Source organism: Chelonoidis abingdonii, chromosome 3 (assembly GCF_003597395.2).
Source record: "Chelonoidis abingdonii isolate Lonesome George chromosome 3, CheloAbing_2.0, whole genome shotgun sequence".
In the NCBI taxonomy this organism is placed as follows: domain Eukaryota; kingdom Metazoa; phylum Chordata; order Testudines; family Testudinidae; genus Chelonoidis; species Chelonoidis abingdonii.
The window spans coordinates 88,458,004-88,530,092 of record NC_133771.1 but is presented as its reverse complement, the minus strand read 5'-3'; the positions used below and the strand labels follow the sequence as shown (position 1 = coordinate 88,530,092).

The 72,089-nt window shown below is 42.5% G+C and overlaps 2 protein-coding genes across 6 annotated transcripts; both read right to left on the bottom strand.

The window, feature by feature from the left end:
- Positions 1-17,039: 17,039 nt before the first annotated feature.
- On the bottom strand, positions 17,040-42,496 carry RPF2 (ribosome production factor 2 homolog). Its single transcript, XM_032762500.2, has 10 exons — positions 42,367-42,496; positions 40,183-40,315; positions 33,829-33,866; positions 32,937-32,976; positions 28,264-28,345; positions 28,091-28,167; positions 26,680-26,779; positions 21,781-21,883; positions 21,086-21,230; positions 17,040-17,693 (listed from the first exon to the last, which is right to left on the bottom strand). The coding sequence occupies exons 1-10, from the start codon at positions 42,387-42,389 to the stop codon at positions 17,511-17,513; spliced, it is 924 nt and encodes a 307-aa protein (XP_032618391.1). The 5' UTR covers positions 42,390-42,496; the 3' UTR covers positions 17,040-17,510.
- An 8,894-nt stretch (positions 42,497-51,390) lies between these two features.
- On the bottom strand, positions 51,391-63,393 carry GTF3C6 (general transcription factor IIIC subunit 6). Of its 5 annotated transcripts, none has more exons than XM_032762513.2 (6): positions 63,055-63,393; positions 57,408-57,488; positions 55,080-55,143; positions 54,877-54,921; positions 54,642-54,755; positions 51,391-52,075 (listed from the first exon to the last, which is right to left on the bottom strand). In XM_032762513.2, exons 1-6 carry the CDS (start codon positions 63,091-63,093, stop codon positions 51,771-51,773), a joined length of 648 nt encoding a protein of 215 aa, XP_032618404.1. In that variant the 5' UTR covers positions 63,094-63,393; the 3' UTR covers positions 51,391-51,770. The 5 variants fall into 5 exon arrangements, with proteins under 5 accessions (XP_032618404.1, XP_032618420.1, XP_074919986.1 ...); XM_032762529.2 differs by having other exon boundaries at positions 63,133-63,393; XM_075063885.1 differs by having other exon boundaries at positions 57,408-57,482; positions 63,055-63,140.
- Between the last annotated feature and the right edge of the window lie 8,696 nt (positions 63,394-72,089).

The following is a 72,089-nucleotide window of genomic DNA, read 5'->3' as shown; positions in this document are numbered from 1 at the left end:
AGCACTTCACTCTGGAGACAGTCTATATTAAGTAAACAGAAGCAATGATTCCCACACTTACTTTCATTAAGAGCTTCACTGGGATTTGAATCTGCAAGACTAAAGAAAACAACAACAACAACAAAAATATTTTACTAAAACGAGCTGCATTCTAAAATTCTATGGGGACATTCATCTATAATATACTATGGTAAGCAAACAGGAACACTCAAAAGTTAAAAGAACAACAAAGCTTGCTGTGAAGCACTTCATCTGAGACATTATTTCACACATAAGGAATTTGCCGCAGAAATTTAAATAGGGGTAGTTATTTTATAGACATTCAAAATCTCATGAGGTCCCCAAGATCATAGGACTAACATGCCTTAAGACTGTGTTGCTACCATGTTTTTTGTAACATGGACCACTAAGGTGACCAATAAACGGAGGACAGGGCAGCTGTGCCCTTCTTTCTATATTGCATACAATATACAGAGAAGGCCTAAAAGGCCCATTCTCAGAGTGTTCTTGTTTGTTTGCTTGTTTTCTGAAGCTGTGCTCTATGCAGAACACGGATAACAACAGTGTTACTTTTAATTTCCTATATGTAGAACCTTTTTAAGACCCCAAAGTGCTGTGCAGAGATAATCATCATCCACATTTTAAAGCTGGAGAAAACGTATCAGAAAAGTGAGGTGTCTTGTTCAAGGTCACACTGGCAGAGTCAGGAATGGAACCTAGACTGCCTAAATTACAGACCCTTGCTCTAACAACTAAACATCACCCTCACCCTCCTCAAGTCACATATTAACAGTTTGTGTGTCCTTTCTTTGCACTCAGATTTGCTTTCTTGATTGAATTAAGACATATGGAAACTAGCATTTCTACCCACCAGGTTGAAAAGTTAATCCTGTTCCACTTTTTCATAGAACAACAATACCTTCAAGTTTAGCTCCTGGAATCCATTATAAGTCTGGTGCAGCTGGCTCTGACCAAATTCTGGCATAGTTGTACACAGTACAAAGTTTGACAAAAAGCTTTTCTTCTTATATACCAACATTTAACATACTTTTTTCCGAAGATTTACTGTTTGCTACTGTAACCCCCCGCCCACACACGAGTGTATATTCCTTCTACAGAGTTGTGTTTACCCTGTATAAAGTGTTTCATCTAATAAGGCCATCTTTAGGAACAAGATTCAGTATTTAAGATAGTTCTTTTATTCCTTTTGCAGCCCTCATGCTGGCGGACCATATCACTTTCACCCTTTCCTATCATTAAAAATTTTTCTTTTAGCCAGTGTGGTTTTCTTTATTTGAAACTACTACTCAATAGTTTTATCAATTAAGCTATATAACAGCTTTTTCATTCAGAAATGAAAAGCAAAATAAAGAGAAACCAGAACCACCATTATCCCCTTAAAATAATACATTTCTATTAAATGAAAAAATACAAAATATTATTCATAACTGGAAAAAGCACAAATCTGTCTTCAGCAGACTTTAGAAGCATCCTAAGCTATAATGTTAGCTTTCCAAACATAACATATCACACTCAGATTCTAAATACAATTAGTACTATCTGATTATACTCAGTCTATAGTAAGTACAGCTTAATATTTTATTCAAGTTCATTAAATAAGAACATTCAATTCAGCTTACAAAGCCTTATTTATAAGCTCTGTATGTGTCCCTTTTTTAAACCTACAGCAGCAGGAAAAAAAAGTCCATACAAAAAGCTTAATAAGAGAAAAGATAATTTCAACTACAGTATGAGCCACAAGAGGATTACTCAGAAGAGGATTGGCAAATGGAAACTGGAATAATTTCAAAAGTTATACCCCTATACAATAGACAGAGCTCTACTATGCTTAACATAAACTTCAAGGATTTATATCATACCTATTCTGAATTAACACATTCCAAAGACAGAAATGTACAAATATTGCTAGAGTTCTCTAACAAAGTAATTTTTAAAACAGTAAGATGTGTAATTGACAGGTGTGTACTTCCTGAAGCCATATAATGGGCGCAGGTGGGGGCGCAGGAAGCTTACCTTTGAGGTCTGTGAAGCCTCTAGCTATGGGTTTCCATGTACTTCTACATCCCAAACAATAAAAGTGACTCTCAGCTTCCATATTTTAGAAAGTTTCCAGGACTTTATTTTTAAAAGTTTGCCTTGAAAACAGGGCCAGCTCTAGCCATTTCGCCACCCCAAGCAGGGCGGCATGCTGCGAGGGGGCGCTCTGCCGCTCGCTGGTCCCGCGGCTCCGGTGGACCTCCCGCAGGTGTCCCTGTGGAGGGTTCGCTAGTCCCGCAGCTCCGGTGGACCTTCCGCAGGCGTGCCTGCGGAAGCTCCATCGGAGCCGCGGGACCAGCGAACCCTCCGCAGGCACGCCTGCGGAAGGTCCACCGGAGCCGCCTGCCGCCCTCCTGGCAACCGGCAGAGCGCCCCCCGTGGCATGCCGCCCCAAGCCGGCCCTGCTTGAAAATATAAATTGAGCACTTGGGCCTAAACATGAGTCTTCCTAAAGAGACAATCAGTTAATTATTGTCTCCCTAATTGCAATCAAGGCTGCATTTAGGGGTCTATGAAAATTAAGTCTATAGGTCCTAAGATTTTTGGGAGGATGAAAGATCACAGCAGTATAATAAACAGCTCTGCTGCTACAAACTCCCTCTTAGCTAGGTGCTGGCAGTTTAGCCAGTGCCTTTGTTATGAAACTAGTGTAGCTGAAGCTGCAAAGAAGTCAGCATAGTCTAGTGCAGAGGTTCTCACACTGAGGGTCAGGACCCCTAAGGGGTTCATGAGGTGATTACATGGGGGGGTCATGAGCTGTCAACCTCCACTCCAAACCCTGCTTTGCCTCCAGTATTTATAATGGTGTTAAATATATAAAAAAGTGTTTTTAATTTATAAGGCGGGTTGCACTCAGAGGCTTGCTATGTGAATGGGGGCACCAGTACAGAAGTTTGAGAGCCACTGGTCTAGTGGACTAAGCACAGGTTTGAGGACATGCAACTACTGCATTCTAGTTTTGACTCTGACACAAATTCCTTCTATGGCCTTGCTCAAATCGCTTAGCCTTTGCCTTAACTATCCCATCTGTAAAATGGGGATTATAATAATCTGCCTCACCAAAAGTTGTGCTGATTAGCTCTTTGAGGTTAAGGGCCATATCTCACTAAATTTCACCAGAATGGACTCAAGAATTGATAGTAACCCCCAGACTCATATTCCACCCCACTCTTATATAAAAATAAATGTTTTCCCTGCAAAGGTTAGGGGGAAGTGTCCTTTTATTTTCTTCCTGATGGACAGAGAAGGTTTGAAAGGTTTTATTTTATTCTGTGCTTACTGTTGCTGTAGCAATACAAAGAACATCACAGCTGGGATGTTCACTAGTTTTGCAGAGCGCTTCTTGGAGTCTCAGGTGTGGGGGTAGATTTTCAAAGGTACTGCTAGCAGTTAGGCACCTCCCTGTCATTAAAAGTCAAAGATGCCTAACTACCATGCGTTTATGAAAATCTCCCCTATGAGTTTTCTCATCCTTAACTGAAGAAGTTCCTGCTTTGAATATTTAACAGAAACAGTCCCCGCTCCCTCTCCACCTCCAACAGAAGTGTCTCTCTCACACCTAGTGTTTCTCAGGCCTGCTCCACACTACGCGTTTATACCAATTTTAGTAGCGTTAAACCAATTTAACGCTGCACCCGTCCACACAACGAGTCCCTTTATATTGATATAAAGGGCTCTTTAAACCACTTTCTGTACTCCTCCCCGACGAAAGGAGTAGCGCTGTATCATAAGCCTCTCTCCCAAATCTGGACCTTAGCGTCCAAAATCTGGGTGCTTAGCATGAACCTCCAAGCTTAATTACCCGCTTGGATCTCATCTCGCTGCCACCAGACAGGAATTACAGCGCCTGCCTCGCTCTGGTCCCCCAACTTTCCCCTGGAGGGACCCCAAGACCCAGAAGCTCTGAGTCTTACCAGCAAGGGAAATACTCCACTTCCCTTCCCCCTCCTTCTCCACCCGAGACTTGCCTCTCTGGAGATAACTGAAGAGTATTGATGCAATATCTTTTACATCACATACCAAGAAGACATATCTCCTCTATTCACAAAGAGACAACCCAAATACAAGAAGACAAATGATTGCTCTCTCTCTTTCCCACTCCACAATTCCTGGTGCTGAGAGCTTATCCTCCGTAGATTAACACAAGAGATTCCCTCCCTTGTTCCTTAGCCTATCAGAGAGAAACTTCAACAAGTTTAAAGAAAACTTTATATAGAAAAGAAAAAACATTCAAATGTCTCTGTATCAACGACGCGTATACAGATCAAGTTAAAGCAAATATGAATAAACAGTTGAATTCAAAATATCCATTTTAAACATTCAGCAAGCTACACAATGTAAATAACCCAACAACATAAAGCTCTTATGTTTTTCTTCTGTATCTACATTTGAAACAGAGGTAGAAGATAGGAAAGACCTTCTCTAGCTGAGAAAACGACAAAAGCAGCAGACCAAGACAAGAAGACAAATTCCTCTCAGTTTAAAATCCGGTTTCCTGATATGGTCTCTTGTCAGGGTGTTTGGTTACCTTTGTTAACCTTTAAGGTAAAGAAATTACCCTTAGCTATCTATTTATGACACACTGAAATTCGATTCCATATCGGATTTAGGGTTAGGTCGTGGCGCAAATCGACGGTTTGGCCTCCGGGCGGTATCTGCACAGTACACCACTCTGACCGCTTGGAAGCGCAATCTGAACTTGGATGCATGCCAGGTAGACAGGGAAGACCCGATTCTGAATTTCTTTACTGTCTTGCCCAGCGTGAGCTCTGATTCAGGCAGGTGGCGATGCATCCATCCAAAAAGGCTCCAGCATGGATCGTACAGGAGAATATGATGCTGATCGCTGTATGGGGAGACAAATTTGTTCACGAGCTTCGGTCTCAGAAGACGAAAATGGCCAAGCATTTGAAAAAATACTCCGGCTTGATACAGTGTGGGCCACAGCACAGGCTGGTGTGACAAGATGTACGGAAAGCAACAGCATCCAAATTGACGCTCATGGAGAGAGGAGGCCGTACTGAGACTCAGCTATCCACCAGTCCTGCAGTCCTCCGAAAAGCTTTGTCATTCTATGTAGATGCTCCAATGCTTGGAGGGTCAAAACCATTGTCAAGGGTGGTTCAGGTATATCTCGTCAATTTACTCCCCTCACCCCCCGTGAAAGAAAAGGCGGAAAAAAATGTATTCTTTGACTTTATTTCAATGTCACCGTTATGTTTCTGCATCGACCTGCCTGTTAGGACACGGTGCTGGGCGCAATGAAGAGCAAGCATCCTGGTCCCTCTTCCCAGTGGAGACGGTACGTGCGAGTGATGTTAGCCATTCTCGTATAGCCCTGAGTGTCCTAGTTGGCCTAGGTGAGGTCAGCAGGGCGGCGCTGAGGTAAAAATAGGAACTGATCGGTTATTACCTGGCAGATGGTCAGAACGCTGGTAACCGCCTCATCCAGAATGTCTAAAGACAGAAAGTTCCTGTTTATTGCCTGGGGAACTATTCACATAGCGCGGGATGCTGCGCTCACTCTCCCTCACCATTTGATATCCATGCCTGGACTATCTAGAGCTGGAGGCTGCTCTCCTCATATTTATCTCACTCAAAGTCGTGTTCTTTTCCTCCATTCTTTTTACTTCATACACAATGGGGGACCCTGCATGGTAGCCCAGAAGGGTTGGGGAGGAGGGAAGCAATGGGTGGGGTTGTGATGCAGCGAGCAATCCCTCTAGAATGGCATTGCGCCTCATCACTTCTGTGGGTCTGCCTGGAGCGGCTGTGCTCTCTGGTTCTCTGATACATGTTCTTAGTACATTTGCCATATTTAGAAGGCTGAATTTTTAGATAAATATAAAGGAGGGATGACCAGGGGGCTCCATATTTTTGTCTTTGGCGCCCCAGCCAACTCAGCGAAGGTCAGCCAGGAGCACCATGACGCAGCAGATAGTACGAAGACTGATAACATCATCTCAGTCACAATTTACAATGGCACGGCAGACAGTAAGAGACTGGTTACCGTCTCTGCTACCTTGCAAAGCAATGAATGCTCTTGTTACGCCTCTGTCAGCGGCATCCAGTACACATACAGTGACAGTGACAAAAGGCAAAACGGGCTCCATGGTTGCCATGCTATGGCATCTGCCAGGGCAATCTAGGGAAAAAGGGTGTGAAATGATTGTCTGCCATTGCTTTCCCGGAGAAAGGAATTAGTGACGACATTTACCCAGAATCACCCGTGACACTGTTTTTGCACCATCATGCATTGGGACCACAACCCAGAATTCCAATGGGCAGGGGCAACTGCAGGAACTATGGGATAACTACAGGATAGCTACCCACAGTGCAATGCTCCAGAAATTGATGCTAGCCTCAGTACATGAACGCACATCGCCAAATTATTGTGCTTTGTGTGGCCGCGTGCACTCGACTTTATACAATCTGTTTTACAAAACCGGTTTATGTAAAATCAGAGTAATCCTGTAGTGTAGACATACCCCATTTGAATTAAGCAGATTTGACAGAACACATTCCGCCACCCCACCTCTAAACAAAAAGAAGTTTTAAACAGCATGAACAAAACTTATTCCCATCTCACTTAATCCGGTTTCTCCACTGTTCTAAGCCTACTAGCTCTTCATTTATCCACTGTATTGTCACAGGACAGCAAGATAGACAGATCCTGAATTTTCAATGTGAGAAACAAGTAGGAATAAACCTTGCAGGTCTTCTTTAAAACAAAGAAACCAACCTCCCACACACACACACACACGCAAACTCGTTTTGTCCTCCTCTGCATGTCACCTTATAGGGTTAAAAGCCCTCCTAACATTTCACTTAAGTAGCCCTAATCACTGGAGAACTATTACTGTATGCAAAGTGAGCCAATGGGGCTGAGCTCAAGATGGTAGGAATTAAAAACTCATTACTGTTTATTGGCGTACTTACTGCCTGTGCTTTTATCAGAATGTTTCAGGGGTTCTTTATATTAACCCAATTTTTAAAAAACGAATGTTGGGAAGATGGGCTGTGAGGGGCACTGCATGGCAGAAAAAGAAAGATTCTTACTATGCTGGTGTTCATGTATAGGAACATCCAGGAGCAGATCTACTGATATACTAGCGTAACAGTTCCAGTCCAGGCCCTACAAAGTACTGAGCACTCTCAACTCCCCTAGACTCCACCATGTTGCAGGATCAAGCCTCAAGATGCTGGGGCTGTTTCCCTTACACCACCTTGTAATTCCTTGTTGCACTGGGAATTCTCTCTTGTATCAGAAAACATGATATAGACAGCACAACATACTTAACTAGCCTGCATTTTCCTCTAACTCACTGCAGCACTCTCTTCTCAATTGTTCCCCAGAGAAGAAAGGGCTTTATTCCCTTACTTAAGAAGGAAATTGAATAACACAGCTCAGTTAAAACAGAAAGCCGTGCTCATTCCATCCCCTTTTCTCCTTATGAAAGCAGAAATTCTTGCCTGATGGGACAAAAATAGGAACAGTCCCTATGACTTCAGTGTGAGGAAAGGAAGAGACTAAGTCTGTCATCAATTTCCCCCTGATAACTGCAGTCACTAGGTCTCAGCCTGCCCAGCTGTGGCTAATAAAAGGCATCACAGGTGCAGCAAAAAAGCACAGGATGTTATTCTGCTGTAAAACAAACAAAACAGGCTGCAGTAGCAGGCTGTGATTTACTTCAGGCAGTAGAGTCAAGGAGACAGGATGGTTGAAATAACACCCTAGTAAAAAAGTACAGTATCTGAAGTAATGTTATAATTTAATATTTAACTAGTCAGAATTATAGCCCCACTATATTAAGTGCTATGCATATGTAGAAGTCACGGTGCCTGCCCCAAAGAGTTTATAATCTAAGTCATAGAGCATATAAAGGGTGAGGAGAGGGAGATAATACATACATGCACTTTATATATGTAACCCTTCTGCCAGGCCAAATTGATAGCAGCAAGGGCCGGGTTCAATACATAGGGGTCCCTTCCCTACAACGTAATGCAAAACCAGCTCGAGCCCTGTCACGGATTGTGGGGAAGTCCGGCCTTGCACCCCTCTTCCTGGAACCCACAGTGACTTTTAGCCAGCCAGTAAAACAGGTTTATTGGACACAGGAACGCAGGTTACGGCAGAGTTTGCAGGCACAGTCAGGACCCCTCAATCGAGTCCTTCTGGGCTTTCAGGGTGCTTGGATCCCAGCTTAGGATACCCTGAATTCTGCCCCACAGCCCCAAACCCAAACTGAAAACTCCTTCCCTCCTGCCAGCCCCTTCCTTTCTCCTCCTTCCCGGGCAAAGGTGTTGACCCTCCCCCTCCTTTACCTAGCTCAGGTTACAGGCTCCGGTATTGTCCATCCGCTAAAGTCCTCCCCTCTTCTCCCATTCCCCTCACAGACAGCCCCTACTCCATCACAAGCCCCCACCCAGTGACCTGGGAAAATCTTACACACACCCATGGGCGCCTCGAAGAGGCAATACTTCCCCTCTCGTGAGCACAGAGTCTCAGTATAGCAGAAAAGGTTTAATTACATGAGATAAACAACAAGCATTAAATTGGGAAAACACCTCAGCTAGAGTTCATAGACCAAACCATGAGCAAAGACCCACCCCAGGAAATTGGGCCATGTCCTTTTCCGGGCTCTTGAGTCCGGCAACCCCCAAATCACCCCAAGACTCCAAAGTCCAATACCCCAAATGTCCCTAGAGTCCAGCAACCCAAAGATCACTCTCAGTCCCAAAAGTCCCCCAATCCAAAAGTCTCTATCCCGGGTCAATGCAGCCCCAGAGTTCAAGAGTCTATCTGCAGAGGTCCCCCCCTCCCAGCCTGGGTAGAAAGGGGCACCTTACGTGGTCCGGGGCCAACTGCCCTGCCTGTCCGTGAGGTTCTGCTTCCACCTTCTCCACGAACTGCTCCACTCTACCAGCCACTCCATTCTGCTCCTCCAGCCATCCTCACAAACTGCTCCACTCCACTCCACCAGCTGCTCTGCTCCACCAGCCGTCCCGTGATCCCTCCAGCCGTCCCCACAAACTGCTCAGCTCCATTCACTCTGTAGCTCCACAAACTGCTCCACTTCGCTCTGCCAGCTGCTCTGCTCCGCAGTATAGCTTCAGGCTCCCCCACTAGTTAGCACAGTACACAGTGCTCTCAACTCAGCAATTCCAGCTCTTTAGTGATTTCAGCTCACAGTAGGGGAGCCCCAGTGCTAGTGCAGCATTAGCCCATAGTGAGTTCAGCTCAGTAACCTGTATCTAGATTCTTAAGGGAACCAAAAATCAACTCTGATATTCCACAGTGGATAGAGGAGTAGGTGGAACTGGTGCTTCTGGCCTACACCAGCAGGTACAGATACTTGTCCCCACCCTCTCTCAATTCACTGGGTTTTGGAACCCATGTCCCTTGTCTAGCAAGTGCTATTTAGTTGATAGTGAAACCCTTTATCATAAAACAGTTTCATAGTTCCTCATTTACTTAATCAGGACACTTTATCCCTCCTGCCCCAACAACAAAGAAATTGGGGATCCCACAGCTGTGAAAGTAACCATTTTAGGTCGCCGTGGGCTATGTTAGGCGGAGTGGGTGTGCCTATGCAAACATGATCAGCCTCTGAAATTCTTTTCCACGCTCGCCATAATTCATCACCAGATGTCAGGGTACAGCTCATCCTGACTCTGCTTACATCTACACTATATAGACATTTAATATTGTTTGTTTTGTAATTACATAACTAAATAAAGACTGTCCACCAGCCTAGCTGCTGTAAACCCTCTGTTTCTCTGTAGGTATCATGGCAAAAATAGGAATTGAATAAAGATCTGGAAGGAGAAGGCTGTAGTATTTCCGATCCCTTGAAGAAAGGCATTCAGTAAACAAGGGAACATGTGGAAGAAAGCATAAAGACATTTCTGAAGAAATTCTCATTCCAGGCTGGCATCATGGGCAAAGCGGAAGAGTCGGAGCAATGAAATAAGTAAAGGTGAGGCAGAAATGTTAAGAGCATTGAAGGGCAGAGGTGATGTGTTGAGTGTGGTAGGCTAAATGTGATATTTCGCAGCTGCATTTGGTATAGATTGGAGATGAATGATGTGGAAGGTAGGGAGATCACAGAAGAAAAGATTGCAGTAATCAAGACAGGAGATGATGAGGACCTATCAAAAAGTTTTAGCATTGTGGACCGAAAAAAAGGCTGGACCTTAGAAATGTTATGGAGGAAGAAGTAACAAGATTTGGACATATCCTAGATGAGTGGTGTGAGAGACAGAGGGAGTCATCAAATGCAACTCCCAGGTTATGGGACTGATTGATCAGAAGAATGGTGGTAGCATAAGTAGTGACAGAGAGTGTTGGGAGTGGAGGATGTACTCTGAATTTGGGAAAATTATAATCAACCATAATTTTGTTGTTTTTCTATTAAGTTCTGGTTAGGATTTTACCTCCATTTTCTGAGTTATTTTGCAAATCTACCTCTTGGCTGTTGGAAAAGTAATGAAATCAATGCTCAAAGGCTGATAGAATATCACTGAAAGTTGAAGAAAATAGGAGTGAACAAAGAATGGTTGATGTACTAATTTCTGGATGAGCCTGGACCTGTTCTACAATGCTCACTGCTTGCTCTAATTACACAGTTCTCAATTTATTGAGTCCACAGATTCCTTAATAATCTTCTTCAAAATATACATCCAAGTCAAAAAAATTCACCCACCACCTTCAGTCTTGCTTAGGCTGTTGCAGGGGAACAGCTAAGCTATTTTCAGTGGTGGAGTAGCTGACACAAAGTGGGCAAGGACAAAATATCTCTAGGATTTCTTTCCCAAAGACCTGACTTTTGATACAAACCCCTTCTCTTCAGAAATATCTTTGGGATACAGGGATAAATTAGCATTGGTTGAGATATTTAGCAGTATTTGAACAAGGAGATAAGACCCGTTGGAGACAGGGAAATCATCCACCCATCCATTATATATTATGCACATGTACACAAGCACATACTAATACGTATTTTGTACTATATATCTAATGCTTTCCATTGATCTCTATTTAATCATGTTTGAAATGCGAATTTATTAGAGCTTTTATTTACCTTTCATACACTACTTTTTCATTTGCAGCACTTGGGAGTATTTGAATGAATGCACCAAGGCTGCATTGTCTTTAAAGCTATTTAATGCAGCCAAAGCCCTGACACAGAAGTGCCTGTCTTCCCTGGGGCTAGCTACAGCCAACACTACACCCAAGGTGCCTTTCACAGTCACTTTCCAATTCTCCAGCTCCTCTCTAGCTCCACCTATCTGCAACCCAGCTAGTAGGAGCGAGGAGTAAACCATTACATTCAAACATAGAAACACCTTGTGAAAATAAGCAAAGGTTGCTAAGGAACAATAAAAACAAACTAAAAGCCACAAAATCCAGGAAATATAGAACAAAGCCACCTATTTTTTTTTTGCCACATATACCATCCACACACCTTCCATTCCCCTAGCAAATCATCCTTAGTCAACCAGTCAACAGAGTGAACTTTCTGACCTTGATCTGGGACGCCATTGAAACTGGGAATGTACCAGTCTTCAGTAAACGTATCTAGGACAGGGCCCCAACACACGAATCCCAGAAAACTGGGTCATGTCGACACCCAACAATATCTGCCTCCTTTCTCTCATTTCCTTTTCCCAAATTTCCCCTTCCCACTATCTGTCATCTAGTCAGTTTCTTTCCCCCAGAATGCCTGGTCTCCTTTTCAGCAGTACTACCACCACAATGGTGGTTGTTCATCTTGTAGTTCTACATTTGATTTTTTTTCCTTCTTAAATGAAGTACTTTAGACTTTTTAATTGAATTTTATCTTCTTGATTTCAGACCTATTCTCCAATTTATCAAGTTCATTTTGAATTCTAAACCTGTGCTCCACAGTACTCACAACCGTTCCTATCTTGGTGTTCTCTACAAATTTTGTAAGCAATCTCCACCCTATTATTCAAGTCATTACTGAAAGTATTGAATAATACTGGACCCCAGGGAGACCACTGAAGGAACCCCTTAAATACACCATCCCTGAGTGAACCATTGATAACTAGTCTTTGAATTCCCTCTTTCAACTAACTGTGCTCCCACCTTATTGTAAATTTTATGTAGATCATATTTTCCCCAATTAATAAAGTAGTACAGGAAGGTAATATAATACCAATTGACTTGCCTTTACGGAAGATAGGTCTTATCAAACTCTTTTTCTGATGAGATTACAAGTTTGGTTGATAAAGGGAATAGTGTTGGTGTTATATACTTAGATTTTTATATAGCATTTGACTTGGTACCACACTATTATAATTAAGAAACTGGAATAGTTCCAAAAAAAAAAAATCACCAGGCGCCACATTACGTAGATTAAAAACTGGCTGACAGGTTCCACTGCTCTACAGCCAAAATGCTTCTGAAATAAATGTAGCTCAAACTTTACTAATTCTGGGTCACTGAGAACAAAATGATGCTTAAAGTTGTTGATTGGCTCAGTCTAGCTGTTGGGCTCCAGACTACAGCAGTGGAATCTCCTGGAGGTGAGTTAGGGTTTTCCTGTTCTGTGACCGTCAAAGAGGATTTTGTCCATTCTTCTTCATGGAAGTTAGATTCTGTAGCCTGCAACAACATCGATGTGTGATGGCAGCCCTCAACAATCATTCACGATCCAGATGAGTGGAGACTGTTCATTGATTCATCAAAGACGAGTCTTAAAGCTGTTTTGCTGCATAATGGCAATGTTTTGCCATCAATTCCAGTTGGTCATGCAGTCCATATGAAGGAAACCTATGACAACATGAAACAACTTTTTGAGGTGCATAAACTGTGACCAACATCAGTGGCAGCTTTGTGGCGATTTGAAGGTTGTTGCTCTCTTGTTGGTCTGCAGAATGGATACACAAGTACTGCCTGTTTCTCTGCGAATGGGATAGTCGTGCAAAGAGATTCCCACTACATCAAAAAGATTGGCCACCCAACAGTCATTGGAGCCTGGGAGGAAAGTGTTCAGCACTCCACCACTTGTTGAATCAAGGAAGTTTTGTTACCCACCCTTACACATCAAGCTGGGTCTTGATGATGATTTGTCAAGGCCATTGACAAAACACAAGCAGCTTTCAAGTACTCCGTGGAAATTCCAAGGTTAAGTGAAGCTAAGACAAAGGAAGATGTCTTTGTTGCTCCTCAGATTCGTGAACTTCTTCGAGATGATGCATTTGAACGTGCACTGCGTGGCAAGGAAAAGACGGCATGGAAAGCCTTCCGTTAGTGGCAATAAATTTTCTCTGCAACAACAAGGCAGACAACTACAGGTGTGTTGGTGGAAAACCTCCTCAAGGCATACAAAAGCCTTGGTTCCAACATGTTACTAAGATACATTTTGTGCATTCTCATCTAGATTTTTTTCCACCGAACTGCGGAGCAGTGAGCAACGAGCACAGCAGCGATTTCACCAGACATTGCAACAATGGAAAAATGCTATCAGGGCAAATGGAGCCCATCAATGCTTGCAGACTATTGCTGAACAGTGACAAGAGATGCTCTTTAATGATACAAGAGACAAGCCAAGAAGCACCGAGTAGACACTGAAGGACTAAACTATGTAGATAATAGTTTTTTGCCTTTGGTTTCATATATTTTATTTATATAACCCTTTTGCTGATTTTTGAAGTGTTACATAACAGGACAGGTGAATATATTATCATGTAAAGCAACCATAAACACATGAAAAGACCTAGGTTTACAATTTATGATTAAAACTCTACTATCTACACAATATACATAGACATAAAATGTAAAAACTTAAATATCTTAAAAACAGTAGCCAATCAATTGTTTTAATTGTCATATTTGAATTCAGCACATCAAAATACATAAAAAATACCACATTTTATCTCTGAAGCAGACGAGACCAGTGTTCTCAGTGTAATTATAATTGGGGAACCATCATCAACTGGGTATGTTTCTAGTAGGATCCTGCAGAGAATGGTTCTTGGCCCTATGCTATTTAACATTTTTTTCAATAACCAGGAAGAAAACAAAATTATTTAAAGTTCACAGATGACAAAGATTGCAGGAGTGGTAAATAATGAAGAGCACAGGTCATTGATAGAAAACATCTGGATAGTTTGGTAAGCTGGGTACAAGCAAACAATGTGTTTTAATAGGGCCAAATATAAGGTTGTACACTGAAGACAAAACATAGCCCTACTTACAGGAGAGGGGACTATTCTGGGAAACTATGCCTGAAAAAGACTCAGGAGTTTTCTCAGATTTGGAAGAGCTCTGCCTGTTTCTCATTCAGATTGCTGTCAGGGGATATCAATAAGCTAATGTGCCAATATTTAAAAATGGGGAACAGGACAACCTGAGTAATTGTAAGTCTGTCATAGACCCCAGGCAAAATAAGGGTATGGCTAATATGGGACTTAGAATCATAGAAATGTAGGATTGGAAGAGGCCTTGAAGTCATCTAGTCCATCCCCTCACACACAGACAGAACAAAGGATACCGAGACCAGCGTTCGCTTTTTGTTTGCTCCGGATGCAACTGATGCCTCTTTGTAGAGGGGTCCTGCCCACGCCCCACTCCAATCAGGTAGGTCCTGAAACTACTTCTGTCTTCCCCCAGAGCCTCCCCAGCAACTCTTGCACGTTCCCCAGCATCCCACCAAAGGTGGCAGCCTTTTTTCTTCAGAGGAATGCAGTAGTGAAAGCAAACAGAATCCTATGCCAAGTGGTCTAACACACGGGTTCTGAACCTTTTTCTTTCTGAGGCCTCACCAACATACTATAAAAATTCCACGGCCCAGTGGTGCCACAACTGTTTTTCTGCATATGCAGTAGATCAAAAGCCAGGTCTGGCATGAAGGGGTAGCAAGCAGGGCAACTGCCTAGGGTCCCATGCCAAAGGGGTCCTTGTGAAACGAAGTTGCTCAGGCTTTGGCTTCAGCCCTGGGTGGCGGGGCATGAGCTTCAGCCCTTGACGGCGGTACTCAGGCTTTGGCTTTCTGTCCTGGGCCCCCGTGCGTCTTAACTGAGGCCCTGCTCTCTGGTTTAGTTTGGCAGCCCCTTAAGAGACCCTAGGCCCCTGGTTGAGAACCACTGGTCTAAGACACTATTACTCTTTGTCCAATAGCCCAAGAAAGATCCTTTAGAAAACATTTATCTTGCAGGCAATAACCCCTTCTAGTTCAACATTAGCTTAGGAGTCTATCTGCATTCAGGTAGGCAGGGTTCACCCCAGGTTCATCAGGCTTCTGCAGCTGCTCCCCCAGCTTGAGCTGGTGAAAATGGCCTAAGACCCCAATCAGGTCAGCTCCTGCCTTTGTATAACTTTCCAGTATCTGTCTCCCTGATCAGTTTCCTCAGGTGGTCACAGACACTCCCCTCCAGGTGACTGTGTTGCTAGGCAACCCTTTGCCCAACCAGTTCCTCAAGGGTTGGAGTCATCCTTTTGTCTCAAGATGTTTCTTTTTTTTAAACAAATTTCCACCAAGATTTTATAATCCTTAATAACTCTTCCACTGGGCCACTCCTTGGAACTTCAGTCCAACATGGAAGTAAAAGGCCCCAGAGAAGGCAAAGGGCTGCACATTCCAAATTGAATATGCAGCTTGATAAAAATACAGAGATCATAATTTCACACCAAACTCATAAATTGTACAGATAGATCCCCCAAATCATCCCAGGGGTCATGGTGAATAATCAACTGGAACACGAGCTGCCAAAGTGATATGGTGGCCAAAAGGACTAATGCAATCCATAAAACAGGAATATTTAGTAGGAGTAAGAAGGTTATATTACCTCTGTATTTGGCACTGATTCTAATGCCACTGGAATAGTGTGCCCAGTTCTGGTGTCCACAACTCAAAAAAAGATTTTGACAAATTGAATAAGGTTCAGAGATGAGCCATGAGAATGATTCAAGGATTGGAAATCTTGCCCTATAGCAAGGGATTCCAAGAACTTGATTGGTTTAGCTTAAGCAAAAGGTTACGGAGTGATTTGATCAGTCTATAAGTGTCTAGATATGACAAACAAAACTTTGTGATAATTGGCTCTTCAATCTAGCAGACAAAGGTATGTATAGCAAGAGCAAATGGCTGGGACTAGAAGCTAGACAATGTCAGACTAGAAATGAGGTATAATTTTTTAAAGATAGGAATAATTTATGAAGGGCGTAGTGGGTTCTCCATCACTGGAAACTTCTAAATCAAGACAGAATATTCTTCTATAAGCTGTTTTAGTTCAGACAGGAATTAATTCAGAGAAGTCCTATGGACTGATACACAGTTGATCACACTAGATGATCTCAGTGGTCCCTTCCAGTCTTATAATCTATGAACGGCTTTCTAAACAAAGAGATAAATTGGGAGGAGGAAAAAATAGCTAATTTACAGATTTCCCACATGTTCCAAAATGTAATAAGACAAACTACTTCCTATGAAACAATGAATAAATCTTACTGTACTTTAAAATTGTCTTCCCTTTTAGATCCCAAAGTTTTCCATCGCATTCAGTTCTGAATAGAACTCACTAGCGTGACCCCAGTGCAAGACAACTTTTAAAACTTTGCTTTCTTAGAGTATTAAAAGAAACTTGTCCAAATCAGGAAAGAAAAGACAAATCAAGGTTTTGCTTCTTAAGCAGTGTCTCTATGGCACTCAAATATAGTGAAGAGCATGGTCTAAATACCTACATTAAAAAACACAGACTGAATAAGTTAGTCTTGTCCCTTGCACTCTATATGGAAATCAAGCATAAGGTTCTGTGCTTAAGAGACTCAAAGGTCTTATGCGTACCTATGGTGAGTATCAGATGCTCAGATACCTTAGTGATGTAGTATAAGCAGCTTGACAGATCATTCCTAATTCTACGGAATGTATGTAATGCTAAAAGCAATAGTTACAAAGAGGACAGTTCATTAGCACACACTAATATTGATAGTCTCTCTTTTGTGAAATGCATAGTTAATAAAATAGTCCAAAGTTTATTAAGTTAGAGATGAGTATTCACAAAGTTATGCAACAATCCAAATACCTTTAACATTTGCTGAAAACAAATCAAGGCCAGCATTTACACAGTAAAAGCTCAGTTCCTCGAAAGAGTTTAATGACGACAAGACTAGTCTAACAAGAGTCCCCAGGATAAAAACCCTAGGTGGCCATTTGGTAAACTATCAGATAATTGGCTTTCTTCAATGATTTGTTCTACTGATTTCTCCAAATAAGCATATTGAGCTTCAGACAACTGAGGAAATAATGTCAGTGTACAGCCCAACACCTCTGAAGTTCATTTTTGTAGGACTATGCATTAAAAAATAATTACAGGACTACAGCATTTTAAAAAAATGGCAGCTGACTGGTCCCCATCTGCCACATTTATTTTGTGACAAATACAACAAAAGCTGAAGATATCAAGAGTCCAAAACTTTGATCCTATCAGACTGATTTTAATTTCTTTGGACTAATCTCTTCATCTTCTTCAGTCATCTTTGCTGCAGGTCTCTTCTTTAACCCTTTCATCTTCCTTGTCTGTAATTTACTGAGATCCTGCTTCTGCATGTGAATCCTACCATATGATGTACCAAAGACGTCATGAGAGATATTCTTCTTCTTCTTCGGCTGCAAGATAAGAACAATGTTAATATTTCTGGGCACTGAATACCATTCAATCACTCAGTGACTGTAGGCAAGCGTATCTGCCATCACAAGTCACTATATTCACAAGTAAACTTCCATTACAGTTTAAGATAACTACACCTAAAAATGGTATTGTACAGATAAAATCCAGAGCATACAGATTTATTTTCCTGTCCTTATATGCCACCAGATCAGTTTCTTATCCTGCCCTACCCGTGCGTCCCTCTGTAGATCATGCCCAAGAAATTTGCGATAAGCAGGGTGAACACCTACATAAAAGTATGCATCTTTCATATTGAGAGCCACAAACCAAGCTCCATGGGGGAGGGAAGGGATAGTAAGGGGAAGAGTGACCATCCAGAAGCGAAAGGTGCAGATTAATTTGTTTAAGGTGAGGAGGTCCAGAATGGGACATATTCCCCCCGCTTTTCAGAATAAGGAAATAGGGAGAATAGAAGCCATGGTGCTGGTGTGGCACGGGTTCTATGGCACCCTTGTGGACAAGGGCAGTGGTTTTGTTGGGGGAGAAGATGGAGTTGGGAAGAGTTGGGGGGGGGTGCCTCCTGGATTGGTAGCATGTGGGGAAGGAAACGAATTTGATCAGGTATCCTTGACAGATGTCTAGCACCCAGCAGTCATAGGTATGGAATTCCAAGTGTGGATAGAGTGCCAGACAACCCCCGAATATGACGGGAGGTGTGTCCGGAAGGGTTATGGGAGGTTTACAGGTCTTGATATAAGAGTCAAAACGATTGTCTGGGTCAACGAAAAGTGGAAGCAGCAGAGGAAGTGTCAGGATTGTTGAGAGCAAGGTTGATGCTGAAGTGCTTCAAAGGGTCACTGGGGGTATGGGTGGTAAGTGGTGCGAGGACAAGGATGGAAAGGTGGACACTACTCTCAGTGGGTGGGGGCTGTGGCATAGATGCTCAGGGAGCGAAGGGTGGCCTGGGAGTCCTTAAGAGAGTGAGGGGACTCGTCCATCTTGTCGTTAAACAGTTTATTGTTGTCAAAGTGGTGGTCTTTCACCGTCATCTGGACATCCTTCAGAAGACCACTGGACTATAGCCACAATTCATGACAGAGAATGACTCCAGACATTAAGGAGCGAAAGGCAGTGTCTGCAGCATCTACTGTGGCCTAGAGTGTGACTTTGGCCACCATCTTCCCCTCATCTACCATGTGTTGGAAGTCCTGCTGTCGGTCAGGAAGAAGAGCCCTGGAAGTCTGCCAGTTGGGAATAGGACAGAAAATTGTATTTGGCCAGAATGGCCTGATAACTGGCAATACAGAATTGTAGCCCTACTAATGAATAAACTTTTCCACTCAGCAAGTTTAGTTTTTTGGCATTGCAATCTATTGCTGGCATTGCTGATTTAAAGTGCTGCTGATGGGCACGTGAGGTGGCACGTGAGGTGGCACTGATCACCAGGAAATTTGGTGGTGGGTGGGTAAACAGGAAATCTGTGTCCTTAGAGGGGACGGAATAGCGGCTTTCCACTCGCTTTGGTACGGGGCACAAAAGGCTGGTGTATGTCACACCGTCTGGGCTGGTTGTAAAGTAGCCGAATGAATGGGTATGGCTGTGCGGGAGAATCCCCGAGATTGAAGCATGCCCAGGAATTAGTCATGGGGGTCCTGAACATGCTCTAGGGGAAGGCTGAGGGCTGTGGCTATGTGAGGGAATAGCGACTGATATTGTGTGCGATTATCCGGTGGGGAGAAGACAGCTGGGATCAGGGCATCATCCAGCGATGATGAAGTGCCTGTAGGAATGGGCAATTCCAGAGCTGTGATCGGGGCCACTGGTACCAATGGACCCAGAGGGTCCAGGGGTTCCTCCTGGACAGCAACTATATGTGTGGGAAAGATGTGGAGTGGGTGGTGTGCATTGCGATGATGGTAAGAGTAGCGGTGATGTCGGAGGATGATTGACCAGAAGGGGCTCGGTCATTGTTGTCAGAGTGGGACAGAGGACAAGAGGTTTACTGGCCACAGTAGGGAGCCTGGGACCTGATGGTGGTGTGGAATGTGGTGGGGTACCAGCAAAGGGTAAAGTAAGCTCTGCCATTTCGTGAAAGAGAAGATAAGTGCATGGGACTGAGAGTACTGAGCTTGACGGACCTGGGGGGTCGACGGTGCCGGAAGTGACAGAGGGTCCTGGTGTTGGAATCGACAGTGCCGGTGGAGAGTGGCAGTGTTTAGAGCAGTGTTCTGCGTGTGCTTTATTGGAAGGCGGTGTTGAAGTCGAAGTTGGACCTTCACTTCTTGCACACAACTTCTCCCCCAACCGATCCGAGCTCGGGGAGGAAACACTGCGTTTCGAGATGGTCCCTATTGGGGAGCCACCCTTGTGCCCAAACTACTTGTCCACGTGGTGAGGTTTTGTCAGTGTTGGCGGTCCTGTACGAGAGGGTGCAGGTGAGGTGGTCACTGTCCGCGACTTGCATCGTTCCGTTGGTTCTGCCGGAGCCAGGTCTTGCTGCCCAGATGGGCACATGGCTTCTGCCATTAGAAAACTTTGGAACCGACGCTTGCGCACCATCTGGATCCACCATGAAAAGGAGCTCCAGATAGAGCAGCAAGAGACTATGTGGGCTTTGCCCAGACAGTTCAGGCAGCGGGTGTGCTCATTGCTTACCGAAAAGAGTGAGAGCATGAGGCACAGTTTTTAATTCCAGCTTGATGGGGGAGGGATAGCTCAGTGGTTTGAGCACTGGCCTGCTGAACCCAGGGTTCTGAGTTCAATCCTTGAGGGGGCCATTTAGGGATCCGGGGCAAAAATCTGTCTGGGGATGGATCCTGCTTTGAACAGAAGTTTAGACTAGATGACCTCCTGAGGTCCCTTCCAACCCTGATATTCTATGATCATCACAGCATTAAAGCAGTGGACACAACAATAATCCCAAGGCTAGGGAGAGAAGCCCCCGAATGGGAAAGATCCAACGAGTAGCCTAATTAGCTATGGATGAAAAACGGACAACTACCTAATTAAGTAAATAAAGAAGCCATATACAGCGAAAAAAAAGTGGAACGCAGTACTCTTAGGTGGCTAAGAGCATGGAGGGACTGGGTTCCAACTCTGGCCATGAGTAAAAGGGAACTGTCGCGTCAACCCATGCAGACTCTTAATGCCTTGGACGCACCACATGATCGACACAATACGCACGGGTCAACAGACACTACTATCTAGTTCCAGCTAAGGCACGTGGCGTACATGCACACCCCATGCTTGGAATCCACATAGGGACCAGCACTTGAAGAACACCATCTTCATCCCTTGGCCTTTGCATAGTTTACTTTAAAACTGGCTCTGTATTAAAGATTACGTATGATGAAGAGCAAAGATTTTTGTATAAAATACAAGAATTATGTACCTTGAGGGCTTTCGGTTGTTTAAGAGATAATTTATAGAGGTCTTCTGAAGCCAAATGTGTTCTCCTCATCACCAGATCTAATGAAGGTCCCATCTCTTCCAGTTCAATCCTCGGTATTTTACATCTCGACTTCTTCAACAACACTCTGCGGGAGAGAGAGGGGGGGAAAAAAAACAACAACGTTGTCCACCTTTGCTGCATTTCGTACTTGTGTTTCTACTTATTTTCTGGACCACAGGACAGAATGTGGCCTTTAGAAAACACGTGCCGCTGTTCAATTTTATTTTTGGTTCAGAAAACTTAGAACCAAGGTCCCAGTGTCTGATCTTCAATGTGTGTGCAACTCCCATTGATTTCAATACAGTTGTGCCTCTGTAACCCACACACCTCCTGGGTATGGTATTCTGTCCCCTCAAGTGGCATTGAGACCATTTAGAGATCAATGAGTTTGCACTACAGCCTTAGGTAGGGGTCATGTGGCTTTTAGATCATACAGTAGAAGCTCATGCATTAAGCTTCAGAGGTCTCAGGTTTGATCCCGTTCACTGATGACCAGAGTTTGTTGGTGTTACATGTGCACAGAACCATGGACTGAATCTGGCCCTGGAAGAGCATAAAATGGCTGCAGATAGAAATAAAATCTGAGCTCCTGATAGACCGGGGGGGGCGGGGAGAGACGGCTGAACGAGACTTACTTGTAGCTTCGCATGTAAATTTTGCCATCCATAGCTGTGAAATGCAGAACATACTCTAACCCTGCCAGGCGAATAGTGGGCACAGTAGGACCTCGAAAGAAATCTGAAAGAATATTTCAGGATGTAAAGAAACCTGGAACTTTTAGTTTTTTAAAATAAAGGAGTTTTCAAAAAGGAAGTTTAAGATAAGCAGGACTTTTGATTCCAGTCTATTTGATAACAGATCTGTGTTATAGTGGATGAATCTCAGATTAACTAGAAACAGATCTGGCCTTTCCAGAGGCAACCCCAGTAATGGTAAACAGTGTCCCTTTCTGACTCACATGCAGGATTGTTCACTACTTCAAGCCCCAATCCAAGATTGCACTTGCTTAATTTTGCATGTGAGTACGCTCAATGGGACTACTCATGTATGTACATGCTTAACTTTACATACATGAGTAGTCCCACTGAGCCTACTCACATGTGCAAAGTTAAGCAAATGCAGAAGTCTCTGTAGGAGAACATAACAGACATCTGCTTTCCAGAAATAAATTTGGTAGTTTCACAAGCTCCAGATCTTATTTTAAAGATCAACCCTACCCCACTCCAAAAAAGACTGACCAAACAAACATCATTGCTTCAATAGCAATAGTAACTTCAGTTTTGTGAAATACAAAAAGCAATAGTTATTTCAGTTTATCCACCCTTCTAAACTTTCAGCTATGAACTCAGATAAAGAAAATGCATCTCACAAATGTTTAGCTAAGTATACATTAGTACAGAAATAACATTTAGCTAGGTTAAGAGTTTGTTGGATAAATTGATGGATTAAAAGTCTCTGGTACCAAAGTTAGCAGTTAGAGTATGTATAAATAAGTGATCAAGATCAATACAAGATAAACATAATACAAAGAAAGAAGGAGACAGTGTTTAGTGTTATCTTGATTGTTTTTACTCCCCATTGTTTATGATACCATCTTGGAAACTTGAGACCATCATTGCTTTATAAAGTAGTTTTGTCTGTGGTCAAACAGAGCACCTTTGCTCTTTTTACATGAGCTAATACTTGCTATTGCATTGCAATGAATATGTTTACGATTGTAGATATACACATTCAGCAGACAAATGCAACATGGTCAGTTACATATAGAAAGAAGCTTACAGTTTGTGCTTACAGTTTTACAGGGAGCAAATTCAGATACCAGTTAACTATCACATAGTTTAACATAATTCTCATATCAGGGCCATTAAAATAGTGTATGAGCAAAGAGCACACAACCATGCAAATCACATCCTTCCTTCACCCTTTGCAGAGGGTGAAGGAAGGATGTGATCTTGTCCTAGGGAACAAGGTATGTTAATAAAAAACAAAAGACAAATACCCAGAAGCAGAACTGCTGAACCGGGGGAGGGAAGATGGCTCGCTTCCCTTTAAGTTTCATTTTCAGATTCTTAGTGTTTCCCTCAGTGACCTTTTTCTGGGAAAATCAGTGATGAAGCTATGTTGAAAACAAACTCTTACTGGTGGACACCACATGGAGTTTAGAGAGAAAAATATGCTGGGTCCTCCTTTGTTGGGTTACTGGATTTGTATCTAGAGGAAAAGTCATTGGTACAATATTTTCTTCTATTTTAGTGTCTATTTTCCCAGGCTGCAGCTAAGACTCTGTCTCTTCTGGCATGTGAAATTGTATCTACATTGCTTTTATTGGCAGACTATCCTTTAGTATGTTCTTGTGGTATAGTTTTCCACTCACAGGATGATCTTTGTATCCAAATATAGGTGGTCAGGAATTTAAGTTTCTATGACATCCACCAGCTGTAGACAGTGTATTTCCTCTCTGGAACTCTATGGATTTGAAAATGTTGGTTTATTCATAGTTTTTGAGACAGTCCACTGTGGTTGGATTAGAGACCGTTATCCTTATCTTTTTAATTCCTGCCATCAGTTTACCTCTTGTTTTTCTCCACGTGTTTAATGTGTGTGATTTAGTAATCACAGCAAAAGAGCTTTTGAGAACTTCCATTTTGTCTTTCAGGACTTGATATGTGTGTTCCAAAATAATTTATAATTTGGCCATTTATTAGGAAGATGCAACAGTTCTTGTCTGAACAGCACAAATACTGCTGGACTTTGCAGCAGAATGATGGGTGCAACAGGACGTGGAACTGTTTTATGCTGCTTTGTCCCCTTCGTACCACCTCTACCATCTCTTTTTCAAGAGAATCTAAATGACCCCTCCATATCAATGTATTGGACTCCAAATAATTTGTGCAAACAGGGAGATAGGATAAAGGAGAAACTTAAGTGCTATCTCAAAACAAACGGGTCTCCTCCTGTTCAGTCCAAGCCTGCATTTTAAGAGGAGTGATCCAACATCTTCCAATTTTTAATACACAAGTGGGTCCAATAAAGGAATGAATGGTGAAGTGTTTCACAAATATGTGCACAGGAGTCTATTAGAACCAGGGGTGCAGCAACTACATCTCACAGGGACCAACACTAGCACCAGAAACCAATGGCAGTAAAACCACTGCTACAATTTTAAGACAATTTTTGTAGGGAAAGGGATGGGGAAGAAAGTGACAAATCTTTGTCTGGCTGGTCTATGTATAGGAGTAAAGAGAAGCTGCTATTTACATATCCAGACCATTATGAGATGTCCTCAGTTTTTTAAAAATGGATTTAAAAGGTTAGCTTAATTTGGTTACTATACAAGATGCAAGTTCATCCCTCTACCCCCACTGATTTCTATAATGTGGGATTGCTGGCATAGGACTTCCCAAAAATGTACAAAATGTCTTTATGGACCACGTCTATGAAAACCTGGTTATTTACCACTATCATCAATAACGTCATACAGTCTAGTAACAAGGGATCATTAGATAACTGAGCCTCCCGGATCTTGGCAGTAGCGCTGTAGTAACAAGGTCTTTAGAATAGCAGTGACAGTTTCATAAGTTTCTTGGCAACAAAATGGTGGATTAAATACATTATCTCTCTCAGGACCGGAAAGAGTTGCTCCCTATTATATAACAGCAATTTCCTAGCAGGTCAAATTGTAAGCCTAAACTATTTGATGGTATCAACATCTCATTAAATCCTTAATCTGAGGAACCCCACTATTAATTTGAGGAACCCACCTATTGTTTTGTCTTTAGACATTTCACTGAAGTCAACAGAACATCAGGACATCTGGTGTGTACCTGGCATATGTTCTGCAGCAAACAAAATGGATGCGTATTTGACTGATGTATATTTAGGTGTAAACAAAAGCTTAAGGCAAACAAATTGGATGGAATACGTTACTCAGATGGGGAAAAAAAATTCAGAGGGCTAGACTTTCAGTTCATCCAGCAAGTATCTGTTAATGATTGGCAACACCATTCATTTCAGCAGTAAACCTGTATTTCGCATAAATCTCAATTGTGTGCACGCATTTCGATCCATCACCCCAACAATTTGAAAATATGCTTAAGGGGATGCACATTAAAACAACAATGTGTGAGGTTACTGGTGTGTAATGATTCTCTTCCAGAAATTTGGGCAAAGTGGCAGAGACCCAATCTTTTATGGTTTGCATCCTATATAATCTGGACAGTGATGTAATCATTTAATGATTCACGGGCCGCCAGCTCCTAAAACGGACTGAAAAATAACTTTGACATAAAATTCATCCTATTTGGGGCTATATCTCTGAAAAATACATAGATGAGCTCTTAAGAATAGCAGCAATGAATTTATTAATGCAGCAGTCACAGGAAGTCGTCTTTTTTAGCATCTTCAATAGCAGTTTAGAAAGACTGTGCAGCTACGAAGCCAAAGGCAGTGGCAATTTTTAAACTAACATAGGCAAAAATGTTTTTTTGGGATTTAACTATAAGTGAAGCTTAGAAGTTTGAGTCTCATCTGAATCTCCATGCCTTCATCCACCTTTTCATTCCCTGCTCGTGCCCCACTAACATTCCCACACACACCACTTCACAGTCCACATCTTCTCCCCAAAATCCCATTCCAGGTTAAGCACCACCCATTTCTTCTAATGAAGTATTGCTGCAGGGAGAGAAGTGTAGGAGAAGGGAGCAGACATCCAGTCATTCTACCTTCTAGTTTCACTCCTAAAACTTACTTCCCAAGAGTACTCAGATCGTGAATAATGCCACAATACCATTTTACTTTTAAGCTCCAAATAGAACAAATGAAATTATTTTAGACAAAAATAATTGGTCTAGAAAATACACCCATTTTTGTAGTTGCTCTCAGCATTCCTAATTAAAATCCATAACCTTATTTATAATCTGCATGTTCTCTGCCTATTCCAATGCCTCCCACCCTCAATGTGCAAAAAAGTTTGTACATTTCTGTTTAATGGAAATCTGTACCTAGCTTGAACTTAACATACACATTTAATTGCATGTTTCTGCCTTAACCACTTATTTTCTTTGCACATGCTGAACCCCAAAATTCACCCTAGTGAGGTCCTGATTAGAACTGGTTGAAAGTTCTCTGATTGAATAGTTTACTATTAGAAAACGCAGTGTTTTGACAAAGTTGTTTCAATATTTCCAAAAAATGTTTTGTGAGGAATTTTTGTTTCACAGGAGATTGACTTTTTGTTCAGATTCAGGACTACATTAACTCTTGAAATGTCAATTTCCCCACTTAAACCACCTCTAGTCTTCATGGTTTTCCCAGGCTGATCTACTTTCTCCCATCCTTGGAAACAAACTTGATAATTACAGCTTTATCTTCACTTTTATGGTATGCAGTAAATCCTAATGCCACTTCCTTAATGTTATCTTGCATTCTTGAACATGGACAAAGATTAACAGGCAAACCAACATTTCTCAACAATTAGCATTGCCACAGATTTATGAAGTCTAACTGCTCACAAAGTCTTATTTCAAAATACTCACCAATTAGAAGACTTTTCAATCTTCTGTATTCTTCATTTAAATCAAATGTGTCACCAGCAAATATCAACATGGGCTTTGTTCCTTCTGGACACTTGCTGTTCTATTGGACAAATATCAAACTAAGTTATAGAGCATATTATTTATGCAAGTGACCAGGCACATGCCATTCTGAGCTGTTCTGGTCTGAGATAAACACAAAAAGGAAAGCATTTTTTAAAAAGAAATTTATATATGTTACTTGTACTTAGAAGTGTTTGGGTTTTGAGTGATGTTCTCATTTAGGCTGAATAAGGAAAAGCTTCCTCATAAAAAATGTGTTAGACCGTGAAAAAGACCCTACAATGGAAGTTCATTTTTTTGTGACTATTTAGAACTAGACTACATGAAATACAAGCAAGCATACTGTATTTCTTGCATTGGGAAGAAGATGGAAAAGACTTGCTAGATCATTCAGTCCATTTCCAACTTCTGATACACCTTTATACAGCCAACTGACTATAACTCCCTACTGTGCAATACTTGTGAAAATTATCAAGCTTAAGGGGAGGAATCACTTTCCAACGTTAAATTTCTTGTTACCTAAAAAAAATCTTTTTCATTCATACTACCAGTTCTGAATCTGCAAACTAAGCAGTTGCTAATTTGTGCAGTTCCTTAATTATAATAGTGTAAAAAGGCATATAAAATAGCTAACCTATTTTTTGGCAAAACCAAAACTTAAAATGATCACATCAAGGTTGGTTTGCTCTTAGGTTTGGGGGTTTTTAAGTCTGCAGAATTCAAAATGTTGGCCCTCATACTGAGCCAGATACAGTTCCTGAAAACCAGGGTGTGTGTATAATTGATGGCCTGAGAAAGTCTCGAAAGTCTCTCACACTGATAGCAGAAATATCCTGAGTTACAGTGAGATGAGTTCTGCCTTTGGAAACTCATACATGGTTTCCCTCAGTAACACTGAAGGCCTCTCATGGGCAGAATCCCACCTAGTAGCTTTGTAAATTGAATTATTTTTGTTTGCAGCTAAAACAATTGGAGACTTGGTTTGGTCCCAACTAAAATTCTGCAAAGGAATTCACTGGTAAACATATAGTAAATTTTAATAACATTTGTACAAAGCACAAAAATAAGATTCTGACGTGAATGTATATGTTAATCCTGGAAGTCTAAAAGAGGCAATAGTGAAATGGTTGTTTTCTTTATGGAAAGTACACTAGATTCACTACAAGTGCTCACCAATAGATGTTACTAGATATATTATTATCTAGATATATATCTTTCTACTGTATTTTCCACTGCATGCATCCGATGAAGTGGGCTGTAGCACATGAAAGCTTATGCTCAAATAAATTTGTTAGTCTCTAAGGTGCCACAAGTACTCCTCTTCTTTTTGCATTGTTTAAGAGTATCTTACCTTAATATCTTTTAGTGACACAAATTTCTCAATGCCTAGCTCAATCATATCCAGGACATGATAATCAAACATACGACCTACAAAAGGAAAAAAAAATTTGGGTTAGACATTTATTCTCAAAAGCCATTCCTTCGACCCAATTTAAAAACAAAACAAAAAACCCATCATTTTACCTATTATTAGATTGTTAGGCCGCTTCTTATTATGTGAGCCAAACAGAAACAAAGAACAATCCGACTTCTTAGAAAAAAACTCCTATAAGATTAAAAAAAGACCACAAACTTCAGTTTGCAAACAGGTTAACGATTTGGTGATGGTTAATGTCACCGTTAGATCAGTTGAACAGCTACAAATTGCACATTGTAACCCATTTCCGTTTGGAGGTTAATCCATTGTTTTATATGCATGCCAGATAGCTTTTTTCCTGGCATTTGACCCAAACTAGTGATACTCACATCTCAGTGCTTCAGGAGCCAAATTAACAATCAACATTACCCAAAAGAACCATAGAAGTGCGAATTCATGGTTTCATTTATTATAGCACTATTCATATTTAAACAGCATGACGGGAAATATTTATTGCATATTATTCTCACAGCAAATAAGTTGATAACTTAGAGCAAGCCAATACCGTAACTGGTTAATAACATAATAAAAGCATCTTGACTGGTTAATAATTAAATCACAGTGTTTTAATATTATGTGCTACAAAGAGCCACTTGCAAGCCACAGTCTGAGTATCACTGAGCTAAATATTCCATTTCCTAATTTTGTCCCATTACTCCTTGTTCTTTACATTTTTGCACTGATCACCCTGAACCCCTTCTGCCCTCTTTGATGCAACATTCTGTTAAATACTTGTAAACAGTTATATTTCCTCATTTAGGATATGTCTACACTGAAATCCAGAGTGTTATTGCAGCACAGTCATACCCTCACTCCCACAGCTAAAAATAGCAGCTTAGACAGGCTAGCAATGAAAATGGATACCAAGGATCCCTGGCATGCTTGTGTAGTCCATGACGCTGCATTTATACTGCTATTTTTAGCCATATTAGCATGGGGATATATATCTGAAATGCCATCATTTTTGGAGCCTAGATCGTAATTTATGAATGCTTTGGGAGGCAGAGTAGCAATACTGCAATTTTTAGTCTAAATGTTCCCAACAGCACTTCTCAAAAATGCTGTGCACTTTTCACAGGATAAGGGACATTTGTCTGAAAGGAAATTTCAAGGGCATGGAGCACAGGACAGGGGCTAACCCCCTGCTCCCATTTAACTAACTGACACTCATCTACGTCTGGATTCCCACTACTAATTCTCAAAAGGAAAGTAACATAGTATTGCAATTAACTCAAATGTTGGATATTCATCAAAATACTCTGCCTTGGTTTTAAGCAAGAAGAGATGGAGGAAAATCCATGAACTAGAAATCTGGACACCAAAGAGAAATCCTCTAAACCAGAGTTCCAAAACTTTTCTTATTGTATAATCTCTTCCAGATCTATCAGCTGCCTGCATACCGCTACTCTTCTCATCAGTGATATTTTGTGTTTTCTTCTTAACATTATCTGTCTTCAGCCATTTGTCCATATTTGACTGTTATGTACAGATATCGTTTTAGTGCGACATATCTATGTTCTTATTAGTACATCTTGAAGTAAATTAACTACCATATTTTATATAACAAATTTCCACAGAGGTTGAAAGCTCCATATGAGTAGCCTATTATGAAAATGCAATAAATAAAATCCACCATTACACAATTTCTGTGTACCCCAGTGCACACATATCACAGTTTGGGAACCCCTGCTCTAAAGGACACATTCCAAAGTAAGCTCGGTTGACTTGCTAGCAATTTGGCAGAGGAAAAGATACATGGCCTGGCATGCTGTCCTAATTATGTGAAGATACTGAGTCCCTGACAACAGAACACACTCATTTGATATCATATGGATGAACTGAACCTTTCACTTTGAGGTGGACATTAAGAAAGGTCCTCCAGTGTTAGTAGATATGGATGCGCAATTCTTCATTAAGAGAAAGCAATGGCAAAAACAAAGTACAAATCAGATAAGTCTTAGTGAGGATGACGCAAAACAACAGTGCATCGTTATACGGGTCTTTTAATCTTCAAAACACTTTACAGACATGAAGCCTATGATTTGTCAGTCTATTCCCTGACGCCTTGTACAAGGTAGCGGTAGTATTTTTTCCCACAGGAACTGAGCCTGTTTGTTGTGGTTAACTCCTCATATTAGTAATACTAACAATTGGCAGAGATGACAAAATGGTGATAATATTACTGTTCCGTTTACATGGGGTAATGATGCAATTTGTCATTGTAACGGCGTCTACAGGCCCCATGCTGAACCAGGGAAGGAATAGTGTAATATTGGGCTAGGAAGACTCTGCCCCTCAACAGGAGCAGGGCATGTTCCCAGTGGAAGAACAATTAAGGAGACCGGTAGCTGAGGAGAAGGAGAGATATGAGCTGTATGTGGCACCAGGAAGCAAGGCTGATGCTGAGAGCTGCACCAGGAATGGCAACAACTTTGTCAAGGCTGCTCTAGCAACAGAGACTTGAATTCTTCCCTCATTGCGCTGTGGGCATTTCTAGAAACTCATAACTGATAATCTTCTCACAACTACCACAATAATATGTTTTATTGGACAACTGGCAGTGTATACCAATGCAAAGAGGACTAACGTAAATAAACTGTTTATCCAAAAGTTTATATGGTCTTAGAATGTAGTCAATGGAAAATATGAAGAAATGTAAATTCTCCAAATACTTTTCAACATGTTAAAAAAAAATAATAATCAAAGAAGGCCCTAATATTTCATTTTACCTGACGGAGCAAAGGTGTGATTAATTCCGAGTCTACAAGAATCCATCTCATATAGGTCTGTTCTTAAACAATGATTGTATATTATCACTTCCCATCTCTTACGAACAACTAGATCAGCCACATCATCACTGGTTCATTCACCTCCACGTCCACCAATGTAATATACGCCATCATGTGCCAGAAATGCCCCTCTGCTAGGTACATCAGCCAAACTGGACAATCCCTCCGTAAAGGGATAAATGGACACAAGTCAGATATTAGGGATGGCAATATACAAAAACCTGTAGAACACTTTAACCTCCCTGGACACATAATAGCAGATTTAAAGGTAGCCATCCTGCAGCAAAACAACTTCAGGACCGGACTCCAAAGAGAAACTGCTGAACTTCAGTTCATTTGCAAATTTGACACCATCAGCTCAGGATTAAACAAAGACTGTGAATAGCTAGACAACTACAAAAGCAGTTTCTCCTACCTTGCTGTTCACACCTCAACTGCTAGAAGAGGGCCTCATCCTCCCTGACTGAACTAACCTCATTATCTCTAGACTGATTCTTGCCTGCATATTTATACCTGCCTCTGGAAATTTCCACCATATGCGTCTGACGAAGTGAGTATTCACCCATGAAAGCTTATGCTACAATAAGTCTGTTAGTCTATAAGGTGCCACAGGACTCTGTTGCTTTTTACAGATCTAGACTAACACGGCTACCCCTCTGATACTTGAAAGCAAACCAGCAGTCTTTGCTCTAAACAAGTATGTTGTTCCATGACTCTCTAAGGGCTTGGCTACACTGGGGCTTTACAGTGCTGCAACTTTCTCGCTCAGGGATGTGAAAAAACAGCCCCTCTCCCCCCAAGCGCAGCAAGTTACAGCGCTGCAAAGCACCAGTGTAAACAGTGCCCCAGCACTGGGAGCGCGGCTCCCAGCGCTGTAAGCTAATCCCCACGGGGAGGTGGAGTACGTGCAGCACTGGGAGAGCTCTCTCCGAGTGCTGGCGCTGCAACCACACTCACACTTCAAAGCGCTGCCGTGGGAGCGCTCCCATGGCAGCACTGTGCAGCTCTAAGTGTAGCCATACCCTAAAACAGACAAGCCCCAGGATTAAGATAATGCTTTGATTAAACTGTAAATATGGGAGGTGTAATCTGGGGATTAGCCTCTCTTTTTTTGTCTTCCTGTTCAGAAGCCAACTTGATCTTAAAGCACTGAACTGAGACCAAATCTAGTCAGATGTATATAACAGCCACCACACCTTGGAAAAGTTTTTGTTTTAATTTTTATTTTTTGTTTTAATTTTTTAAATGAAAAATTCTTGTCTGTGAATTTTGGAATAAAACTTGTAATTCATGATCTTTGAGTTGTACGGCTGAAGTCCAGCAGAGCACCTCAGCTTAATACGTGCTTCTGTTCCTCTACTCAAATGTAATTAAGAAAAACAATTTTTACAGGACACCCTAAATTTTTTTCTTTTGAGTCTTTTTCCCCTATGAATTTTTCATTTGTGAAGAAACTAAGATGAATATTCACATAAACAATTAATACTTTAATTTCCATGAGGCTGATGTGAATTTATAAGAGCTGTGTAAAAATATTATTCTTCCCTTCATGACAAGCTCCTTTACAAGCTCTAACAATGTTCTATAATCCTAAATCTGTTTTGTCATAATTTCATAGTAACATGCATGCACTTTCAACATTTTTATTTCCACAATAATAGTACGAGAGTTCTGCCTTCAGACAAATGAATGTTACTAGAAAATAACCAGGCAACATAAAACCAACAGCAGTATCTATCAAGATCTAGAATTACACAGATATTCAACTTATTCCAAATTCCATAATAATTCCCTATAACTTAACTTCTGGGGTGTAACTCCAGTGAACCTGGGAGAACTACTTTCCATGGCAGCCGTGCATGACTGACAGTATCTTGTACATAGTCTCTCTTGTTCCATAGCAAGCTAAATAAAATGTGGTTTTTACTTACCAATGATGTTTGATCCTCAAAAGGTCTGGTAATATTTTTTCTAAAGAAAAAAAAAGATAAGGATTTGGGATTTTTTGTATGACTTCACACTAGGTGCCCTGGTGGCACTTGGGTTATTGTGCTCTTCTGAGAAGATTACTTCATCTTTAGAAGCTGATTTCCATCTTAGATCCAAAGCAATATTAATTCTGTTAGTCCTTCCTTAGTGTTCCCTATGTCAAAGTCGTTCTGTCATTAGATGCACTCTTCTCCACATTTCCTTGCTATCATGATGCACAAATTCCAAACAACTATAGAGACAGTACTCCAGAAGCGCAATAAGCTGCCCTCCACAAAATGAAGGTTTGCCTTCCAGGTATCACGATACATCTTACAGTTGTCTTTGCCTTTTCATCCATCACGTTTAATATTCCTAGATTTTCATGAGGTACATCTAAGTACCAGGATTACAACTTTCTGCCTAATAGCTCTCTGTTTCGTATAAACATATCTGATTATAAACTGTATTCCTTATTGAGATTACTTGCAACTTTACCTTTTATAGATGTAATGTTGCTCTTTCAACTTATCTGTGCCAAGCTGAACAGCTGCCATATGTCATTAGCCATTCACGCAGATTTGGATCATCTGTGAAGCTGAACAGTAACTTGTCCCTTTTGCAAAGTTTTTACTTCACGTATTTTGATAAATGGGACTGAACTCAGAAATTTGAACACCTATGGGCTTTTCCCCAGGTTGCTGTTGTCATTTGGAATCACCCTCAGTTTACCATGTAGCCAGATTTTTTCTTTAAATCCACTTTATTGGCCTGCACAGCACCTTTCTACTTTCCCTCTGAAGGTATTAAGACTAACTTTTTCAAACAATTTTAAAATTGCAAAATGTAACTTACTTTTTGTACAGTACAGCAAAGGGCTTTTTCAAAGCATACTGTAAAACAAAGAATTTGACGTTAAGGAGAAGTTCTTTTAACACACTGAAATGCTAAACATTGTTCTTTCTAAAATTCTACATGAAAACAGCATCAAAAGGATAAACGAATTACTAGAGAATTAAACACAGTGGCCATCAGGTGCAATTTATCCCAAAAAGAAATCAACTCTGTAGACATGCTCACAAAAGGGGCAAGAAAGTAGAGATCTAAGACAGGATTACTAATTTTAAAGAGGAGAGGTTTACAGAGGCCAAAAAACCACACTTGAAACACCAGAACAAGGCAGCAGAACACCTCCAGCTCCCACTCACAATAATCTCAATATTTGTACTGGAAATATTAAATTTCAAAGAAAACTACATCATTTTTTATTTTACTAAAATGTTTATACAGATGGAGGGGAAATGTTGCCTTGCAGTTAGAGCACTGGAAGAATTCATGGTTTTATTCCTAATTATGGCCCTGACACACCAATTGAACAGTACCTAGCACAATGGGGACCTGGTCCATGACTGGGGGTACATCAACACTGCAGTGTAAGCCTAGGGTTTGAACTCAAGCACAAACCTAACCCCCTTTCCATCTTCACACAAATCATGCTAACCCAGGACCCGGACCCAGGGTCCCAGGACCCATGGGGGTGGAGGGTCAAAGATTGAGTCATGCCAGGATCCAGGGTTCAAGCCCTATTGCTTTGCAGCGTAGACATAGCCCCACTGCACTAGTGCTCTGGGAGTTCACCAAAGATACTCCACACCAGCATAGACTGACCTTCTTTATCCTCTCGTTGGAATTATTAATAATATTTAGAATTATTAATATGGGAAATCACTAGACACCAATTTAATCTTAAATTGCTTTATTAAATCCAAAGTATCTTTATGTTACTGTATTGGATAGAGCAAAATATTCATAAGCATTTGATCAAGATACTTATAACCAAGTGTGCTTAGACCCATACTGGTTGGCTCCAAGATGGTCAGCCAGGTATTAGCAATGAACCCTTTAAGAGATTACTTTTTATACCTTTAATGAACAAGTGATGTCATTGCAAATTACTGACTTCAGCTAAAAACCAACTGGAGACAGTTCACTCTTATTTCCAGTCTTAATCCAAATAAGATTTACAACCACCTCTCTTTGCCAGGCCTTCCCTCTCCTCCTTCTTGCTGTCCAACAGTCTTCCCACTGCACCTGGGTTCACATAGGCTTTAATATTAGCCTATGGGTTGGGGAAGGGCCATGTTGGCTCATTTTAAGACAGATTCTCTCGTTTTTATTTAAAACCATCTGCAGTCATCCCCAGAAGTCAGAGGGCTTCTTTTGAGAAACTTCTCCTTATCTTGTTAGTTATTCTTTGAACCAGACATAGTCCCTACTTTACTCCTTCTGGCCTCATACTTATTTTTGAAGCCTTCCTTCTACTTGCTAGTCAGGACCTCTCTTTACAATACATGTATATTTCCTTAACCAATTTAAGCTAACTTCAATTCTTTAATTTTATACTTATCCTAAACTTCTGAACAGTCAAGTTCTCCCACACTGCACCATAAAAAAAGGAGTAGGGCAGTCACATTTGAGGAGGGCATTAGTAAGTCTGGGATATGGGTGGTTATACTTGGCCCCACATAATGCAGTGTAGATGGTAGAGCCCCAGGCTAAAAGCCAGGGTTCAACAATACCTAACCTGGGGTTACAAATGAGTATGGATGCTCAAGACCTGGGTTAACAAACTCAGGAACTGCTAACTCAAATTCTGCTAACTTTGAGCTCAGACACAGGGATTCCTAGGTGTAACTGCAACACAAATTATACCTACGCAACATTGGGCAAAGCACATCACCTCTCCATACATCAGTTTTCCACCTGTTTGACCCTGCCAGCTGGTAGGGGATCCTGGGGGACAACTACTGCACTGGTGGAGTGCAAAATAAACTTTATTAAGAAAATGCAAAAAAAACAGGTGGATTCATAGGAGGGTGTATGGGTTGGTAAGGATAGACAATTGCGGGAGCGTTGTCGTGTTAAGTAGATAGTATGTCTGATTGGTTATTAATTAGTGGCTAGTAATCCTTATCAGTGGCCGGCTACAATTACAGTTTCGCTAATCAAGTTGATCAGCTGACAAGTTCTAGTAATACAGCTATATCGACAAGGTATGAAACTGTTGGGCTCGTTCGTTTCCCTACTATTTTTAAGGGTGCTGTATAATGCGGATATTAGTCCATGTATTTAATAACCCTTTGTTTGTCTTGTTATACCTGTAGTCTGGGACGGAAATTACCTCTTGCTAGGTGTTAAAAATATATTGTGTTATATATCCATGACACCACTCGACAACTTAGAGTGACCCTGTATCACATTGTATAAGTTAAGATGTGATGGTGGGTCAGAGAAAAAGGATAACCATCTATGGGCCATGGGTCTTAGTGCTTTAAGAAATGCAGTAATACAATTTGAGGTGTGCGTCTAGTCAGTAGGAAAGTGGAACTGACCCAGTGTTCCATGTCATTGATCACTTGGGGGAAGGGATAAAGGAGAGAGAGAAGAGAGTAGTGGAGTAGAGAAAATCATTATTGGGTAAGAGCGAATTAAGAGGTTTGGGGTGTATTTGAGATTAAGATGTGCGTCGCTTGGTTGTGATCTCAACAGAAACAAAGGCTGTGAGCGCTGGCTGAGAGGATTTATAAACTCGTAGAGTTTATATGATCAGATCTATAGTTTCTTCCGCTTTAATAATCAAGTCTGTGAGACCATGAGTTACAAATGTCAACGAGTGTACTGAGAGACTCGGGGGAGACACGGGCAAAGCTCGGGGGGTCAGGGTGGAGACAGACTTAACCACAATTATACAGAACACAGCAAAATCTTATCTATAATCTAAATTAACCAGACTACACAAATTAGCAAGCACAGAACACATGCAACAATTTCTTAAACCAACTACAGAGCACAATACAAACAATTCTCTAAACCTAACTTAACACAGCTATGAAAATGAAATTACAACTTATCCTAGACAAGAACCTGATTCTAATAGGTGCACCTCATACTATGCCGATCTTTGATCGGGAGGGGGAGCAGTTCCAGAGGGCAGAGTGGTGTGTGCCCAGGTACAGCCCGGAGGCGGGGGGGGGGGGGCGTTAACTAGTGGTGGTTGCAGCAGTGGGACGGCTGCAAGCCGGCAGCCAGGATACAGTCCAGGAAGCACAGCTTAGCAGCGCACAGGCTATTTTTAGCAGCAAAGCGCTGCAGAGCAAGAAACAGATTACAGATACAGACCAAGGAGTAGCTTGGGTCTGTCTGCTGGGAAACAAGGCCAGCAGCTAGGACAGGGGGAGTTTGCAAGAGGGAGTTCTTACCATCCCCAGGACAGCAGCAAGCACAGAGACAGGTAACAGCAGTAGCATCGGAGGATGGAGAGAGGACTTGATTTGCTTACAATAATCAAGATCTCCAGGCACAAATTCGATTGTCGTGGCAGGGAGTTTAAAAACGGGGGTATGCTCAAAAACAAACGAGAGCGGGGAGAGGGCCCCCCAAAGACCCCTAGCTGATCAGACCAGGTGGCAAAGCAAGGACCTTCTCCGAGGTCTGATCAGAAAATGTCCGGCTTTAAAGGCAAACTCAGGCAGTTTCCCATCAGTACTTTCGATTGGCTCCTCTTGATACAGAGGAGGAGAGAAGGCAGGGAAAGGCTGCAGGTAAGCATAGGCATGCCTGGGCATGTTCTGAGCCACAGGTATGACTCATATACTTAATTAGTTGGCCACTTCAGGTCTTGCATTTCTGGGCAGTGCCCCCCACACCGAGCCCAGGTCTGAACAAAGGAGCCAAACAAAGAAGCAAGAAGCCCCCTCCCTAGGCAGAGCAATGGCTTCAGTGAGTCTGTACAAGCCATTCCTCTGAATAGGGCTGACTTTAGTTAGCACAATGGCCGGGAGGGGCGGCCACACAGGACAAACAGAAAGAAGAGGGGAAAAAGGAATGCAGCAGGGGGACAGCTGTAACAGACACTGTTAAATGGGGATTAAACCTAAGCTTAACACCTCTAAGTGAAAACAACAGTTTCTTTAAACAGCTTTGAGATCTTGAAATGAAAGGCATTACAGAAAGGCAGAGCATTATTAAACTCCCATATTAATAATACACATTATGCAAAGTTAAATACACATAATATTTTAAATCCGATTAGTCCTAAGGTCAAAGTTTAGCACTTTCCTACAACAGCAGATGTTAAACACATTCCTATCACAGCATTATTATTATTTTGCGCTATTTTAGGTGTCTGATGGCATTAACTGTTGCAGGTAAAATATCTGAACACCAAGTCAGGTTTTGGCAAATCAATCAACTTATCTGAAAAGATTTTATTTTGAAGTGTATTTGTATTTGATCCTTGTTAATTATTTAGGATCTTTCACAGACATTTCTAATAAGTTTTTTTTTTTTTTGGTTAGCTCTTCAAGAATGTCTCAGGGAATAATGGGATGCATAAACAGAGGACTCATGAAGAGCAGAGAGGTTATTTACATCTATATTTGGGACTGGTGGGACTGCTGCTTGAATACTGCGTCCAGTTCTGGTGCCCACAATTCAAGAAGAGGGTTCAGAGAAGAGCCATGAGAATGATTAAAGAATTAGAAAACCTGCCTTACAGTGATTGAGCTCCTTGAGTCTATTTAGTTTAACAAAGAGAAGAATAAGGACTGATTTGATTACAGTCTAGAAGTATTAACACAGGGAACAAATATTTAATAAAGGGCTTTTAAATCTAGTAGAGAAATATAACAATCCAATGGCTGGAAGTTGAACCTAAACAAATTAAGAAAAGAAATAAGACAAATTTTTGACAGTAAGGGTAATTAGCCATTGGAATAATTTACCAGGGATAGTGGTGGATTTTCCACCACTGACAATTTTTAAATCAAGACTGGATAATTTTCTAAAAGATCTGCTCTAGGAATTGTTTTGGGGAAGTTCTATGGCCTGTGCTATGCAGATGATCACAATGGTTCCTTTTAGCCTTGGAATCTATAACTTCGTCCTTATGATTTGACATCTTTCACATTAGCAATAAATCCTGTTTCCCCTCAGAGATACTGCAGTTCTGGTCCAATGTACAATAGGCTATGTCTACACTACAAACCACTGATGCTGGTGTGTAGGATATGTTCAGTAAAATGCAGGCTGCATCCATACTCCAGTACATAGCTACACCTGTAAGTGAAAGGCTCCAGCAGAGAGTAAGCAGCAAGGAAAAGCTCCAGCAACTCCCCACAGCAGGAGAACCTCTCTGTGGCTAGGGATGACTCCAGCAATAGGAAGGCAGCAGGACACTACAGTGAGTGTTCCAGTGAGTAGGGGGCATACCTGGGTATACCCACAGGGTTCAAGGTATGTCCTTACTCTACTTGCCTATGGAGTGCCTCACCATCTGCACTGCTATTTATACCCATGCTAGGTGGGTATGTAGCATATGTGCTCTACACACTGCTGAAAGGAGTGTGAAGTGTAAACATACTTACAGACTTGCAGTGTCAATTTCCTTAAGAGAAACATGATTCTGACCTCTGCTGGAGCCAGTCTCCCAATGATTTGAGAAACTCCTGCTGTAATACAAATTTCAGCCCTGCTTGAGGGGGTGGGGAAGAAGGGCATAACTCCTCTGATTGTCTGCTTTCCCTGCAAGTGGCAGGGAAATAGGGAAGGCAGCCAATCAGGAAGAGAGCTCTGCCTGCCAACCTCCAACCCCTCAGGAGTTGAGAGGAGTTTTTGGATAGGGGAGAGGGAACAGCTCTCAAGGACGGGAGGAGGAAATAGGAAGAGCCCAGCAGCTCAGGGAAGCTGTGCTCCCTGTTCCCTTTCCCCTCCTGAGAAAAGTGGGTTGCCTCCTCCCCATCTCTGCAACACCAGCTTGGGAAGGGGGAGGGAGGTAAATAACCCTTGGGAGAGGGGAGTACACAGAAGGTGCATAATTAATAGGCTGGGGGGACAAACTTCATTAGAATTCTGGGGTTTGGGGAAAAGCTGAAAGCTCTGTACTATGAGGCAGCATTTTAAACACAAGTCTTTGTAATTTCAGCTCAGTCCTCTGGCAGTGGGCAAAGTCACCTGACTCTCTAAATTTGGTAGAGTTGGTAATACTGACTCTCACACACACTGGCTGGGGGCAGGAGGAATACAAAACAACCAAGACTGGTAATATTGGATTTGGAGAGACAATTTATTTTAAAATGTGTGAAATTATTCCTGACACACAGCCCATGTTAAAATTTATTTCAGTACGTATATTTCCAACAATATACTTACAATATCTTTAAGTGTTTCAGTTACTGTTAAGTTTGCATTTCCACCTTTTATGAGGATGGCATTTTTTGTATTTTCAGTGAGCTTGGGTTCTCTCTTCTCAAGAAACCTTTTGGCCCTCTTTGTTTTAGGCTTTCTACAATGATAAATTAATTACAAAATTTACTTACACAAACGTATTAGACTATGCTTGAAACAATCACCGCTGGTTGATATTCAATCAATAAAACAAAAATATGAACAAGTACCATACAAAATAACCACAAAGGAGTTAATGAAAATGCTTTACTTGATTTGTAAACATTCCACGCCCCCCCTCACCCCCCCCCACCAAAAACCCCCACAGAAATCGAAGGTAAAGTCTTGGCCTTAAGTTTTAATTTCCTGAATTCTGCTGACTTTAAATTTAAGGGGTGGCAATATTTCCACATCCTTGCTGAAGTCCCAATGGTTTCGCTTCACACCAAAACCCTGCATCATGGCCCCACATACTATGGCTCATGAGGCCTAGAGAAGATCCCCTTAAGAGTCCATCAATGCAGCCTAAAGGCAAATTAAAAAGCCCAAGTTATGCTTGGCACTTTTCTGCTACTTCATGATGTATCATCATGTACAAATACAGAGTTAGAAGAAAAATTGCCAATGAACAACTGCTACCATGACCAACCTGAATTCGGGTCCTTAGAACACAATTAACCAGGGGTGGGCAAACTTTTTGGCCTGAGGGCCACATCTGGGTGGGGAAATTGTATGCAGGGCCATGAATGTAGGGCTGGGCTTCGAGGTTGGGCTTTGGAGGGAGTGTGAGGTGTGGTGTGCAGGAAGGGGCTCAGAGCTAGAGGTTGGGGCGCAGAAGAGGTATGGGGTGTGGCAGGGGACTCAGGGCAGGTGGTTGGGGTGCAGGCTCCGGCCCGGCGCCGCTTACCTCGAGTGACTCCAGGGTGGCAGCGGCGCACAGCAGGGCTAAGGCAGGCTCCCTGCCTGCCTTGGCCCCACACTGCTCCCGGTTCCTGGCCAATGGGAGCTGTTGGGGGGTGATGCCTGCAGGCGAGGGCAGCGCATGGAGCCCTCTGCTCCTCTCCCCCAGGGGCTACAGGGATGTTGTGCTGGCTGCTTCCGGGAGCGGCGCGTAGCCAGGGGAGGTAGGAAGCCTGCCTTAGCCCTGCAATGTCATGGGGCTGGCAATCCCGAGGGCTGGATTGAAAGTCCTGACTGGTGAGATCCAGTCCACGGGCCGTAGTTTGCCCTCCCCTACAATTAACCATACTGTCCTCTATTAAGAGAGATGTTCCATTTCAGTTTCACCAGTGACCAGTGCACCACCTTTATGGATTATCTGTGAACTTTTGCCTGCACCTAGACAAGAACAATCTATTAAGCCTGAAGAGTTTGTTCCTGAAATGCTAAAGAGGACCAGAAATTAGGGGCCTACCTCTAGATCAGCGATACTCAGATTTCTGGTTCAGGAGCCAAATTAGTGACCAACACTACCCAAAAGAGAGACAGCAGTGTGCATTCATTGTTTCATTTACTATTTTTATATTATATATATTATTCTCACAGCAAAATGACTGCTCAAGTATTCTATACTTGGTTAACGACATAGTAAAAACATCCTGATTTGTTAATAATTTAGATTGGGTAATAATTAAATCACACCGTGTTTCAATATCATGCAGTACGGGTTGCAGCAGGGTGGGTTAGGGAGGTTATTTTGGAGAACGAACTAAGGCAAGGAAATCCCCCCAGCAGCCCTGCCCTAATACAGCCCCCTACAGAGCACTCCTCCCTCCTCCGTGTTTACACCTCTGGAGGCCCCGCGAAGGAGCCTCTCGCTCCCTCGGGGGGGAGGGGGCAGGCCGCGGGCAGAGCCGGGGAGAGCCGTGTTAATACCCCGTAAAGGAGCAGAGTCGGGGGGCAGCCGTGCCGGTGGGGGGAGGAGAACGCTGTTCTTCTCCCTCCTGTGCTAGCTCGGGACCCCAGGCCCTGGGCAGGGGCCCCCCTGGGAGTCAAGCCCAGCCCAGCCCAGCCCAGCCTGCGCACAGCAACTGCCCCCACCCTGAGCTGCGCGGCTGCCGCGTGGGAGCCGGGCCTCCGCCTAGAGCCGAAGGCGGCAGCGGCGGGCGTGGGAGCAGCCGGCGGTATCGGGCCCCCCGAGCCCTGCGGCGCCCCGGAGCCGCCACTTACACCACCCGGTCCAGCGCCTCCATCTCGCCGGCAAGAGAAACTGACGCGCTCACACGTGCGCGCGGGACCCACAACGGACCAGCCCAGCGACGTCCCTGTACTGCGTCATGACATCACATCCGCCGTCAGAAATCCCAGCGTCGACGCAGAGGGACTGGGACTCGGACTCAAGAGCCGTAGAGTGTGCGTGCGCCTTTTCTGTTACTGAGCATGCGCAAAAGAAATTGGGGGCGGTCACCGCCATCAGATCGAAACAGGGGTGAAAGGAACTACGGTGGGGAAGGGGCTACGGAGAGGCAGTAGGGGCAAAATTCTCAAAAATGAGAGGCCAGGAGCGGGGTTGCGTTCTTGGCTGGTGCCTTTCCACTGCACCCCCCTAGCCAGGGAAATGGCCTTGCAGGCCACGGTGGGGGAGGTAATATACTCTATTAGACCAGTTTTTAGGGGTGAAAAACAAGTTTCTGAGCTATCCGGAGCTCTTCTTCCAGCTGGGGTAGAGCTCGAACACTTGTCTCTCTCCCTAACAGAAGTTGGTCCAATAAAAAAATGTTGCCTAACCCACCTTGTCTCTCATATCCTGGGACTGACAGGGCTGCACCACCTAGTGTAACCAGATGTCCTGCTTGTATAGGGATAGTTCCAATTTTTCTTATATAGGTTCCTTTTACCCCACACCCCTGTTCCGATTTTTCACATTTTCTGTCTGGTCACCCTTGCACCAACACTGCAGAGACACAGACCTTAACCTTTCTGGCCTATGGCCAGTAGCTGTTATCAATACTGAAGCACAACTCAGAAAAGCAAGGAATGGTTCTTCGTGATGTAGGATTTTCTTGACTGTCTGTACACCTCTCTCAGCCACTCCAGTCACTTGTGGGGAATACAGGTGCTAATAATATGACCAACCTCATAATTCATTCAGCATCACTTAAATTCTGCGACTGTGAGTTGTGATCCATGGTGCATCACTAGTTGTTTTGGAATACCAAAGTGAGCAAAAGTGCATTGCAGTTTCTTGCTAACAGTGAGTCATTATGTCTTTAAAATACATTATTTCTATATACTTGGAAAAACAGTCCATGACGGCCAGGTAATGATGTCCTCTGAATTCACATAAACCTGAAGTTAGTCTCTTCCAAGGTCTGCCAAGAGGTGTTGGACTTTAATAGTTAATTTAGTGGTTTTGACACTGTAGAAAGGTTGTGTAGCTGTCGATGAAAGTAATTTATCATCCCCAGTCTGCATCTCAATTCTTGTACATTTGCTGGTGCATTCAATTCTGAAATTGCTTTTACTTTCTCAAGGCTAGGACTTATTCCATCCTTGTTTATTGTGTCCCAAAAACTTGATTTGGAATAGGCAGAAAAAACACTTGTCCTTGTTTAGCTTCAGTCCAAACCGAATTGTTAGGCTGAGAACTTAATTGAGGGTTGGGTTGTGTTCTTCCATCAAAGACCTATATATCACACTATCATCCATGAACACCACAACTCCATTAGTGTTCATTAACAGTTCTGTCATCTTTCTTTGGAAAAATTCAGGTGCACTGGTAATCCCAAAAGGTAATCTAAGAAAGCAAAATCTGCCAAAACTGCTTCATTAAGTCTTTTAAGATCCATACAAATTTGTATTTTTCCACTTTTCTCTACAACCAGTACTGTTGGGACACACTGGCCTGTTGGCAATATCGAGAAAATCGCTGAGCCAATCTGTTCCATTCTCTTAAACTCAGTTTCCATTTTATGAAGTAAGGGGATAGGAATCCTGCAATGTGTAGGTACACTGCATGGTTCAGCATTGTCTCCGAAGGTTATTTGTACTGGATCTCAATTGAGTTCTTCCACTTTTCTCACTAGGCCCATCATGGCTGCCATGCTGCAGCTAAGAAGTTGTTGGTCTTTGATTCTTTGATCACATGCACTCTGAATGCAACGCTTTCATCTTTGTAAATTGTTTCTGTGGTGAACTGACCCATTCAATTCAGAATATCTCTGGGGCTAGTCAGAGCTGTAGGTGATTTCAGCTCTGGGAGGAGTTCAAGGTGATTGTAAGTCACTTCTGAGATGACAGTCCCCTCTGCTTCGTAGTCAATTTTAAAGTCAGTAGTCTTCCAATGAATATTCAGTTTCACTCTCAAGGCAAGATATGCACCATCACACATGATAGATCCCAGAAACAATGCTCTTGACTGTAATTCTAGTCAGCTCCATGACTACCTTAGTATTTTGCACATTTATTACATATTTCACCACACATGAGCTACGGAACTTTCCACATCATGTGCATTTAGTCTAAAAAGTTTTGTAGTTAGCTTGGGACTCCCTCAGAGCTCAGGACTATTATGGTAATAACTTTTAGCACTCATACGGTGTCTGTTTACAGTGTGTAAGCTAGTTTCAAATTGCTCCACTTTTTGTTCTTCTGTTTGACTAGTTCAGACTGTCACACTGTCTGGAGTGGCTCACAACTGTGAATGTCTTCCTCAGGGCAGTCAAAAGCAGGGCAGACACCCCAAACTTTGGTGTGTTCCGTAATTAGATTTCACCAAGTCAATAACACAGTAGTGGGCAACCTGCGGCCTGTCAGGGTAATCTGCCGGTGGGCCACAAGACAGTTTGTTTACGTTGACCACCCACAGACAGAGCTCCCTACAGGTCCCAGTGGCTGCAGCTTGCCGTTCCTGACGAATGGGAGCTGCGGGAAGTGGTGACTCAACCTATCTCCCTGGAGCTGAGCCGCCTGGGACTGATGCAGAAGCCTGGCCAGTCTTGGCCAGTTGGGGTGGGCAATATGAGGGGCTTGTCTGGGCCCCTCCAGGCAAGTGGGTCCTGATAGAGCCTGGGCGGGGCAGGCCCTGGCCTGGCTGAGCACGCCACTCCTGAGGGCCAGAGTGATTCCCCACCCTGGGACCAGCCCTAGCTGCACTGGCAGCTCAGCCCGGCAGACACAAGTTGCCTCCCAGTAGGGCCGAAAGGCAGGCTGTGTGGGAGTGGGTCTCTGGAAGGCCTGGGGTGGGTACTGCACTGTGAGGGGGCGGGGAAGAGCTCTGTGTGTTGAGGCACTAGGGAGTGGGTGTTCTGTGTGGGGTGCTGGAAGCTGTGGTGTTGTGCAAGGCACTGTGCATTTGTGGAAGGGTCTGGGGGGGCTTTGGCCATACTGAATTGGGGGTATGTATATTCTGGTATTGGGCAAGTGGCCTATGTGGCACCGCATGGGCCCACCCCTGAAGGGAAGGGAAGAGGTGGGCCACTGTGCATCTGGCAACTGCCGGTTTTTAAATAGTGCCCTGGCACTGGGCTGGGCACAGGGGGGGCTGCCCCTGCCATGCCACATGGCCCCTGGCTAGCCCCTTGCTCTGGGGACTGACCCACCCACACCATGCTCCATCGCTCCCATGGGGGGCTCACAAGTTTGGCGTCAGGCCCACAAAAGGTTAATGCAGCCCTGCTGGAAGCTGCAGGCAGCCATGCCTGTGGATAGTCATGTTAACAAACTCTCGCGACCCTCCACTGGATTACCCTGACAGGCCACAGGTTGCCCACCACTGCCTTAGACTCTCCAGTCTATCTTGCCACCCAAACTGGATTTATAAAGTGATAAATGGTCACTTACACAAAAATCACAAAATATTCAGGTTGCTTCGAGTCCCACAAGACCAGTCACTTACCCTAGATCAATTGGTACTCTAGGTTTCATACCAGAGAGACTTCTGTAGCCATCTTGTAATAAACTACCTAAAGATTTATTAACAAGGAAAAAGATATAAAAGGAGTTATTTAAAGGTTAAAGCAAGCAAACATATACCCAGAGTTTTCTAAATCCTAAGAGTGACAGAGTTGTACCGATCTGTCAATTCAAAATGTCTTTCAGGGCAGATCCAGGAGGCAGCCCCTGAGGTTCTCTGGCCTCTGTTTAGACTCTCTGGCCCTTCAGAGTTCAAACAGTCAAAAAGATGGAAAATTTTCCTGTGGCTTTGTTTTATTTCCCTCATTCAGTTTCCAAGCCCACAGGCTGAACTTCCTTGCAGGTAACATTTTCCTGGTGCATTAGGGTCATTAATTAATCCTTAGTATTGTGATATTCCTTAATGGCCCACCTAATTTTCCTTCTGGATGGTGCATGAGGTTGTGGCAATTCCCTTGCGTGCGTTCACAAGGTCAGAGCAAACATTTTAAACGTTATAAATTAACATATTGTCTGATAGCATGGAATTCTGGCATTACAAGTGAGATTAATGCATGCAGCAACTTACAAGCATTTCATAGAGTCTGAACACTAAATAGATTCTTATAGGACTAATACCTATTTTGAGCAAAACTAACATACAGGTGGAACTTGTCTGTTCTCCAGCTATCAGTCTGTCAGTTCTTAACAAAAGCTTGCAGTCTGGGCAAGAGCTGGCATCTGGCCAGCCAGCAGCACACAGACAACTTTGCTATCTGGATAGGTGTGAAGAGATTTTTAACTGTAGTTGCTATGAGAGGCTTTCGTCTGTTACCCAAATAACAATCCTGCATCTGATATTTTCATGTTTTGCAGTCCCAAAAATCACAGTGTTAGCCAAAGGATGTAGAGCTCTTATAAAAGAGCTCATATAAAGAGCTCTTATTTTCTTTTGGTTCTTGAATTCACTGGTAAAAACATGTTTTTTCATAAATCACATTTCTTGAGGTATAAAGTATGCATCAAACAGTCAGAGCCATTTCATAGTCCTCTTTGTGACTGTCTTCAGTAAAGGCAAAAGATTTAAAGATATGTATTGCTTGCTTCCCCACAGCATAAAATAAAGAAGATTCCTAAAAATCTCCAGTTTTCTAGTGCAGTTTTGTAGCAATGCAAAATTTTGTAAAATACTGCTTCCAATCTGTCCATTCTGAAGACATATCAAAGTTGAAGTTCCCTGAAGCACTGAAGGGCAGCATGTTTTAAAACTTGCAACCTTTGTTGCTTTGTTCCTTCTCTTTGCAACCTTCATTGCTGTTTTCCTTCTGTTTCTGCCTTCTTTGGCATCAGTTGGGCTACCTTGACTTCTGACACTGTATAATGTACTCCTTGTACATGTAGACTGCAGGACTGCTACTAGTAGGCTAGGCTTCTGTACCAGATATGGACTGGCTACAGAGCTTCCTTCTCAGATATACACCAGATGTGTTCACTATACGATCCTTTTAATGTGCAGCCACTGCTGAGAGGTATAGCTATTGTATGCTCAGGTACGGTATGACACACATCGCCACCTATTGGCTGAACCGTATGATACAGTTTAACGTTCTATTACATTTACTTACATGGTTTGAGGGTTTTAAAGAATCCCGTCAATTTAGAGGAAACAAAAAATCAAAATCGCAAATCAATAGCCTGTCAACAGCTGAGTAGAGGACGCTGATGGGTGCCGCATAGAGCACAGAAAAGTTCTCTTAACAACATTGTGTGTGTGTGTGTGTGTGAGAGACAGAGAAAGAGAGAGAATGTGTGCGAGCACAAATGCCCTCCCCCTATAGAGCCCTCAAAAGGATTCGTCAATTTGCCAAGATTAACAAAAACATTTAGATCCCAGTCCTTCAAGACAAAGGTGGATCCCCTTAGGCTAGATTAGACCCTAAATGTTTTGGTCCATCTAATCTGACTATTCATTTGTGATTGTTCTCGCCCTATGTAGATGTGTGATCTATAAAGTTCAGATTTTTATTTAATTAGGTTTTTCCTCAAGAAAACCTTTATTATTTAAAAATAATACTATTTTTTTAACAATTATATAACTTCTTAATAGCTTTCAAGGTATGTCAAATGTCACCCAAAATAATAGATTTAATAACTTAATATTTATGTAGACAAGCCTTAGACATTAAGGAGCGTGTACTGCTGCAATAGTGTATTGAATAATAAAAATGAACATTTAAAATTATATCAAAATAAAGTACCCAATCTTGAAGTTTAATAATCGTTATGATAAGGTCAGTATTTTTACATGTAGAAAAACAAAAATGTTTATGGTAAAGATATATTAACAAATTAATTCAAACGTATCACATTTGCGAAATTATCTCCATGTTTTAAACTGTTTGTACCCTTCTGAAATAAAGGAGGGATGAGGAAAGGTGAAAGGAAGCCCATTTTAATAGCATCAATATTGTGCATAAGAAGAAAAGAAAGCATCTTTTGATGAGGAACTAATACATGATACATACTCAGTGTCAGATTTTGCTGCCACTAACAAAATCTGACACGGAGGCATTTTCTGATGCCACATATAGCACATCAACTAGGTCTCCATGGCAGGAGGTGCAGCTGTCATTTTAAATCATGGCCCAAACCTGCTAGCTGTCCCAGTGCAAGGCAGAGGCTCCCATTGCAACAGTTACAGCACATCTACCCCTGAGAACAAGTAACAATTCAGACAGAAGTTGGGCTGGCATAATGCTTTGCAGATAAACTTATACATTTTTGGGTCTGCATCCAGAGTTAGCCCAGAACAGAGGAATAACAGCTTCCCCCTAAAGGGCTTCCCCCTAAAGCCCTCCGTGCTAGCTAGATCTAAGTCCATAAGTTGGAAGGAATTCAGAAAGAGGAATAAAAACGACTAGACCTAATTGTTACTTCCCCATTGAAGAACAGACAGTGGCGTTGGTGAATAAGGAAATAAGGTCCCATTTGACTGGCTATCCCAGCCTCTGGGCTGTACTCAGAAAGTTGGGGATGAATTACTCAACCTACATTTCATAATGACTAGATTATTACATAGCTGTGCTCGTGTTAGGAATAAATACCTATTTTATTGGTAAACATAATGTATTCTGACATACATCTTTGTCTACATACAGTAGGAATTGTAGCATAACATAATCCTATTAAGAAAGTGATTAGAGAATACTATGGGGGAAGAGCAGAGCCTGGAAATATTTGAAAACCTTGACTCCTCTTTCTTCATCACAGACACATTTATGCCTAATCAAAAACATTTGCTAGTAGACCATAAAAATGTGTTTATACCAAAGCTGAGAACAAAAGAAAGTGGAGGATGCTATGCTAAGAGACTACTATTGAAAACAGTTTATCTTAAATGTAAGCAAAAAGTTATATTTCTACCATGAGCCATGTTACTTGGGAACAAGATGAACTGTTTTTTTCCTTTTATGTTTTCCCTTGTAGCCAAAACTTCATTGCTAACTCTGATTTATATCTGAATTTGTCCTTGAGTACTTCACGTGTAGTGATCACTAGACCAAATTATGTTTAAAAAACTATTAATCTATGCTTTCTGGTTCTCACAGCAGAAGAACAGTATCATAAAGCTTGCCTAACACTAGGAAATATTGGAAGCTGTAGTGTAGAAAGGGCAAAAGTTCTCTTGCTATCACTGGTAGAGCTGCATTTTCTTGCTGTTGCCAGTGGAGATTTAGACCTGGTCTACATACAGAGGTTAACTAAAGATGTAATTTTATACTCAGTTAAACCAGTGCTATTGTGTGTTTGGATATTTATCGCCATTTAAACCTGGTTTATATCATTTACCTTGTGTTGGTAAGCATACTGAGGTGCAAGCCAAACCAAAAACTTGTTTTAAACCTACATAAGAGAGTCTCCACATATAGAAATTGCATTAGTTTAATCAATACAATGTAATTTAAACCAGGGCAATGTGTGTATTTAGACAGTCTCTTAGAGGGCCCAATTTTCCCAGTGGAAATGCTCTGGGAAGAAATACCAAGTATGTCTAGATTAGAATTGTGATCCTGTTGTAACTTCAGCTACTTGGCAATCGATTAACACCTTTCTAAATGCTAATTTAGAAACTCCACAATAAATTTATTCCAGGACACAAATATTTTTGTTAGTTACTCTAGGTTGGGATTGAAGAAGTCAATGGAGCTACTCCAATTACACCAGATGAAGATCTGGCCCTGTATCTCTAATACTGGGCCAGCTACCCTTACTCACTTCTCCATCCTATCCCTTGTTCACCTTCCACCAATATTTCCACCGTGCAGCAGCCAAAATGACCAATGTCATATCTATATAACATTTAGAAATGAAAAATCTGTTTTGTGCTGTTACTTTAAACACTGAAAACAACAGAAAGGTGAGCACAATGGCCTAGCGGAGAACGGAGGACACCACAAATGCCACATTGCTTCTCTCTGTTCCACAACAGTTTTCCATAGAGAACACACACTAATTTAGAGAATAAAGAGTCAGTGCGAAAGTCACATTTTTGTTTGAAAATGTTGTACTTATTATAGTTAAAAACATCTAAGATTACTATGACTGTCTGAAACAAGTTGGCAAAACAATGCAATGTTTACTTTGTACATAACATGCTATGAAATGTCAGTTTCACTATTTCCCCCAAACAAACAGTATGCAAGGAAGAAACCTGCATTATAATGGTTAGTCAAATAGGGAGCAAAAAAAAAAAAACCAACCAACCCCTGAAAGTGTTTTTAAAGGAATTATTTCAAAAATATTCACAACATGGTTTAAAGTTTGTTTTTTTTAATTTTCAACTTGGAGGTTTTGAAACTAACTAGTGTCCCTTTAGCAATACTATATATAAAGTCAAGTCTATATCAATGAATGACAGGTGCAAGCTGGACAAAACAGGGTTAAGTGAAGTTCTAGTAAACTCAATGAGATGTTACAATAAAATTAAGTAAAGAATAAGTTTCGCCTTCTGTTGTCAGCGCAAGATTAAAACCCTATATCACTCGCAGACTTCAATTGATTGAAACATCCTGACCAGAAGTGGTCTCATATTGGGGACCATATGGAGTGGAGGGAGGAAAGAAATAGGCTATCAAAAACAACTCAGATGTGTTTCATATGGTGCCTACCAATCTTACCAAATCGGTCACTTGTATAGCATTTCCTGAAAGGAATGTCCACATGGGTAAGGACTAGGGTGACCAGATAGCAAGTGTGAAAATCGGGACAGGGGGTGGGGGTAATAGGAGTCTATATAAGAAAAAGCCCCAAACATCAGGACATCTGGTCACCCTTGTAACGACATGAAACCCCAAGCTGAAATTATAACTGAAAATATCAAGGCTTTATTTTGCAACAGATATCTTACAAAGAAAATATTTACTTTTACTGATATTCATGGATGTGCAATGCATCAGAGTTTTTTTAATGGTGTCTCCTCATTTAGTCATTTGTTCCTGGTCTTCAACTCAGAGGTAAATAAAGATGCTAGCTTGAAATGCATGTATATTTAACACAGAGACAGATACTAAAATCTTCACGTTCAAGACCTTAAAATGGCTTCCAAATTTGTGAGTGCAGTTTTGCACTCACTATTAATTACTCACATAAAGTGGAGGTCAAGTTGAGGTGACTTTAAAAATTTGGTTCATAATATTAACTAACTCCATTAATCCTCACTTCTGGATGCTGCAGACTTGACATCACCTAGGAGCATCAGCTACAGTAATGTCATGGGCACTTCCTGAAGGAGAGTTCTCTGCTTCAGAGGCAGGGCTATCAACGAGAGGTGTTGAGTCATCCATTTCCATGCTATTTTGCTTCTCCAGTTCGTAATTTAGGTCAGAGTTCCCTTTGTCATTGACCTCTCCCTCCAACTTGTCTGCCAATTTGTCCTGGGCCTGAGCTGCTTCCTCAGAATCTTCCTTTTGGTGCAGAAAACTACAAATCATATTAGGTCTGCTGTATGAGAAATCTTTGTCTTTAATCTGTAACCACTCTACACCACCTGGTCAGAAAAAAAAAGAGGAGAGATTTTAACAGCAAGACGATATATTTTCTTAGTTTCACGAGTTTATTGTTTTGGCCTCAAAAAATAACTAGAAATATGCAACAAAGGTAATGTTATGTTTGAGGAAAACCATCATTATGTATGAGGTGGTGTATGCCGCAAGCTTCTGTTACAAAAAGACTTGATAGAAGGAAAGGAAACTGTCTGTGACCCGTTTTCCAAACTGGAGACAGCAAAATCCCTCCCAAATGTCCTTACTTCCTGCTGCTGTTTTCACTATGATCCTCATATGCTGAAGTGAGGAGAAAAATTCGTAGTTAAGACAAACAGCAGCTTAATTTTCACTGTCCTGAAGCAATACAGCATAAAACTCTGAGGGGTAGAAGGTTTGTTTGCTTGCTTATACTGGTTTATGTTTCCAGTATAACAATTTTTCTAAGAACTGAGGGAGGGTCTTCAGAATCCCCATCATATAGATGATTTCTAATCAGCCATTTTCATTTGTTTTGCATTTGAGAGCTACATATCAGAACTATTGTTCTCCTAGCTGAGCAGGGCCCCCAATAAACCCTTGGCTCCACTGCTTCTTCATATCAGCCAGTGTTTCCTATTAGATGACCCAATACCTGTCCACCTCCAACACACCAGCTACTACTGCTGACTCCTGAGTATTTTCGACTTACAAAGATATCAAGAATTGAAATATGGTCTCCCATGTGCTGTGTAAAACCACCAGCTAAGCCCATTATATTTTTAAAATTTGGTACTATATGAATTTTTATGGTACCTATTGCTGTCACAAATGGGACCACTCAATTACAGTACACTCCAAGAGATTAAAACCAACAGTACATCAAAGCAATGAGGGCTGCTTAATGGGGATGGTATTTCTCCCTTAATGGGGATGCCGTCTGTTGATTTACTGGCATTTGAGTTGTGTGTGTGTCTCTCATGCTGGTTCTGTTTGTTCATCTAACAGCTTTCCATTCTTCCACAACAGTGATACATAAAAATAAATGGTACAAAGTTGTAAAGGTCAACATTTCCTTGCCTAATCCAAAAGAATGACTGGGATGGGAATAACATTTTTCAAGAATATAGATCTTTATCTTTGGGCTGAGTCCCACCATACATTCAGGAGTTGAGGCCACTAGTTTTTATGGTTGTTGAAGGTTCCCTGAAAGTTAGGGCTGTGTCTTGGTTAACTATGTCTAAGTGTGTCTGGAATAACTAAAAACTATTCTTTAGCAGGATAATCCTTTTCCAATTCCTATTTATCTTAGAATTAGTGCATTTATGACGACAGAAAATCCCACTTGCACTATAAATACCGGGAGGGGGAAATCCTTTCAATTCAAAGGTTGGTTTTCCAATTATTTATAATACCAGCGAAATAGTGGATCACACAGACATTAGTTTACCATTCTTTGGTGTTTATTTTGTACTGTGCCAACACTGTTGTATCTAGGTGCCACACAGCACCTATGCAAGTTCCAAAACTGTTTCCATATGATTCAAGATGCTGAGAATATATTTTACTGATGCAGAATGAAGATTTGTTAATTTAAGTTTAGAATACCAAATAACTTTTGATGAAACATGGCATCTGAGAATGTCTAAGAATGACTACTAATGACAAGTAGTACAGCAGGTCTGTAGACCAGTTTATTAAAAACAAGTACTGCAAATACAGATTATTAATGGGACTCGTATTTCTTCCCTCATGTACGTATGCTCTTCAGAAGTCACACATTCTCAATACAGTAATCAAAATGTGTCAAGTGGCGAATGCATGAGTACTAAGTGTTTATCACGTGCAAGCACCGAATTGCTTGTGAGGAAGCTTGAGAATTCAATTAGAACATTTCCTACAGTGGCTTTGTTTTAATTAAACAACTATATTACACTAACTTTTAAAATGAATGATTTCTTAATAAATCAATAGGTAGTATTAGGTAGGGAGAGGAAATGTTACATCTTATGGGTAAAAGTCATCCCCCATCTGTGATCAGATCTTCACATCTAGATCGCTCACAAGATGATTTTTTAATACCATAAAATGTAATCTTCCAGCTAAATATGTATAAATTTAGCATAAAATGGCTCTTTATTCTTAACCCTGTGTATGAGCAATATAGCAGGAACAATTGGGAATAAGACATTGCTAAGGACAGTATTGCTGTAAATATCTAAATACAGAAACAGCATTGACTTCCGGCCTAAAGATAAAAGGCAAAATTTAATCTTATTGTGAAATGGTCCAACACCATTGAAGCAAGTGCACCAGAACTTAATTTGCCTACAGAATGCACATCAAAATGGAATGTAGTTTGGCCAAAATCACAGGAAGATTTACAAATAGCTATAATTAATTTTTAGTTCAGTTAATTTGTTTATATATCATCTGTTGTTTAAGAATGGAAAGCTTGTATCCTTTAATGCCCTGGATGCTTACTGGCACTAAATGATCAAACTAATTTCTGTCTCCAGCCTGGTATCAAAGATAAGATTTAGTCCTAGTATGATCTCACATCTTCCCACATATAAGACCAGGTGCACTAACCTACGCTCTCTTCTCCTTCCTTCTTTTCAGTCAGAAGCGTCCGTGTCATATTCAGCTTCTTCACCGTGTGGCACTTGTATTTCAGCTGTAGTTTTTGGTTTCCTTCTGCGTCCACTATAAATAAATTAATTGATTCATTTTAGTGAACATCCACATCATCTGAAACATGAAAATTACCTGAACCTTACAGCTTCAGCTCAGTTACAAGCCAGAACATACAAGATGTATCACTTACCATGCTCTGCATTTTCTTCAAACACCACACAGGTTCCAAGGGTATCTATGGAGAACAAAGGACATTTAGCTGAGAAATAACAGAGGTTATTTGCCAAGGGCCCAGTACTTCAAAAAGCTGAGTGCTGGATCAGTATCTCTCATGACTGGGTCCTGCATGTCACATTGAAAATGAGAGGTTTCATCCATATAATCTTCTCCTACCTTCATATTCCCCAGCAAAGACATATCTGTCCACTTGCAAAATGGGCCTCTCTGTGTCTATTCCCTATGAACAAGGATAGACAGAAATTACATTGAAGTCATGCTTCAGCTAGTCAAGGCAAGGCACCAAGACTAGAGAAAACAACTAGTAAACTGGTATGACAAGTACAGTAAAGCCAACATTATATACAGAATCCCTGAAATGGTATATGCAGTACAAGACAAAAAAGCAACATGGAATGCGAACTAGCAATAGTAAATCAAGTCTATTCTATCACACTGTTTATTTTTGTCACTATACTAATCTCATATGCAAAGGAAACTTTATTTTCAGTTTATAGACTCAAAATCTTCCTAAACTGTGAGATTTAGATGAAACAGATATACAGTATATCTCGGACAATTAGGTAAGCAAATGAGAAAGGTGTGCAGGAGAAAAAAAGGTTGCATAGTACACAAACACGTAAACAGCACGCAGACACATTACCAGTCCAACAGCAGTGACAGGAAACTATTATTTATATGCAACCAGCAGATCTCTGAAAATGAAGGGACACCGTCAACTTAACATCACGTAAATTTCTAAAAGTGAGTTAAAAGTGGTTTCCAGCACTAGTCCTGCTTCTGTTTCCTTCTACGAGTTTTTGTGGTTTTACAATCACTTTCCCCTATTTTTGAAGTGTTGTTTTCCTCTCATTTCTGTGAGTGTGTCTCACAATCAAGAGGGAAGTGACTATACAAACAAAATAGTGAACCTGACTAAACACAAAATGCTGTGAAATAAAGTAAACAAACAAATATTTTGGGGTGACAACTTCTTTCAATCATAGTAACTTTAGATGTTATATTAATTATACTTGGTACATGATTGTAAAACAAACACTATTTTTCAGTTGATGGTGTCCCACTGACTGAATCCTTTTAAAAAGTCTTTGACCTGGAAAAGGCTATAGCATGTAGAGGCAAGAGGCAGTTGCCAGAAGTCCAAAGGAGCATAAACTAACCTATATTCAATCTTCTATTTATTTACAGCTTTTAAAAAGTACTTTATGTAATTGCCTCAGGGAAAACAGTATTTTAACTCAAGAGTTTTATATTACTAAGTTTACTTGCATGGAAAACAAATTATTCTCTAAGGGACAAAACCTTTATCTAGTTTCCGGGCTGCATGCTGGGGGATTTGTGTGTGGACAAGAGGGTGGAAGAAATCCTTATTCTGGCTGCAGTTCAGTACAAAATCTATTTCATTGCCATTAATGCAACTTCAGGTTTACAATAACTTCTGTGGTTCCTGTGCATTCATTTTGAGAGTGTGTTTTTTTTGGGTTGGGGCCTGAGGAGGCATGGTTTGAAGGGGGAGGGCAGAAACAGCCAGAGGATCTACTGAGTATATGCCTTCCCAAAGCCCAGTTGCATCCAGGGATGCTGGAAGTCCCCACTGAACACAGCCTTGCAGCATAGAGGTCGTGACCCTTGCATGAGGTTCCAAAATCCTGTCCTCCCTTCTGCAACAGAACCTCATAAGTTGTGCTGGCTCTGAGCACTTCCAACTATACAGGGCATAGGGACAAGATTTATAATCTAACAGGTTATTGGCTCTTCCTGCTTATTCTTCATACAGAATCATAATCCTCAGTTTGTAGGAAACACCCCTTTCCTAAGCATCTCACACTAGCTAGTTTAGGGAGGTCCCCACCAAGTGTGCTGGTTTGTGTAGATCCCATTCAGATTATTAGGGTTGGAAAGGACCTCAACAGATCATCTAGTCCAACCCCCTGCTCAAAGCAGGACCCATCCCCAAATGGCCCCCTCAAGGATTGAACTCACAACCCTGGGTTTACCAGGCCAATGCTCAAACCACTGAGCTATCCCTCCCCCTATTCTTAGGCATCTCTCCCTCCATGAATTTTATAGGGAACCTACGTACCTAACCTGTACTTTGTGGATTCCACTGGGTGGCTACACATGCAAAGGTTAGGAGTTCAACCTCTAAATCCCTTTATGAGTCTGGGCATAAGTGACTCACAAGCCTTACCCACCTCTGAATTAGGCTCTTAAGTCACTTGGGTGTTTTTGGAAGTTTTACCCTAAATTTTGCATAAGAGGATATTCACAGGCCAGAGGGAACTTTTGATATGCATTCATATTGTCCACTAATGTTAATTGAGCTGTGCACAGACCACGGGCAGCTTATCGCCCATATAGTCTGCATATTTCTGCACTAAGGATTTGATCCAAAGCCCACTGAGTTCAATGAGGCCCTAAAATTTCTTCTAGTTCACGAAAATAAAAACTTGCCTCTTTGCTAATATGTTGAGTCAAACTCACCAAAATCTTGCATTTGTTTTCACATTTTTCTAGGAAGTCTGAATCAATAATTCCAGATAATTCCACCATGACCAGCTGCTCCTGCAAAATAAACGTATAAAGCTCATACATCATATATTTAGAACACTAAATAAATGAACTTTAACATGAACACAAATATGTCTATTACTTTGCTATTAAAACAGACCAGCCTCAAAACTAGGACTGTAGAATCAAAATTTGACCTATATTTTTTGTTTGCAAAACACCACAAAGACATTGCTATACCAGAGCAAAATAATATCCAACTAGTATACATTCTGTCCATGTCACCAAAACTGCAACTGAATTTGAAGGTTGTTTGTATTCGACCTCAGATAGTGTTCAGTTTGTATCTGGAAGAATAAAGACTGACAGCCCTTATAATTTTATGCTAGCTTGTATAACAGCACATATTATACTTATTCATATTTTTAATTAAATCTTACACTGCTTCAACATTATATACTGTAGCAGTGAATTTTATTGGTTAATTATAAAGTTTAATTTGTTTCCCTTCTATCTGTTTACAGTGTGTTGCCTTTCCATTTAATTTGTTCTTATAATTCCTTACTTTGAGGGGACAGGGAGTATAGGAGGAGAAAATGGTGTTGACTGATCCTGAAGATAAAAGATAGATGCCCAATTTTCATGATCAATCTTACAATAATGATCACTGAACACACAATTTAATTTTAAAAGTGTGGCAAAGGAAATATTGCAAGTTTGATTTTACAGCTTATGAGTAGCTATTAGACTTTTTTTTAAAGGTTAAGGTAAAATGATGTAACAGTATCAGTATTATTTTCAAAGTTCTTCCTCCAATATAATAAAGTATTTTTTCCAGTTTCAGTTGTCTACATGTAACAATCTGGCTTTGCCATCACAGTTCTCTACTATCACAAAAATAAACATCTCAAATAAAAACCAACTTTGTTATAACTGGAAGATTTTTAAAACATGACCCCATTGGAGAGGCAATGCAGTGTAATGGATAAAGTACCAAATGGACTTGGGAGACTTGAGTTCTGCTTCGCTCTCCACCACTAACTTTCTGTGACCTTGGGCAGTCATTTCGCCTCTCTGTACCTCGGTTTCCCCCTTCCACTCTTGGAGTATCTTGTGTAAGCTTTTTGGGGGAGGGACCATCTTGCACGTTTGTACAGTGCCTACCACAGTTGGGATCTCAGTTGTGCACTCTAGGTATTATCGTAATACAAATAACACCAGTTCCAGTATCCTGTGTGAAATGAACTGGTGTCAGTCCACTTCCTAGCTGACTGGTGTCCACATTATAAAAGCCTCTGTCATAACCTGCATTCTTCTAGGGCCTCAAAGGCTTGCTGCTCTATGCTATAAAATGTTACCATTTGTAAACATCAAAAGTATGCTTATAAAATTTGCAGATGACACCAAGCTGGGAGGGCTTGCAATCACTTTGGAGAATGGGCTAGGCTAGGATGAGAATTCAAAATTACCTTGACAAATTGCAGAATTAGTCTGAAATCAGTAAGATGAAATTAAATAAAGACAAGTGAAAAGTACTGCACTTAGGAACGAAAAATCAAATGCACAACTACAAAATGGGAAATAATAGTAGTACTGCTGAAAATGGTTTCGGGATTACAATGGATCACAAACTGAATGAGAGCCAACTACGTGTCGCAGTTGCAAAAAAGGCTAATATTCTGAGGTGTATTAACAGGAGTTTCACCTGAGAGGGACAGGAGATAACTGTCCCTTTCTACTTGGCACTAGTGACCTGGCCTCAGCTGGAGTATTGTATCCAGTTCTGGGCACCACACTTTAACAAAGATGTGGATAAACTGGAGAGAGTCAAGGTGAAAGCAACAACCATCTAAAAGGTTTAGAAAACTTGACCTATGAGGAAAGGTTAAAAAAACCTGAGCATGTTTACTCTAGAAAAAAGAAGGGTGGGGAATCCTGATAACAGTCTTCTAATATGCAAAGGGCGGTTACAAGAGGACAGTGATGGATTGTTCTCCATGTCCACTTAAGGTAAGGTAAGAAATAATGGGCTTAATCAGCAGCAAACGAGATGTAGGTTAGCTAGTAGGAAAAACTTTCTAATGACAAGACTAGTTAACTTCTAGAATAGGCTTTCAAAGGAGGCTGTGAAATCCCCATCAGCAGAGGCTTTTAAGAAAAGGTTAGATAAACATCTGTGAGGGAAGGTCTAGGTTTACTTGATCCTATCTCAGCACTGAGGCTGGACTAGATCATGGGTTCTCAACATTTTTCTTTCTGAGGCCCCCCTTGACATGCTATAAAACTTCACGGCCCAGCAGTGGCAGGGGAGGTCTCAGGGCACAGGCCTTGGGCATACGCGTAGTTTGACTTCTATTGGGGAACAGTGAGGGAGTGCCACCTCCACCACTTGACTCATCTCAGCAGGCCACCCAGCCTGTCTGGTTTGGGGGGGAGGGGAACAGACAACCAAAAACTATAATTCAAAGGTGTAGGGCTTAGCTCAAAAAGTTTGAAAACAGCTTAGGGTGCAGGGAGGGAGTAGCTAGGGGCTGTGTGCAGACAGTGTAGCTCAAGATGCAGGGAGGGTATAGCTGGTGCTGTGTGCACATAGGCATAGGTGCTGAGTCCATGGGTGCTCTGGGGCTGGAGCACCCACAGGGAAAAATTACTGGGTGCTCTGCACCCACCAGTAGCCAAGCTCCCCCCTCCAAGCTCCCTTCTCCACCCCCAACATGCAATGCATCCCCGCTCCTCTCCCTCCCTCCCAGCGCTTCCCGCCACCCTGCCGCCTAACATGCTTGACGTATTTAGGACTTTCCAGGAGGGAGGGGGAGGAGTGGGGACAGAGCATGCTCAGGGAAGAGGAGGAGGAGAAGAGACGGGGCAGGGGGCAGGAAGGGGGCAGGGACTTTGGGGTAGGGGTGAAATGGGGGCAGGGTGAGGGCAGTGCAGGGGCAGGGTCGAGCACCCACCGGGAAGAGGGGAAGTCAATGCCTATGCACACAGGGGGTGGCTAGGGGCTGGGTGCAGGGAGGGGATAGCTTAGGGTACAGAGAGAGGGCTGGCTGCAACTGTGTGTAGGCAGGGGGATAGCTCAGTGCAGGGAGAGGGGTGCTAGGGGCGGTGTGCAGACAGGGGGTAGCTCAGGGTGTAGTGAGAGGAGTATTAAGGTCTGTGCGCTGTGAGGACTCCCCTACGATCCCTGTTCCCGGAAAGGTCTGCCAGCCATGGAGCTAGGTCTCCCCACCTGGGTGGGCTCTTACCGGCTGCCTCTGCAGGAGCAAAAGGGGCTGGGAGCTGAGGAGCAGCTTCAACCTGGGGAATCAGAAGGAGAGGAGGGAATGCTGCCCCTGCCTGCTCCATGGCACCAGCGAGAGCAGCAGCAGCTGCCCCACACTGCGTGGCTCCAGCTTCCTGCCTCCGACCTGGCCAGGGAGGGGAGCTGCCCCAGGGCTGCTGTGCTCTTGTGCTGCAGGTTTTTTTGGGGGGAGGGGAATAATGCCTCCATGTCCCCAACTCTGCCCATGGGCTCAGGGCTTCTGCCGCACCGGGAGTACCAGGGCTCCGGGATTCAGCCCCACGCCTCCCAGCTTCAGCCCTGTGGGGGAAACCAATGAGACACCAGGGATCGGGGCTACAGCTGCAGGGCTCCACGGCTCCCTTGAAAGGGCTCACAGACCCCTGGTTGACAACCGCTGGACTAGATGACCTCTCGAGGTCCCTTCCAGCCCAACATTTCTATGAGTCTGTGCTAACAGACAAGGTAGCAGATCCATAGGTTATTCCTGAGGGCACTCTGCACCAAAAAAATAAAAATTCTGTGCATAATATTTTAAAATTCTGTAAGTTTTATTTGTTAATAAATAAATGCAGAGGCTCCAGCATGGCAGTGGGGAGCACAAGCCATTGGCTGCACGAAGCTGGAAGATCACCTGCAGCATCCACACTCCCAGGACATGGACTCAGCAGTGAGGCTACATCTGACCCTGACACAGCACAAGACCAGGTCTGCCCCAGAAACACGCTAGGGCCCTGCTCTTCTGTGCCAGGTGCACCAGTTGTGGGACAGGCAGGATCCAAGTGTGGAGGAGCTCAGCGTGAGGGGATCCAGGTGTGGGGTGAGAGGGTTGTGTGTGGGACAATCTGGGTGCAGGCAGCTCAGTGAGGGGTCCAGGTATGGGAGAATCTGGATGCACAGAGGCTCGTTTGGAGGTGGGGTGTTTCCAGGTGTAGGGGCAACAGGACTCTACAGGGGCTTTGAGGTGAAGGTGGCTGGGACTCAGTGAAGGGGTCTTGGTGGGGGGGGGGGTCTCAGGATGCTGGAGGTGTGGGGGTCTGGGTGCAGCTAGTTGGGAGTCAGTGGTGTGGGGGTCTGAATGTGGGGGTTCAGGGTGATGCCTGCACTCAACCCCCCACCCTGATGCCCTGCAGCTTAGTGGACAGTGGTCTAGGTGCAGATGTCCGGAGGCAAAGGGTCTGGGTCCAGGTGGACTCCAGATGTAGGGACTGAGGTTCACTGGGGTGGGGTTCGGGTATGGAGGGCTAAGGGAATTCTGGATGTACTACATGTGTCTGGATATGGGAGGTCTGGATGCACAGGGGTTGGGTGGATGGGCAAACAGCTCCCCATACAGTGGCCCCTCCCCCCACAGCTGAGGAGTGATGGGGGGAGGATGCTGAGCTTCTTACAGCTAGGGGAGGTTTCTGGGGGTGGGTCTGACATAGCCTCAGCCACTCCTTGCAGAAGAAGAGGAAGTCCCATCCTCTCCTGCCTCCAGCCCAGACAGGACTAGCAGCTGATCCTGGCTCAGGGTAGGAGCCACTGGCTGGGGTGTTCCCATGCCTGCAGTGCTTTACCTCTCTGCCAGCTGCTCCAGGTAACTGAAACAATGTCCCTGTGTTACTAGGGAGTGGCCTGGCTGCTCTTGCAGCTTCTCTTTCCCTGAAAGAAATCTGTGGGGAAAATTAATTCTGCACACATGCAGTGGCATAGAATTTCCCCAGAAGTAACAGGTAGTAGCAGTGAGTTTGCAGCAGGCTCAACCATGCCCAGCTTTGTACCAGCTAACCCAAGAGGGAAGAGGCAGAATGACATCAAAGCAATGTACTATCTCGCTATTCATTTCACACAGCAGCATGTCTGCGATCACCACATCTGCTCCCAGCAGCGTTCAGTCTCGATTCCAATACGCTCTGCAGGCCAGGCCAGAGAAAGCAAAGACTGAAGCGCGGGGAGCATGACTGCCGCCTTGCCCTAGGGTAGGGGCACAGCCGCAGGGCTGTGCGGGGAAGCAGGCAGCGCTGATGCCCAATCTGGTGTAAATATTGCGGGAAAATAGGAGTGAGGGCTCCCGCTCACCCTCTGTCATTGACATCTCACTGTCCCGCCGTGCCCAGCCTCGCTTCCCGCCTGGCCAAACACCCTCCGGGGCCAGCCCCGCCCGGGGCTCTGGTGCTGTACAAGGTGCAGCAAGGAGAGGAAGCGCCGGGGCCCGCAGCCTCGGGCTGCCCGACGTGAGCTCCCGGCAGCAGGGGCAGCCAAACACCGCCGCCACTCATCAGGCCAGGCAGCAGCGAGGAGCCTGAGCACAGACGCAGACACCTGATACCTGCGCCGTTGTTGGGGACTCGTACCCACCTCCTCCTCCTCCTCCTCAGCTCCCGCCACCGCCGCCATGTCCTGCACCCCGCCGCGAGCCAGAAGCTCAGCGCGCACCACGTGGCCCAGCCGCCGCCATCTTAGATGCGGGAAGGTCCCGCCCCCAAAGGCTCAGGTCTGATCCTCCGCGGCGGGAGGCTCGGAGCAGCGAAGTCCTGCTCCAGCCACTTGCGAGGGCAGGGAACGGGCTGCAGCTCGCAGGGCGGGGGAGGCGGTTTGCTGGAGGTTTCATCCGGCCCCAGGGTCGCCTGTGGGGAGAGTCCAAGCGTCTCCTAGCTTCTACTAGGCCGAACTGGCCCTGGGTAGCGCTTGGCAGTCCCGGGCGGCAGGAGAGGGGAGTTCTTGGCTGCCAAGCGAGCGGTGGTGGGAGGGAGGGAGTGCGGGGGGGCGTGAGCCGGCAGGTGAGAGGGCGGGGCGGTCAGCCGGCATCAGGGTGATGTGGCCCCAGGGCTTTCTCCGCAGCAGGGGTACAGCCGGAGACACAGGCTTACTGGGGGACTGGTCCTAGGCTGTGAGCTGCCTCCCGGAGGTCCAGGGGGCCATCCCAGACCTCAGCACACTTGTGCCCAGTGAGCTTACGTGATATGTCTGCAGGCCCACTGCTGCCCAGCCTTGTATCCCTAGTCATTTAGACACACAGCTCATGTCTCTTGAGAACTTCTAGTAGCCTCCTACCTCTGCTCCTGGCCAGGGGCCTTGCGAGCTGGGTTAGTCTAGAAGAAGAGTCAGCAGCCTTTCAGAAGTGCTGTGCTGAGTCTTGATTTATTCACTCTCATTTAAGGTTTTGCGTGCCAGTAATAAATTTAAAGTTTTTAGATGTTCTCTTTCTATAAGTCTATAATATGTAACTAAACTACTGTTGTATGTAAAGTAAGTAAGGTTTTTAAAATGTTTAAGACGCTTCATTTAAAATTAAATTAAAATGCAGAGCCCGCTGGACCAGTGGCCAGGACCCGGGCAGCGTGAGTGCCACTGAAAATGAGCTTGTATGGTGCCTTCAGCACTAGTGCTGGTTGCATACGCGTGCTGTAGAAGCAGCTACGGGACTGGAGCTCACCAGGGGTTTACAGCCAGAGAGCCTCATTTTCAAAGGCTGAACTGAAAATGTAGGTGATGGCTGCCAGAGACAGGAGATTTACCAACCACAGCCTGTAATCAGTCAATCAGTTTGAGGAGCAGTTACCCAGAGCTACTAGTGAATGAGCAGTTAGACTCCTGGAGAGGAGCAGCCCCAAATGCAGAAAAGATTCTGGAGCACTTTTGCCTTTATTCCAGGAATACAAGGCAGATTACAAACAACATGAATTCTAACTCTGTGGGTGGTAGGTGGGGAGCAGAGTGCATGGGCCTTTTCAGTTCCAAGTGTTGTTGGGTTTTTTTCTCTGAATAATTTGATATAAGAGCAAGTCACCCCTCCCCCTCAGCACAGGTGACAATAGAACTGCAGTATTCTGCAAGGTTTTAAGAAATAACAAAAGTGCATTTGAGTGACTTATTTCATATTCTGCCACTAGAAGGAGACATGAACAAAATAGTGCAGTGGTTCTCAAACTTCTGTAGCAGTGACCCCTTTCACATAGCAAGCCTCTGAGTGTGACCTCCACCTTATAAATTGAAAACATTTTAAAATATATTTAACACTATTATAAATGCTGGAGGCAAAGCAGGGTTTGGGGTGGAGGCTCACAGCTCATGCCCTCCCATGTAATAACCTCACAACCCCGTGAGGGGTCCTGACCCCCAGTTTGAGAACCACTGAAATATTGCTTGATTTAGAGATCTTGATCAAAACATTTGAGATAGGTTTTTAACTTAAAAGGCAGTATGTAAACAAAGGCTACTTTATTTCAGTGATCTTCTCATGACTCATTTGGAGGCGATAAAACTAGCCTTTTAATTATCCTTAACCACTGGTATTGTGATTATTAAATAATTATGCTTACTTGATGTTTTGGGCCAAATCTTGAAGTGTTTAGGCAGAATGTATAGTGACTTGAAGTGAAGTTCTGCCTGAGTAAGGACTCCTGGATAAAGCCTTTTATTTTCAAAGTGCTTTACAAACATCTAATATTCACAAACTACAGCACTCTGATGACACAGGGTTAGTACTATTATCCTCTTTTTATGGATGAGGAAACTGAAGAAGAGAAGTGACGTACCATAGAGAGCCTTCATGAGAGCAGAGACTAGAACTGGAGCTCCTGTTTGTCAGTCCTCAAACCCCATCTCTTGCTTTAGATTTAGACCCCAATCCTGCACAGACTTGTTTGCATGCTTAATTTTATGCACTGTGAGTAATTTTATTGACTTCAGTTGAGTTACTGACACTATGTAAAGGTAAGCCTAGATTTAAGTCTTTGCATGATTGGGCCCTATAGACTGGAGCTTTTGGATGCATCAGGAAGTTTGGGAATGTTTACATATGATCACAGGTGAAAGACTTGGGCTAATGATCTTAACTGAAATCTAACAATCTCTATAATGTTTCTTCTTTAAGGGTTGTTCCCCTTCACCAATATTACAAGAAATAGGGAGGGACTCACTGAAATTAACCAGAAGCAAATTTATGGGATCCCACTTATCACTTTGTCTCATTCTTTATCTCTCATTTTCATGTCTTCTTTGATGCCATACCCACACTCGTAACTCCTTCCCAATCCCACTGCACAAGGCAGCTGTTCTTTCTGCCTATTCTTTATTTGCTTCTGTGAGGTCCACAACACTGATCCATTTCAGTTAAAGGCTCTTTTTATTTTAGTAACACTTAATAAAATGGAGCTTTTGTCTGGGTCTCTGAACTTGTTTTGTCTGTCTATTTAGACTGTAAGAACAAAAGAATGGCCATAGTAGGTCAGACCAATGGTCCATCTAGTCCACTATCCTGTCAGATGCTTCACAGGGAGCAAATAGAACAGGGTAGTTGAAAACTGAGAATGCCCAACAGGATTTTGATCTCAGTTTGACTTATCTATAGTTATTTGTTTAAAAAAAGTGATGCAAAAGAACTCAGTGCTTTTAATGATTGTCCTAAGAAATTTTATATATAATGAATATAGAAACAAAAGCTCATGCACAATGTCTTTTATAATCATTTACTTATTTTGATTTAAAGTATGCTCCAGGGGACTTTAAAGTGAAATCTGTTACCTTGTTGAATTTTCTTTTGTCTTCCTCGTGTATTAGCACAGCTTTGCTTCTTAATGCAGTGTTGACAAAAGCATCCAGTTGAACAACCCCAAGAACTGCCAAATTATTTCACCATGAGGAAAGTTAAAAATACTTACAGTAGCCAATCTGCATAATAGAACATCTGTTTGCTTTAGCTCAGTGAGCTTTTGAGGCCTAACTTGGCAGAATTTTGAAATTCCTGGTAGTTTAATATGTTAGTGTTCTTGCTGACCTAGGAAAAGCAATTCTTACCCAGTGCAAATAGTATTACTTAATTTTGGAGACAAAAGCTATATGAATGGATTTTCCTTCTTAATACAAGTGCTAAACTTGTGACTTCTTTTTCTGTTTAAGTCACTGAAAAATAGTTTGGCATGAATCAAAATGTAGAGCTTGGTCACCAATCACTTTTAACTATTTTGCTGATATGTTATCAATTGCTAGTGCTTTCCCAAGTTTCATTTTCATAATAGCATGCACCACCTGCTCTCACAGGATTGATGGCTCTGATTCCATACTCTCTGTCATCCTGTATTATAGGTCGGTAACAGGGTGCTTGGAGGACCAGGTGGGCCAGTGGTTGGTGCGCCTGCCTGCCGGCCCTTTGTTTTTCTGGTCAAAGTGCCTCAGTCTTTCAGGCAGTGGGAGTACGGGGACCTAGGACTTCCCACTCCACTGAGCCCAGTGCCCTCTGAGTTGATCCTGAATGGGGGGAACTCCAAGTAGGGAATCTGAATCCACTGCCTTGGCGTCCCTTCAGTTTGAGGTGTGGCCCCTATAGTCCAGTTTGCTGGGGTAGCTTTCTTCCTGTGGTGTCCTCTCGTGGATTTTGGGCAGCGTCCTGCTGTAGTCCCAGGGTTCTTTGCGCAGGGCAGCCATGAGTTTGCTGAAGCCAAACCCCACAACGTCTCTCCCTCACCCCCTCAGTTGCTGGAGGCTCACAGGTCTCCTACACAGTCTTCCTTGGGTCGGAGACAGAATGTGCTCCTTGGTGGCTGCCAGGATAGTAATCCTTCCTTTCAGGTAGGGTGGTACCCCTTCTAGAGGTAGCAAAGAGTTAAATAAATTGACAATCCCATCATCCTCGCTAGGTTCTTCAGGGTTGTCCCCTTGTTGGGATTTTTGCCACTGTGGCTTGCAGGGGAACCTAGGCCTGCCTACTCCTACAGGTTCTAACTCAGGGACCCTAAAAACAGCAGGTACACCAGTACATTGCTGCTTCTTCCCTTGGCCTTTTTCTACTTGGCCTATTTTATGTTCACCCTTACCTTGAGGTTAAGGTTTGTAAGTCCTCTTTGTCTCAGGAAACCCAGCTTAAACAAATACAGCCAGAACCAACTCTGGTTATCCCTCAAGCGCCCACATGGCCTTCCTTTCCCCTCTCGTCCTAGATGGGAACTGAGCTGCTAAAATCCTGTTGCTCCTTTTAGCTGAGCCTGCTGGGCTGTGTTTGACTGCTTCTGTGAGGCCTCTCTAGGCATGCCTGGAGAACCCATCTTCACTGCTCCTGGGGTAGGGTGTAGTGGGACCCTACAGGGCTTTCCATTGGGAACTACAGAGCCCAGAGACAGGGCCGGTGCTACCATTTAGGCGACCTAGGCAATGGCCTAGGGTGCCAGAATTTTTGGGGGGCGCAATTTTGCCGGGGGGGGCTGCACGTGGCTCCGGGGGGCCTACCGCAGTCATGCTGGCGGATGGTCTGCTGCTGTGGCGGCTCCGGTGGAGCTGCCGCAGTTGTGCCGGCGGACAGTGTGCTGGTCTAAAGGCTGCGGCGGACCTACTGCAGTTATGCCTGTGGCAGGTCCGCCGGAGCCTTTAGACCAGTGGACCGCCTGCTGGCACGACTGTGGCAGCTCCACTGGAGCCGCGGGGGGCAGCGAAACGGCCGTCCGCCTAGGGCGTCAGAAACCCTGGCGCCGCTCCTGCCCAGAGACACCGCATTACAACAGAAAACATTTTTTGTAAGACATCTGACCACTGTAAACATACCTTTTGTATTATTATTGTCTTTGTAATTCTCAAGTACCATTCATTTTGTCCTTATAAAGTCTTGTCTCTTCTAGTCTGCCTTTGGATCTGTCTCCTCAGTTTCTTTTACGCTCTCCCATATTCTTCAGCTGTCAAACCATTGTCTTTCTCATTGTGTTTTTTTGCAAGCTCAAACACTTCACAATTAAAATGCAATTGGACATCACAATTAATGGTCAAGTTGTAAAGGCAGTAGATGAATTCAGTTATCTGGGAACATATATATCTAACCCAAGAAAGTGTTCTAAAGAAACCAGAAGACTAGGAATGGGTTGCTCTGCCATGGCATCCCTTATGAATGTTTGGAAAAGCCATGGCATCTTGAAATGTACAAAGGTTCAATTGGTGAAAAGCCTAATTTTTTCCATAGTGATTTATGAATGTGAATCATGGGAAATTAATGCTGCTTTGACAAGAAGAAAATTGAAGCCTTTGAGATGTGGGCTGGCAAAGATTTTTGTGTATGTTCTGGATGGAAAAGAAGACAAATGCTTATATTAGAAATATGATTGCAGAGAAGCAGACCCTGCTTTCAGAAACCAACAGACTTAAACTTAGGTACTTTAGTCACATAAAGGATAGAGATGAAAATAACATTGAGAAAGTTATCATGGAAGGAATGGTGGAAGGTCTTTGTAATAGGGGTTGACCAGTGAGGAAATGGTTAAATTGAATGCTGCAAATCATTGGGAGATCAGCTGCTGAGTGCTTGAAGTTAGTGATGGATTGAGAAGGCTTTTGAAAATTTTGTTATGGTGTCACTAGTATTCAGACATAAATACATGGATTTTACTTGTTTAAAAAGTAGTCAAAAATATGACCCATCAAACTTCAGAGAGGGCTTGACTTTTTTCTGCTGTTTTATTCCCATAGCTTATTTTAAAAATTGTTCTATTTAGTAATTTTAAAAAGCCCTATACCCATCAGGCACTGCACATGTCTCTCTCTTTTTAAATTTTCTTGTTGAGTGTCTTGTTTGCTGTTCTCTAGTGTCTGTCTACTTTTTTGACAATAATATAAGAATGAAATTAAAACAAAACATTAAAATCATATTTTTTCTTTCCGGACATTTAAAATAAACTACCTTTCTTCCTGTGCAGAAGCAGAGGAGCATAATAGACTGAATGTAATCAGAGCAGGTTACAAGATGAGACTTGTAATTCCCTGTAGAGACTCCATGTCACTTATCACATCCATGATAATGCCTCAGTCATTAATGCCTCAGTCCACTATTCCTTATAAAGCAGTGGCTCTCAAACTTTTTTACGGGTTACCCCTTTAACATAGCAAGCCTCTGAGTGAGACCCCCCCTTATAAATTAAAAACACTTTTCATGTATTTAACACCATTATAAATGCTGGGGGTAAAGTGGGGTTTGGGGTGGAGGTTGACAGCTCATGACCCCCCAAGTAATAACCTCATGACTCCCTGAGAGGTCCCAACCCCCAGTTTGAGAACCCCTGTTATATAGGAAAGACATCTAATTCAACTCTTTGGAAGTTTTGCCTATGAGGGGACTGCAGGAAGATCACTAAGCCTTCAAAGATACTGGGAAAATAGTTTTGAGAATCATTTGCAATTTGCTGCTAATCAGTTCACAGGTTTATTAACAAAACATCTTGTTTCTGTTTCTAAGGACTGAAAACTTGTTCTTTAGTAGTGTTAAACAAAAAAGATGCCGAGGCAGGTTCATTCTCATGGTTAATCAAGTACTTTCAGCAGTTCCTGCTTCTCTGATTTACATCATTCTTTGGTGGATACTGTACCTGTGAAGCAATCGCTGTGAAGCAATTTGAGACTCATTTATGCACAGACATCTTACTCATGATAACTCTGTTGAGGTCTTTTTAAAATTAATTTACCTATGTAACCCATTAAGGATATTCTTATATCCTGTTCTTAACCCAATACAAGAATAGTTCTGTAGGAAATCACCCTGTCAGATTAAGGAGAGATGGTAGTGTAGAAAAATCACATGTAATTACAGGGCAGGTCTCTGCCAGAGAAAAAGCTGTGAATTTTTTTCTATTTATTTTTATTTGCATTAATGAGAAAACAAAGCATGTTTTATTCATCTATTCAGTTTTTACCATTGAGTCACTTGATGCTGTGCTAGCACCGTCCTGGGTATGTTCACATTAGAACTAATGTTGCCATTTGCTACAAGTTCTTGTTTCACTTATTAATACAGCTTTTATTTTGTACGTAAAGTGCAATTATTTAGAGGACCACTTTTTCAGATTGTTTTTGTTACCGTGTGCAATGCCTGGTCTCAATTAAGTTAGTCAGAGACACCAATCAGGAGATGAATTTTTGAGAAAGAAACTCTCTGAAGTTTGTTTCACTGATAGCCTGTCTACTCTGCATTTCCCTTCCTCTAGTTAATGGTAATTAAGCGCCAAGTCCAATACACCCACAGTAATTCTTATAATTCCAAGTTTACTTCTCTGATTACTAGTCTATACTAAAAGAGTTTCTTGAAATAAATCCTTATGAGAGAGGAATTTTTTTCGTCTGTTCTTATAAATCCAAATAAATATTCCTTTAAAAAGCTAAGACTAAATTGTAGATGCCGACCTTCCTTGACTGTCTGCCTTAGCAAGGAGATAGCTGCTTTCCCTCAGTCCTCAGACTGAGAAAGGGAGGAACAATCATTGATCTACCCTTCAGGAGCTCAACTTCCAAATTCAATTTAATGTGACTTCTGAAGCAATCACCAGTGTCCTGGAAATAGCTCAGCACTGTGTTTACTATCATTTGGGTTTTGCCCTGGTATAGAATTCAGAAGGGTCTGATTCTGGACTCATGGGGTTTTCCTTTGATCACTGAAGGATTTGTGTAATATATTAGATGGATTTTTAGGTAGTGCACTGATTTGATATATTCAGAATAGCAAAACCTAGCAGCTCAGCCTCTTCTGAACTTCATTATTTGCCTTCTCGGGGATCCTTCAGGTATACTGCTTACTTTTAGAATAATCTTTCACATCCAGCTGCAAGACTGATGACATTGTGCCTTCCAGGAAAGGATTTAATTCAGGACTTTCTTTATCTGCTGTAGTCCTCAGAACCTGAATTTCTCTCTAGATTACCTGATTTCCAAAGCAGTGATCTTGCATTGCTGTTCTTTAAATAATCTCCAGTATAACATGACGAGCTTTGCAACATGTTGGTTCACTGACTTCATTCTGTTGTCCACATTTTTTATGTTCTTATCTGACTTCTCCAAGTGAATTCCAGCTCAGTGACTATCTTTTTTGTTTGTTTTCCATCAAAGTGAGAATTCTTGTGATGGACATCTGACTTAGAAATAATTATCACCAATCTGGTATGAATCAAACTTTCATCAGAATCAGAAGTGGAGGAAAAATTATATACGATGCATAAGAAAATGGTGTAGCCTCTGTGTGATGTTTTTGAAGCACACTGTTGGAAAAAGTCTAATTGGATTTTGTTCTAGCCTTTTGGCATCTTGTCTCTGCATGAGGATTAAAAAACACAACCACCTTCTTCTTGGCCAATGTTTCTTCCAGTTGTAGAAACATCACCAGCTCTTTAAAATAAGGTATAAAAAGAATTAACTGTCTAAGTGTGCAGGAATTGTGTTGGCACATGTTCTCAGGTTGTGGTGAGACTCCCTTTTTGTGCATTCTTTTGTAACTAATTTTAACTCTGCTCATTGCAGTCTTTCCCATGTGAGCAGGTCATTTGTTGTAAATCATGCTGAATAAAGTACGAGGCATTTAGTGATACAAGTTACTGTTCTTCTTCAAGTGATTGCTCATGTATTCCACAATAGGTGTGTGTGCTTGCCATGTG

Coding starts and splice junctions, on each gene's coding strand:
- RPF2 (XM_032762500.2), bottom strand. CDS start 42,389: ATGGAGGCGCTGGACCGGGTGGT. Junction 32,977..33,828: donor TTTGCTGTACTGTACAAAAA/GTAAGTTACATT, acceptor TTTTTTCTTTAG/AAAAAATATTACCAGACCTT. Junction 28,346..32,936: donor TTGAGGATCAAACATCATTG/GTAAGTAAAAAC, acceptor TTAATCTTATAG/GAGTTTTTTTCTAAGAAGTC.
- GTF3C6 (XM_032762513.2), bottom strand. CDS start 63,093: ATGGCGGCGGTGGCGGGAGCTGAGGAGGAGGAGGAGGAG. Junction 55,144..57,407: donor AAAACAAATGCAAGATTTTG/GTGAGTTTGACT, acceptor CCTTGTTCATAG/GGAATAGACACAGAGAGGCC. Junction 54,922..55,079: donor CTTTGCTGGGGAATATGAAG/GTAGGAGAAGAT, acceptor TGTTCTCCATAG/ATACCCTTGGAACCTGTGTG.